Source organism: Ursus maritimus, unplaced genomic scaffold (assembly GCF_017311325.1).
Source record: "Ursus maritimus isolate PB19 unplaced genomic scaffold, ASM1731132v1 scaffold_5, whole genome shotgun sequence".
NCBI classification, from domain to species: domain Eukaryota; kingdom Metazoa; phylum Chordata; class Mammalia; order Carnivora; family Ursidae; genus Ursus; species Ursus maritimus.
The window spans coordinates 14,044,189-14,116,277 of record NW_024426663.1 but is presented as its reverse complement, the minus strand read 5'-3'; the positions used below and the strand labels follow the sequence as shown (position 1 = coordinate 14,116,277).

Below are 72,089 nucleotides of genomic sequence, written 5' to 3'. Positions count from 1 at the left end.
TATGTGGCCCTGGCTTTTAATTCAGCTTCCTAAAGTCACATGTGTTAAACACTTATCTGATGCCAATATTTGAGCAGATTTTTCCTAAAACTGAAATTTGTAGGAATGTAAATATGTTTGATTGCCCAGAGCCTTAATTGTCCATCTATCTTTGTCCCTTTATCATTAGAGCTATTCCTATTCAGGAAAAATAAAATGGACACCCTAAAACAATCAGTGGGACATTAGAGCATTTGAAGCCTCTTTGGCTTTTTCAGGTATTTTTTGCTAATATAGAAGGGGTTGAGTATCTAATTATCTAAATATTTCTTGGATTTTCTAGTTACTTAGAATGTATTCTACTTGTTACATTTCTCTGTGTACTAACTTCAACATTTATACATTTCTAATTGGAATGCCTGTACTCTCTTTTATGGGTTGGTGGTAATGCCTATTTCATTTCTCAAATTCTTCAGTATAAGATGTGTGGGCAGTGTAGTCAAAGAGCCAAATTAACATTCTTGTTTAGCTTCCTTACTAGCTGTGTGATCTTAGGCAAATCATTAACCTCTCCAAGCCTCAATTTTCTTATCTGTGAAACAGAAATGAAAATAGTTCCTATGTCTTAAGCTCGTTATGGAGTTTGAAAAAGATAATGTAAGTAAAGACCATGCCACTGCCTGCTAAATATCATTACCATTATTGCTTTTACTGCTATTCAATTCTTTGGAGGAAAAACAAAGTTGAAGGAAAATGAATAATTGCTTTGGAGATAAGGATTTTTTTATGGAAAAAGTTGCACTTGTCCCTATTACAAGTATTTGAAATATAATAATTTCAATATCTGAAATCTCAGATCAAGAGCTATAATAGCATATTTTATCTCAAAGGAATGCTATAAAATTTCATCTGTTTGGTTATATGCATAATCAAAGTCATTTTACCTGCCTCCAACACTTTATAGGAGAAGCTAGGAAATATGTACCCACTAGAAAGAAGGAGAGAAATGCAGTTTCCAGCAAGTCACAGCAATTCCTTGGGATTGGGGTGGGATGGGATGGGATTGAATCAGTAAATTGTTGCTATATACTCGAATTCTTTTTTTTTTTTTTTTGAACATGGCCTCCAGTCTTTATTTGAATGTTAGTAGATAGATTTTATCTGTGAACTAATTCAGGGTGAGAGACGAAACCTTGGGGACAGCGTGTACAGAGAGTTATGATCTTCCAGTCACTTTACAGAAATGTTCATGTGTTCACCCTCTCTGTCTTCTTTCTCCAGAGCACAAAACTGCTACAAGATCTTCCTCAACTTACGATGGGGTTACATACCAATAAACCCATTGTAAGTTGAAAATGTCATAAGTCAAAAATGCATTTTAAACTATTGAACATCTTAGCTTAGCCTTGCCTGCCTTAAAGTGCTCAGAACACTCACATTAGCCTACACATGGATAAAATCATGTAACATAAAGCCTATTATTATAATAAAGTGTTACGTATCTCATGTAATTTTTTGACTACTGCACTGAAAGTGAAAAGCAGAATGGCCATATGGGTATAGAGTGGTTGAAAGGGTTTGGGTTGTTTGCCCTCATGATCGTGTGGCTGCCAGAACTGCGGCTCGCTGCCATCACCCAGCATCATGAGAGTATCGGACAGCATATCATAGCCTGGTGAAAGATCAAAATTCAAAGTATGGCTTCTAGTGAAGATATATTGCTTTCCCACCATCACGAAGTCAAATAGTTGTAAGTCCAAGCATTATAAGTTGGGGACCGTCTGTATATATTTTCTCTTCTTTTAGTATGCCTTAACCAATATTATTTAGGTGACTTTATGTTATTACTCCTTTCAGAGATAAAATAAAAACAGAAACAATAAAGGACTTAATCTAAAAATGAAAACAATTTACATGGGGTAGGAATGGAAAAGAAATTCCCTACCTTTTCTTTCCTCCCTCTGGATGGTTTTTATTTCTCTCTCCTCACTGATACTAATAGGTTATAGCAACTTGTCTCATCTTTACTATATTCTCCTCTTATTAACCCCTCCTTCCATGTATACACTTTAAATAACAGTTTCTGAATTTAAGAATAATTGCTTCCATAGCTGTTAAGGGTGACAGCTGGCCACGTACCCATGTATATGTACATACATAACTTTATAAAAATTTGCTTTGAATTTTATTACTGGGACAGTGGTTGCAACCTCATCCAGAGTTACTCTTTTAGTTACAAAAGTAGGCATTGATTGATGTATGATAGGAGAAGAGTGTCTAATTTCGGGAATATCTTATTTTAGTTTGGGAACAGGTGAGAATTGAGGGTTGTTCTTTTTTTCTTGTTTTTTTTCTTTTTTTGGGTTTCCTTACTTCTGTCTTTGTGAATTCTTCATTAAAATGCCAATTAATTTTTGATCTCTAACAGACCAGGAAATTTATATTCCTGCAACTATTGGAGTTCATTCTTACCTTTTCCCCCTGTTTTAGGCATGTTTGCTCATTGCTAAGCCTTTTCAGTTATTCATGATCCTAACTAGAATTTTTAGGTGAGTTAAAATGCATTTCCTTGTAGCTTATGTGGCAGGTATCAAATGATTAAAAAACAAAATTCATTTTCCTACTGTGGGCTTAATGCGTCAAAATCTGGGGCAGAGTAAGGTTTGGAGAGAAGAAGGAAGGAGCTGAAGAAAAGTAAAAGGTAAAAAGCAGATATGTATCAGGAAAAACTCCAGCCACGTCTGATGGGCTGAGCTTTATCAGTGCTTCTTCATGATATGTGTCAAAATTAATGCAGGAAACAGCTTTTGCTTCGAAGTTTGGAATGTTGTGGTAACTGATATTTAAATGAAGGAATGTTACAATTGGAAGGGCTGACCTAACACTNTTTCCAAAACCCATCGATTTTATTTATTAAATTTACTGAAGAGAAGAAAAGTGACAAGAAAAATCATAGATCATTTCTTTATTGGACAAGGTACTGAGAGTTCTTTTCCGTGGGAGAGTAGCAATTAAGATGGGTTTTATTATGCTCAGCATGTGTGTTTGCCTGGTTTAAATTGTTTACATATTTACTGGCAAGGCGCTAATGAAAATAAATCAGCCCAAAGGACTTTTATCTCCCTGTCTGTGGAACACTGTGAAAGTTGCATTTTTAATGGATGATGACCACAGTTGTTTTTAGGATTCCTGAATGAAGTCATGAAGTCTTAAAAATTTTGGAACCCAAAGTTTTGACTCATGTTACAATTTGAGCAACTGCTTTGCTTTATAGAAAAGTTCTTGGTCTCATTTTGACTGAGGCTGTGGATTCATTCTTACAAGCTGGAGGCTCATTTCCTGGGGATATTATTTTAAAACCCATATTTAAGGCCATACTTTAGTTAGGCTTATTTAAATTGTGAGGAAAGATAAATCTGGGTCACTTCAGGGCACCATTTTTCAAATCAGGTATCCTGTTCTACACTTTGGCAGTTAAGGGCGCTGCAAAATAAAGACTTCAGGACACTCTGTTAAATAGGATTAAACTTCTTTTTTTGTAGCCAGATTTCTAAGAGACTTAAATGTGCAAGCGGATATTGTGACTAATCAAGAAAGGGTATGGCATTGAGCATTTCCCAAACTATTATCAAGCAGTCTCTACTTACATCTCTCAGAGTTCTAGAACACGGTTAGGGAAAAGCTGCCTGGAGTGATAGGGTTCCTCCTAAACTGGCAGTCAGCCGCTCTGGACCCTGGTCTTCCAGAAGCCCATGACCCTGCCTTCCTTATTCAAGAGCAGGGCTTTGTAACCCACTTTTCTGTGCTATGTGTGTTTGTACTTACTGAAAGAGAGGATCCAATGGAGTCTATTGGCCACTCCAATATGGAGCACTTTTATTGATATATCTTATACCAAGGTGCCCCAGAGCAGTTTGGCCTTTATACACAATCCTTTGGCCTTAGAACAGATTCCTGGACCAATTAGCTGTGGCCAAAGATAGTAATATGAAATGGCCAAAACCACAGAATTTTATGCTCTTTTTCCTTACAGTAAGTAGTTAAGTTTTAAGGATTATTTTGCTTAGGTGGCATCTATCTTCATGGAAGATACTCATTCATTCATTCATTCATTCGTTTGCTCAGCAAGCAATATTAGATACCTGTTATGTATTAAACACGATGTTAGGCTATGGGGATACAAACACAAGTAAGAGATCTTTTTGGTTTTCAAGCAACTTGGTTGTCCTTGCTTATTTCATAAGAGATTGTTCAGATGTAAAATGAGCTGCTTCGTTTTGAAAGCCAGTATGGATGACTGAAATATATACATGACCTCCTAGTTATTTTCCTGTTCCTATTTTATCTTATATTTGGTCTAAATGTTCTGCAGTGTTCCCCCAGAGAAACCAGCAGCAGGCCGTGCCGGCATAGACATGGGGCACCAGGAATGCAGTACTTGTCGGTTGTTGGATCGGTCACAAGATGATGGCCTCTTTCCCATGCGGGAGACATGGTCTGCATGATGCTGTCTTCTTTTCTGTTGTGCGTTCTCAGGACAGGCATCCCAGATGGCCCTTGCCTGGTTGTGGCACAGGAGAGGAACATGGCGGTAGCACATGCAGCACTGCCAGAAGGAACATACCTGTAGCAGTCGTGTGGATTTTTGCCTTCGGTGAACTGTTCTTTCCTGTGCTGAGGTGCAGGGCTTGATGAAGAAGAAAATTCCAGGGCAAGAGAAAAATTAATTTGTGCTCTTCTTTGAGTTTACAAGGATCCTGGCTCATGGCTTACTATACTCTAAGTTTGATACAACCAGGATAGAGAGATCCCTATAGCTATTGGCTTCTGATTAAATATATTCTATATTACATGCAGGAACATCAGCAACTTTAATACCTATTTGGATTAAAAAAGGGTGAGATTGCTACCTGGGACATTTAAATATATCTGTTAGAGTCTACTTCACAGTTATAGAAAGTTGGGATATCTTTTGATAGAAAGGATACATGGCAAGATGACTGAATTTAGTGTTGACATTGACACTAGCTGCTTAAAAGGTTGTTTAGGATTGCTTACCACTTATAGCCAGGCAGAGATAGTGGATGGCGGAAAACACTCTTCCTGGGTCTTCTCCTAAGATTCTGCCCCCCCTACTCATCCTTCTTTTGGCTGCATTCTTCAAAGTGATGGTCTCATGCACTGTTCTTTATTGATCTGTTGGATAACTGCTGACTCCAGAACTAAATGATTACACTGCTTTTCCTTTGGTCAGTTCTTTGCATATCTGTTCCTCACAATTCTCTAAGAGGTTTCTCATCATGTGGAAGGCACGGTGCAAGCCACCTGAAGAAACACAGCAACGCTCAAGGCATGCTCCCTGCCATCCATTGACAGGTACACAACTAAACGTAATATGTGTGTGTACATCCCACACAAAGTGGTGTCAAGGAAGTTGTAACTGCTTTGTAGAATATGATCATTAGCAGGCAGATTCTGGCACTGATGGGTCGGTGTGGACTAGTTTGTAAATGTGCTGCGTCAGGGCCCTGGGCAACATCATGGCAACCTCCTGTTGCATAAACATGAAACTCACATTACTGAATTCTTTCAGGAATGCATTTTGCAATTTCCATGCACTCTTGAAGCAAAGACCATAATGCTATAGCTTTTGTTCCTTTTGGGCAGTTCACCCTCTGGGAACACAAGAGGGTACTTGGTATATTCTAGGCCATCACCAGCCTCCAGCATGGTCGAGGGTCTAGTTCAGTGCTCAGTGTTTCAGTGGCAGGTCTAAGATATGCCTCTCCTTAAGGCAAATTGTTCTCTGGTTCATGATAATATCTTAATATTTTAACGAAGGAGCTATTACGTATTACCTGTGTTTAAAAGATCATATTCACTTGCCATTTATCATTGATTTTAAGGCACATATTTTTTCACATTTTAACATCTTTGATATCAGAATGTGTCCTACAGTCACTGACATGCCATTATTTTGTTGGTGGCATTCCTCCTCATCCTTAAAAAAAATTCTTTTTTTAAAGACATAAGCCTCTGCTGGGGGAGCATTAAAGAAGCCCCTAACCCATGTTTCTGGTAAATGGCACATTAAAAGAATTCAGGGATTCATGCCATTTGGGTCCTACAGTTGTGAGAATCTTATTTTATATCTTGACATATCATTGGGTCCTCTCCTTTGTGAAAGAGGAAACAATAGCATAGAGAGATATGGGATAAAATTGGTCCATGAATTTGGACTGTTTGTGATGAATTCAGCTAACATTCAGTGAATGCTACAGAATATATGTTCTACTGTGCTCTATGCCCATAGGCATATTAGAAGACTCTAACAGGTAGAAAAGGCACTCCCATACAATAAGCTAAATGACAATGAGAGGTGTAATAATAGACTATATGAATAATACCAAACAACAGACTCAGCCAGTCAATGTAATACTGAATGGGAAGAGGTTACTTTGGGCTGGGAAACGTTAATGGAAGATATGAGAGGTGAACTGGCTTTTGAAAGCAATAAAAGATTTGAATAGAGGAAATGGGGATGGGGAGGAAAAATATGTTTTCTTCCCTGTTTTTTTAAACATCAATGTCCAGTAGGTATAGCCGTAGATGAATTAAAAGTGGATGTGTATTTTTAGGCTCCAAACATGCATTCAAAAATACAGCATAAACTTGTAAGATTGGCTGTTTCACTAAGAACCAGTTGGAATATATCTGGTTGGGGGGAATTTTGAACATTTTTCACTAGCTTAGGGTGGTAAAAGAAGACCACAAAGCCCTGACTCATGTTTGAGATAGCTCAGACAAGACCTGATGGGCAGATTTAACTCCAGAGAGGTTTCAAGGGGTCCATTTTCCTTAGACCTGAATGTGAGGAGAGTATGATCGGTGACTCAGAGAGCACTCTTGAACTGGGTAAAATGATTAGCTCATTCTCATCTGAAACAAGCTAGTCTAGGCCATACTTGGGATCGTTGAGCAGGTAGTTATGAGGTCTTCTAAATAAATAAGTCATAGTTTTGGAAGATAGTCTTGGATTCCGTGGTGGTTATGCCATTTATGTTTCAAATTACAGTGAACCCCTTCTTCCCAAATGTGGGCTGCAGGACTTAGTGGAGGGCTCATTTTCATTCTCAAATGGGCCTGCTCCTTCTCCTTCTCCTTCTCCTTCTCAGTCATTTACTTCCTTGCTTCTTCTAACACCTTAAAGGACAATTTGAGCATTCCAGAACACTTTATCTCTAAAGTGTGATGTTACTTCTTTACATTTGCAGTACAGGTCTAAAGTTTAAAATTAAATGATGAGGGGGTGCCTGGGTGGCACAGCGGTTAAGCGTTTGCCTTCAGCTCAGGGCGTGATCCCGGCGTTATGGAATCGAGCCCCACATCAGGCTCCTCCGCTATGAGCCTGCTTCTTCCTCTCCCACTCCCCCTGCTTGTGTTCCCTCTCTCGCTGGCTGTCTCTATCCTGTCAAATAAATAAATAAAATCTTTAAAAAAAAAAAAACAAAATTAAATGATGAGGACCCACTCCACAATCATGAACATGAGATCATATTACTTACTTTTAAAAAGTGTGTCTTTTCAATTTATCTTTGGTTCTAATGACTAAAAATTCTGTGAAAAATATTTAAGAGATCTTCCATTTTCCACCCCAGACCGGGGATATCCAATTCCTCTTCTTTCCATCCTTCCCTTTCTTTCTATCTGCTGAAGGAGCAGTTATCTGCTGTGCTGCACCTTATATACTTTTACAAATTACTGGTGCCCAGGACCCACCCATGGAGATTCAGATTTATTGGTTTGAGATAGGGCTCAGAATCAGGGTTTTTTTGTTTTGTTTTGTTTTGTTTTGTTTTGTTTTTTTTACTGAGACAAATCGACATATAATATTTTAGTTTCAGATTTACAACATAATGATTTGATGTTTGTATACATTGTGAAATAATCCACCACAATAAGTCTAGTTAACATCCATCACCATACATAGTTACAATTTTTTTTCTTGTGATAAAATCTTTTAGGATCTAACCTCTTAGCAATTTTCAAATATACAGTACAATATAACTAACTGTAGTCACCACGTATTATATCCCCATGACTTTTTTTTATGACCAGAAATTTGTACCTTTTGACCAGCTTTACCAATTTTCCTCACCCCCTACTCCTTGCCTCTGGCAACCACCAATCTGTTTTCTGTATCTATGAGTTTGTGGTTTTATTTTGTATTTTTTGTTTGTTTCTAAGAATCAGGGTTGGGTGTTTTTTTGTTTTGTTTTGTTTTGTTTTTAAATTCCCTGAGTGATTATAGAACCAGGCTTGAGAACCACAGTGTCAGTTTTGAAACCTGGTCAGAACCAGTGAATATCTCTAAATCCAGAGGTTGAGGCTGGACAAGTTTCATAAATCGTGAGGCAGAATTTTTCCGGGAGCTTTGGAACAAAGACAAAAAATCCAGAACATTCTTGGGCCCCAATGCTGAATTACCCCTAGATTAAGGATTTTTACTTTTTTGTTGATTTCTGCTGTAAAGCACTTTACCCAGTTACTCCTGTGGCTAATATATATAGTACCTTAATGAAATTTAGAAAAAGCCAACCCTTGTTTAAGATGTGTTGCTATTTTCTGGCAAATTGTCAGAATAAATATTCAAATCTATGATAACTATGTAAATGGTACTCCATGGAGTGGTGCAGTGCCCAGCCTGCACAACCACACCCTGTGACCCATCATGTTCTTGTTTTTCTTGTTTAAACAAGTCATGACCTGAACTAGTGACCTGGAGACTATAGGCCTCAGATGACACGCATTGGCAGGCTGTTTTTGGCATGGTATCTAAGACAAAAGGCAACTTCAAAGTCTGAGATGATAGGTTAAGATGTTCTCAAAAGGCTCCCTGCCTCATGACTCTGTCATGTTGCTTAATTTAGCCAGTTGCCAGGGAAATGAATTCAAAATTGACCAGTACAGTGTTGAGAAGCTGTGCATGAATAATAAATAAAATTCATGGCAAATATGCCTTTGCTTGACAACCCTGGATGGCTTTATTTGCTTTTGCAAAGCTAAAGGTCAATATAACCTGCTCAGCCTCAGCAAAATTGCTAAGTAAGCCAGGCTTATTTTCAAGTTTCTCAGCATCTTCCCTTTTGTGTCCCTTTCTGTATGGAAGTAGATGCCAAGAAAAGTCAGGTATGTTACTCATAGAATATTCTGAAAGAAGGATTTAGCCCTGTACTTCACTACCTGGCCAGTGGATTCCATGGTTGGTTCCCATCTTCACTGTAGCTACATTTAAGCAGGCTCTGATAGTGTAGCTGTGCTGCTGTTCACTAGAACGTTTACAGCGATGGAAATGGTGTATAATGTACTGTCCAAGAACATATATATGTGTGTGTGTGTGTGTGTGTGTGTATACATACACACACTTTATAGATAGATAGATATCCCTAACTATATGTAGCTGTTGAGCACTTGAAATGTGGTTAGGAAACTGAGGAATTGAATTTCTCATTTTAAATACTTTTAATTAATTAAAATCAAAATTGAAATAGCTACACATAGCTAATGGCTACCATATTAGACAGTACAGATCTGAAAGCATCAGAAGTAACCGGTGCACTTTAAAAAATCCAGCTGCCATAGATCCACTCAAGCAAACTAAGTCTGAATTTCTGAGAGTGGGGACTGGCTATCAGTATGTTTTAAAATTTTCCCAGGGGACTGTAATATGCAGGCAGGGCTGAGAAGCACAGCCCTTATTGATTCGCCCTCTGCATGTATCCAAGAGTTTTGCTGATTCAAGACTTTCTGAACTCAGAGCACTAGGTAGGTGAGTCTTGCGGGTAGAAACAGGTGTTGTGGATGGTAAGTAATGAACAGTTGGACAAGTGGCTCAGGGAACTTGAAGGTAGAGAAGACAAAAGAGTTGTGGTGAGGACCCCTAGGAGAGCTTCTGTCACAGCCTTTGTGGATGGATGCAGTGTAGGAAACACTGGTGGGAGGAAGAGCTTCAGGATAAATAAATCTGTATCGGCATTTCTTCCATTTGACACCATTTGTTGAAAACCTTTTGCACCAGCCCCTGCCATAAGGGGCACAAAGATAGAAAAGAAGAGTCCCTGCCATGGAAAAAGTTACAGGGTGTGGAATTAACAAAAAGAAGAGAAAAATCAGAAAAACGTGACTAAGTAAGAGTAATCCTTATTTAACTCCTTACATGTACCATTTGCCATTATTTGCCAGCACGAGTAGCTGTTGTACACGTCATTAAATAGGTGTTCGGTTGTCTCCGTTGTAACCTGTGTTCATTTGCAGCAGTAGCCTCTGTTAATACCTTCTTGGCCTTCCTGTGGTCTGTTTGTGAACAGCTTAAACAAAATGAAAGGAGCCTGAGTGCAAAATCCACCTGAAACTTCCCATAAGCAGTATGTGTGAAGTAAATGTCTATAATAGTTTTTGGCAAGTATGTTAACAAGTCTTCTCATCTTGTTGTCCACCCCCTTGCCACCCGTTTCCCTCCACCACATCACATCTAACATGTTTCCATTTCTAACCATAGCTTAAATCAAAGTATTTTCTGTGCTCTGATGGAATGTAAATGGAAGAATTGAGGAAAAACTTCTCTGGTAATTAGGGGCACATGGTGTGTGGGGAGCAGGCCACAGTCCTCCTGTCCCCTGGAAGCAGTGTCAAGTATGTCTCCATGGCTTTGTGCCTGCTCGTCACATGCTTCCACATCAGCATTCACTTAAAAACCTGCCTTAATTTTATCATGTGTGTAGTGTTTGGAGTGGTGCTTCCCACCAGGAGAATGTGGAAGCTTAGAGGAGGACAGGCACTCCTATTCTCTGGGCACTTGACTTCCTCTTGACACCAGTATAACAACTAACATAAACACAGCATAAATTATTTCCATCCGTCTTTGTGCTTTATATAAAGGGTATCATAGAGTGTGCATGGTTTTTATGTCTGTCTTTTTTCTTTGACACAATGTTTGTGAGATTCATTCATATCATTGGGTGTAATGGTAGATTGTTTACCTTCATAACTGTAGTGTTTTCCCAGTGTGAGTAAACTCAAATATATTTATCCATTCGACTGTTGAGGGACGTTTGGGTAGTTTTCAGTTTGAGGTTATTACAGTTGCTGCTATGAAAAATCTAATACATGCAGTCCAGTGAATGTATATATATATTTCTGTTGGGAATATACCTAAAAGTGGAGTCGTCAGGTAATAGAATATGCGAGTGTTCAGCTTAAATGGATACGTGCCAACGAGATTTCCAAAGTAATTGCGCCAATTCTCTTGTCCATAGCAGTGTAGAAGAGTTCTGGGGCCTCCACTTGTCCTTTTCCATCTTCTCATTTGAAGCATTCTGGTATATGTCCAGTGTCACACTGTGGTTTAATTTGCATTTTCTTGGTGACTGTTGAAGTTGAGCACCTGCCATGTTTATTGGCCACCTATAAATGATTTTTGCTACTTGTTCTAACATTGTTATTCTAATAACATATAGCCAAATTTCTTATTCTATTTTTTCTTTAACACTTTTCACAGCTTTTTTTTAACCAGTATATTGTCACAGAGAAATCAAATTCCCTCCTCTTAGACTAATCTAATGCAGTTGTTTTCTTACACTGTTCAGTTACATATAGTAGTAAAGGGAACAATTTTTGTTTCTTAAAATGAAGAGGAAGATTTCACTAAAATTAAATAATTTGATGTATCATAAATATGAACAGACTCAAGGAAAATTATGCATAGTCATTTTGGAATTTGAATAACTGATGTAACTTTTTGGATGAGATAAAATATTTTACATCAATTATATCTTCCTCAAAAGGCAGTCAGCCTTAATACTGAGAGAGAGAACAAGCCTAGAGAAGAACTTACCCTGATGGAATTTGCTTTCTAAATGAGAATACTGTTCTAGAATTGATATGACATTGATAAATTTTATTTAAATCAAATGAGCTATTGTTTAAGAGGCCGTTTATATTATTAGAATTCAAGGCTGCCAAGCTATTCTGTGAAGTGCAGTCATGGAACTTCAGAGAAGGCTTCCATGGTTAGGTGAGTTGGATAAACTCATTAACAGAGTGATTGGAGCATTTTGAGCTTTGCTATAGTGTAACAGCTAAGAAAAGGAATGTGAGAGTATAGTAGGAGCTGCAGAAATATAATAAGCTAGCTTGTCTGGTTGTGTCCTCATTTTCCTCTTTTAAGCAAATACACAGTCGATTTATTGCCTGACAATGAGTGACAAAGGTATATAAAAAGTACTGGCTCTCCTTGTTGGAGAAAAAAATTTAGTTGGTTATATATTGCTGACAGAGACTTCCTACCCTTTGAGGCATCAATAGGATCTCAACTGACCCCAAGTCTTTCCAAATTGCTTGCTTAGGTGTTTTTCTACACAGAAAAGATTTTTATGAAAGTGTCTAATTCAAGGAACAGTTTTCTCAAAGGCTGGAGTGTCTTTGCATATTCTACTTCATTGACCAAGAGTGAACACAAAGCAGATCTCTCATCACTTGTCAGTTCTTGCTCATGTGTGTTCCTGATCGGCCTCAGCAGGAAATGGATCAGTGATGGACCAAGAGGGCCCTGTGGCTTAACCGACCCCCATCCCATCCCCGTGCCTGTCATTCTGTCATTATTGCTGTACCCCTTTGAGTTTTGGAGGATTTGGGATTTGGGAGTGGGCTTTAAAAAATACATGTATACTTGAAATTTTTACCATTTGGCATCTTATCAAGGACTTACTAAAATAGGTCCTTCATAAGGAAGAGGAGGAGATGAGAGGGAAGTTATGAGAGAAGAAATGAGTTAGAGCCCCAATTTTACAGTTGAGTCTTGATTCTGTCCAAAACATTTACTGAAAGCGTCACTCCTGAAAGGTGTGTATATATATATTCACTTCTTATCCCAGGAGCATCACAAATTTGAGGGTAAAATGTATTTTTGGAACAAACATAAGAAATGTGTTCAAATACAGTTTCTGCCATTATTAAATTTGTCCCAAGATCACATATAGGGGGTGTGTGTGTGTGTGTTCATTTTCACCCATTACTTCCTAGAGATGATGGATGTGACAGCAAAGAGGAAGGAAGACAATTATTTCTCCTTGTCACTGGCCTTTGCCTTTAAAATTTCTTCTGGCCTTTCAAACTGGCATATTTCCCTCTGCCTCTAAATGGCTCATGTTTCAAAAATATTTTGAGAGAATTGTTCCACTGTGTTTTCCATCCTATAGTGAAAATTTCTGGCTATATGTTCTAGAGAAACTTGGTATGAATAAATAAACAGTAAAGAAGGGTCCACAGAACAGACCACCTGATAGACCTCTCTTGAGTTCCACAGGTGCTCTGTAATACCCTGTTTTCTCCATCCTTTCTGGAAATGCCTGAATTATACCCTAATGGGCAGTGAACTCTTTGTGCTTTAAGGAGGGAGAGATGAGGATCATTTTGACTTTTGCTGAAGTTATTCAATTAATACCTTGAGGTAGTAGCAGATGCTACTACCTGGAAGACACAATGACCTTTGATTTGAAAGAAGCCAGCACTTTAAAGTTTCAGATAGTTGTGTTTGAGTTAATGCACAGCTGGTCTGGGGCCCTCGCGTCTTTCGTTGACACTAAGCCATATTATTTTTTTTTTAAGATTTTATTTATTTGACAGAGATAGAGACAGCCAGCGAGAGAGGGAACACAAGCAGGGGGAGTGGGAGAGGAAGAAGCAGGCTCCCAGCAGAGGAGCCCGATGTGGGACTCGATCCCGAAACGCCGGGATCACGCCCTGAGCCGAAGGCAGATGCTTTAACGACTGCGCTACCCAGGCGCCCCGACACTAAGCCATATTTTAACTCATCCCCAGATGTACAAAGTCTATTCATTGACTCAATGAGTCATTAATTGCCTTTAAAGTTTCATTAGAAGCAGAGACATTGCTAAAGAGCTTGTATTAGTCACCCTTTGATCCATGTGCAGTTAGACTTTTGAGGCAAGAATTGATAACATAACCAATGATGTCAAAAAAGAGAGGCTATTGCAGCTATTGGATTCTCCACAGTTCAGGTACAACAAATATTGAAAAATGTATAGGACCTCTTGGAGTGTCTTCCAGTCAGCCAGTGTGAGATGCTGGATGGATAATGGATTATTGAAGGTGATTGTCTGTGTGAGCTCACATGTTTGCCCTGTCCCTTCCTCCTTTCCCTGTCCTCACTTCTAGGTCATTTTTTGCTGTCACCCTTTCCACATAAATAGTACATCTGCTCAAACATCAAGTTTACTTTGAAGGACGTAGGTAATTCAAAAGCTATTTATATTCGGATACTACTTACCTAATTTAAATAGCCCTGCAATGATGAAATACTAGCATAGCAGAATCTAAAATAGTTTGGCCCAGCTTATTAAGTTGTTATGATGCACATTACAAGCTCATTTGCTGTAATTAATTAGTGGAGAGAGGCTAGAGCCTCAGCCTTAATTGCTTCTATCTAACAAATGTTTTTGAGGAGAGTTCATTTATTAAGAAGAGCACAACTGAGAAGAGCACGTATGCAAAAAGCTCGTTTTGTTCTCTCTTCACTTTACATTTTTTTCCAATGCTATTATTTAAAATAATTTTTAAAGTTCTAAATAGAAGCAAGTATTGTGTTCCTTTGCCAGCAGTCTTTTCTACTAAATTGCCATTTCCTAAAATATCATCTTCACATGCAGTGTGTTTTTCCCCCAGTGGTTGCTGACCAATCTTGGTGCTTTAACTCTTTCAAATCCTTAGAATATTTAGGGAATTGAGTTGGGAGCAATAATGGGATTCAGTTTTCTCCCTCTCCTTGTCAAGCCTCCAGAGCAGGATGAGATGACAAGTATAATTTTGCACTGTGAAAACAGCGATATAAAACCCATAGAACAGATAATACCAGGTGTTGACATCAGTCCCCTGAACTAGTATTATTATTTTTTATGGATATTCATTTTTTAGATGTCAACATGAAAACAGTGATAGTTCTTTCATTATTTAGTTCCGAATAGTTTTCAAGGTATCTTTTTACATATTTTATTTCCTTTAGTCATATTCCAAGCACTGAAGCTGGCTGGGCAAAATGCTATCCCTCTCCATTTACAAGTAATGGAACTGACATTGAAAGATGCTAAGGGATTTGGCTGAGAGCATGTACCTATGTTTAGTGGAGACCAGAAGCAGGCCTGGCCTTCTGATAGCTGACACATATCCCTCTATACCACTGTTGGTAAAGATTTTAAGCATACAGGAAATAAACATAACAGGTACCCACATATCCACTTCCTTAGATTTAATAAATATTAGCCTTCTATTTTCTTGCTTCAGATCATTTTTGTTTGAACGTTTGAAATCAAGCATTGTGAATGCATCTAATACTGTCCTTTCCCCATCTCTTTCCCATCCTCCCTGCCTTTCCTCAAGAGTCACCATAACCCTGAATTTGTTGGGAAGCATTCCCATGAAAGTTTTCAGACTTCGACTCTATATTCATATATCCATAAACATATATAATACTGTTATGCTTTAAAATTGAACTTACGTGTAATCATATGTACCATGCTGCAACTATGTTATGCTTTAAAATTTCACATATGTGTAATCATATGTACCATGTTTGCAACTACAACCTCTCAAGTAGTATGTTCCCAAAATTTATTCCTGTAAATCTAGTTCATTCAACAGGTGCATGGTGTTCCATTGGATAAATAAGCCATGTTTATTCCTCCATTCTTTATTTATAGACATTTAAGTTACTGTCCATTTCCCCCTATTTCAAACAGTGCAGTAAAGAATACCTTTGTGCAAAAGAATATCATTACCCCTTGGCCAAAGGTACAATAATTTCTCTAGGCCTGAAGGATATACCTAGAAATTTAATTAATGTGCTATACACATTTTCAAGTTTTCTAGGTGTTAGCATTGGTAGTTGTACCAATTTGTACAAGCAATATATAAATTCTCTTTCCCCATCTTCTTTCCAATAGTTGGTGTTATCAGCTTTCACATTGTTCTCCCCCACTTCCCTAATTCCATTGTTTATAATGATTTCTCCTTGTCTTAGTTTGACCCTTATGTTTACCTGTCTTTCCTTATACTTATTGGTCATTGAGATCTCTTCTTCAGCAAATTGCCTGATTATACTATTAGCTTTTTTTCTGTTAAACTTTTTGCAGTAATCTTATTATATATAGGAATTTCAAATATTTTCTGAATATTTTAGCAATTGTATCTTCTCCCAATCTGTGACTTGTCTCGACTTTGCTTATGATGACTTTTTTGTGGTACAAAAGATTTTTATTACAATGTGCCATATGATTTATTAATATTTTCCCTTCTGTTTGTAGTATTCTGCCTTGTAAGAAATCTGCCTTAGACTGACATCATAAAGATGCTCACCTATTTTTTTTTTAAGGGCTTAAAGCTTTATAGGTCTTCTAATCATTTTGAACTTATTTTTGTGGATGGTGGAAGGTAGAAATCTACTTTTATTCTCCCTTGTGGATAAGCAGTTACCCAGTGACATTTACTTATTGAATAATCCATATTTTAACTTTTGATTTTTTTTTTTAGTTTTTATTTTCTATCAAATGTATGCACAAAATACAAACGCTCAAGAATTCTACAATCTATTTTAGAAATGAAAAATAGAAGTTCCCTGCTATTATACCTCTTACCATTTCCTGCACCCCGGATACAAACACTATTTTATTCTTTTAGTCTTTATAAAGTAAAAAAGAGAGAGAGAGAGAGAGAGAGAGAGAAAAGAAGAGAAGAAAAAAAGCCTTTTGTCTCTTAATAATATGCTTATGATAGCAGTTCTAATTTGTCATATTGAGGCATTATTCTTTAACTTTAAACTCTGGAGGTTGAGGGGGTTCTTTTGTTTGTTTGTTTCTGTTCTAAAATAGTGTTACTGTAATTTTGGTTCAATAAATATTCCAGATTTACATCATTTTCATCATGCAAACTATGTACAAATGAGCTAGGTACTATAGTTTAGTTACTTTTCCTGCATATTTTTGGTTTGTTTTTCTTGAGGTTACGGTCTTATTTTACTCATGTATTTATTTTTTATGTTCTTATCGTAATTAGCCCCAAACTTTCTTTTTCTCATATTCAAACCCTTCCATTTTCTGACAATATCATCTTTTAAAAATTATTTTAATTGAGATATAATCGACATATAACAAATTATACAACATAATGATTCAATATTTGTATGTATTGAGAAATGATCACTACGTTAAGTCTAGTTAACATCTATTATCTCACATAGTTACAATTTTTTTTCCCTTGGGATGAAAATTTTTAACATCTACCATCTACCCTCTTAGCAACTTTCAAATATATAATATGGTATTATTCACTATAGTCATCATGCTATACATTATATCCTCATGACTTACTTATTTTATACCTGGAAATTTGTACCTTTTGACTCCCTTCACCCATTTCACCCATCCCCCAATTCTATATATAAATGAGATTAAGTAGTATTTGTCTTTCTCTGTCTGACTTATTTCACTTAGGGCTCCCAAGATTCATCCATGTTGCTGTGAATGGCAAGATATTATTCTTTTTATGGCTGAATAATATTCCATTGTGTATGTGTACATTTTCCTTATCCATTTACCCATTGGTAGACATATAGGTTGTTTCCATATCTTGGCTATTGTGAGTAATACTGCAGTGAATGTGGAGGGGCATATATCTTTTCAAATTAGTGTTTTCATTTCCTTTGTATAAATCTCCAGAAGTGGAAATGCTGGATAATATAGTAGTTCTGTTTTTAATTTTTTGAGGAACCCCCATGCCGTTTTCCGTAGAAGCCATACCAATTTACATTCCCATGAACAGTGCACAAGAATTCCCTTTTCTCCACATCTTCTTCAACACTTGCTTTTTTTTTTTTTTTTTTTTTTTTTTTTTTTTGGCTTTTGGATAATAGCCATTCTAACATGTATAAGGTAATATCTCATTGTGGTTTTGATTTGTGTTCATCATCTTTTTAAAGATGTCTGTCCCAGAGCCTTCTGACTTTCTCCAATCTGGACAAGTTATTCTCTAGGAGGCAAATGGCTGGTGTCTTGAGATCTCCTGTTATCATTCTGGGAATTCCCTTTGCTTCCCTCTTGTATTAGATTGCTTGTTTTCTGGATCCCATTCTTCCTCTCTTGGCTTAATTCCCTTAATTCAGTGGAATGTATTCATTAGTAGCTTCCTGAGAAAGAGTACATGTTAGATAAAGTTTTGGGGACCTTTCATGTGTGAAAATATTCTCTCTATAACTTGGGAAGGTATAGATTTTTAGATTATTTTCCTTAGATTACATTTTCCCTCAGAATTTTGAAGGCATTACTTCATTGTCCTACTTTCTCATAATGCTCTTGAAAAGTTTTCCTGATCTTCAGTAAGGGAAGACTGGAAATAAGGAAGATGTTTTCCTGAGCTGCAGAACATGAGTCCCTCAATGCTAGAGTGGAGAAGCAGTGAAAGAGGGTATGAAAGAAACTAATGTGTGTTCAGTGTCTTCCTGCCTGGGAGAGGTGGACACCCATAAGGCCTCAGTGAGGAGAAAAGTCATAAGCGGGGGAAGCCAACACTTTGAAAGTGAGGATACATGACTTTCCTATGGGCCAAGTGAAGATAGTCTGGGTGGTGTTGTCTTCAAGGAATCTCCCCCAGCAATAAGAGAATATGGGTATACTTTTTGAGTCAAGATCTGGGGGGTGCACAAGAGGTCAACTAGAAGGTGCACTGTTGCAGTGTGGAGGCTCCATGGTGGGGGGTCCGCCCTCAAAGGGCCCTCAAATTTACCTTTGGGTGCTTGCTGCCCAGAGGACACTCACAACCAGATTTCAGCAGTACCATGGAGGGCTCAGTGGAGATGTTCTCAGTCATACCAAGTTTGCAACATAAAGAACCACTTTGTAAACACTCTTGGAGGAAGTACTCCAATGAGAAGAAAAGTAATTCTATGAGACACCACCAAAGATATGGAAAATAAGGATAATTAGATAAATGTACTAAAGTGTTTTTTTGTCCAAAAAATTATCAGGGGTCAAAGGGAAAACAAACAAACAAAACCCAGCAAAAACCTCTTACCATTCAGAACTAAAATTCTACATAATATTAGGATGGGGAAGAGAGAAATAGAGACTAAAGGGATGAGAGTGTGTCCTAACTACATAGCCTCAAAATCTACAGAACATCATGATGATGCAAGGATTTTTCCCCACCAGAAGTATAAGGATGATTCAATGTCAGAAAATATCAGTGGGTTACAATATATTTTCAGTCTTAAAAATAAAAATCATATATTCATTTCAAGAGATATAGGAAAATTTTTTGATAATAGTAAGCAGCTGATTGTGAGTAAAGCAGTGGTATGCTGGAAATGAAATAAGAAATGACCCACTTCCTCTTCTCTGAAGGCTGGTGAACTTCCTATAGACAGCTCTACCTTGAGTGAAGGATGGAAAATCTTAACTTTAAATGAAGATTTGTTTTGTTTTATTTTTCTTAGATTAGGTTCCTAAAAGCAGAGACTGGCTGTAGAATTCAGGGCAAACACGTTTTTGAGGAGTGTTCTTCAGAAAAAGTCATAAGGTTAAGGATAAGGAAAGTGGAAAAGTGGGGCAAAAATATGATATCAGGATACATGCCACATAAGTTACACTACAGAACTGTCCCTCCTGGCGTTGGGGACTGGCCTCTTGTACCTTTGAAATCAGTTGTTGATATATATGTGGTTGGAGGGGGGGTGATGTCATGACTTCCCAGGAAAGATGACACCTATCAGCTGAGGACACTTCTTCTGAGAGAATCATCCGGGAGCCATTCATAGACAACCTTCACAGCAGCTGAGAGAAAAGAATGCAAGCCCAGTAAATGGGATGAGGGCAGGGTAGAGAGGAAAAACTTAGCTTCTACCACACTGATTCATATATTGAACTGAAAATTCTAGTTTCTGAATCCAGACTGTATTTTACAACTTAAAGTGATTGTAGGATTTTCCACATCATGTGGAAGATTGCTTGTTTTAATCCAGAGGTAGAGGAAGATCTCCTCCAACTAAAAAGGGCAACAGAAAACAAAACAAAAGTGGTTTTTTTCTGATTACATCTCATGAATCCTGCCTGCTCGATATACTACATGTGTATACGCATATACACATACTATGCATATATACACATGTCATCACATTTCATGTCACACATACATGTTTGCACATATATACACATATGTATAATAGATAGTTCCTCTACTGTCTCATCTTTTATAGCTTAGAAAAAAATCAATATTATATTTTTACAATGATGTTATAAGTAGCTACTGTTAACATCAGTATTGTATAAGCATTAAGATCGAAATGGCTATTATTGCTATAGCAAAAGTGTAGATGATATTCGTATTTTCTTTTTAGCATTCTACTTCTTTGAAATAAAGAAAGTTGAAAAGAGGGCGCTTCTTTTTCTGCCAAAGATCTGGAAACACTTTGTCCCTGGATGGACTTTCAGCCAAATGAGGATCTCCATAGGAATGGAAGAAATCACACGCTCTGCTCCAGGATCCTACATTTGCCAGGTCACATTGCTTTACTTTGGATTCCTACCATCTGAGAGAAGGTCAGTCCAAAGACCTAAGACCTACCATGGTGCTGCAGAGTGCTGAGCAACACCATGGAATATGTCCTCTTGCATCTTTGCCAGGTAAGGATCTGAAGATGAGATGTTTGCATCCCTGGTGCCTCACATTTTTGTGCCAAACCAGGACTGCACTGCAAGAAGTCTCTTTGCCAATTTTCCTTTATTAAAAAGATACTCCTCTCCATGCCCAAGAATAATATTATGGAAAAGGATAACCATTTAGCTGTGTTTGACCATGGGCCTAAGGAATTCAGCAGGATCCCACAGAATTCCAAACTACACATTTTTAAATTCATAAGCAAAGGATGAAAGGTACATCAATGGACAGGATAATAGAAAATGCATAAATCTTTAGAATGCTTTACAATGTCACCAGAATGTGAAGCATCAATATGATGATGGGTGTCATATACCATGGCTATATACATAGTAGGCAAGCATTATATTTTGAGCAATAATAAAACATGCCTCTTTAGAAGTTGTGAAAGCTGAGTTCACCATTAAGGATTTGGCATTTCATTTTGCTGTATGGAAAGACATTTAGCATGTGGTTTCACACCCAGCACTAGGGAATTGGTCCAAGCTCAGTGGTCCTAGACATAGTCAACATCCTCTTCTTCTAGAGTTCAGATAGCCCCACTAGGATTCAGAATCTCCAGGCACACACTGTACCATTATTTTAAAGTACATTTCTTAGTGCCAGACAACAGGCAAACACTAGTGAAGTTCCAGGGAGAGGCCTGTTTATTTGTTTTCTGTGGTTCAGAAACCATTTCCGTTTGCTTGAATAAGACACTGTCTAAAAGCAACTTCCTATCTTTTCCCATGGCTCCTTGAAATGGCAAATTATTAAAATTATCAGGGCTACTGGTACTAGAATGAATGAGAGGTGATCTCATTTTGTAGGAGGCACTGAACAGAAGAAAAGATTTGAAAAATTAACATAAATCCATTCTATGGGACTCAAGGTTGGGTTTTTTTGTCATTGTTTGGTAATTCCAGTCTTCCCTCCCTCGATAAACACACACACACACACACACACACACACACACACCTTGGTTCTAATACTACATTATAAAGATGATTCATCTCAGGATGAAGTTCTGTCTTTTAGCTCATATCACTACTCAGGAGAGGTCATAAGTGAGAAGAAAACAATGCAATGAAGTAGAATTAACGAACAAAGTTGCTGAAAAGAAAACTTTATAGGTGGATCTCTGTGTACAGAGAGACCTGGTATATCAATACTGGACTGCTAATCTGAAAATCTGGAGTCTGATCCCTGCTCTGACACCCATATAATTTTGGACAGGATCCATAATCACACTGAGCCTCAGTTTCCATTTCTGTAAAATGCTGAAACTTGTTACCCACTTTGCTTACTCCAAAGAATTATTGCTAATTATCTAATGAGATAAAATTTAAAAATATGTCATGAACTGCAAAGCACTTTACTAATATAAGATACCAGTAGGACATAAATATGTTAAAGCTAGAGATTGAGTTGGTTTTCTTACCTTTTCCCTTCCTATTTATGCCCTGTGCCATGAGGCCCCCATCATCTCAATTCCTACTGAAAACTGGTCTCCTACCTCCAGTCCATACTTCAGAATTTTTTCAATCTCTCCTGTAATTTGAAATCTTCCTAAATTACCATTTTCCGGGAAAATATCTTAACTCTTTGAAGCCACTCAAATGCCATGTGGTATTTTAAAATAATAAAAATAAGCTGCTACAATAATGGAATGATGTGGATGCTAATGTATTCTAGATGTCAGTTTGATCTCTCTGTCACTTGAGAATCTGGAGGTCTGAATAAGTTGGTTCCTACTCCCAATTCCATAGCCCATAATTGATCAAAATAATGTCATATACATTAAGAACATGTTTCCCGAAGATTGCTAGATTGATCTGGGCCTTTTGTTTCAAATGACAGAAACTCAAAATATCTTTAAAAAGTAAATAGGTTCACTTATATAACTGAAAAATGGAAAGGTAGTATGGCTTCAGGCATGGCAAATCTAGTGACTCAGATTATATCAACAGAATTCTGTCTTTTTACTTTACTTTCCTCTGTGTTGTCTTCACTTGTAGGCAGTCTCTCTTTATGTGATAGATAGACATGCTGATGAATGATTAACTAGGATTTATTAGCAGTTAATTACTACTGCAAGTAACAAAAAAAATAAAATAAAAATGGCTTAAATGAGATATTTCTTTTTCACTTATGGGTCTAGATGTAAATAATTTAGGGCTGGTAAGACAACTCTGTCCCATGATGTCTTTGGGTACCCATTCTTAAAACTTTCTGAATGGCTATTTCTCAATCACCCATTGGTATAATACTAGGGAGGGTTTTTATTTTCCATGACTCTTGTAGGTAAATATTCATCATCACCACAACCTAACCACATGTTGTCTTTTTTAAAAATCATTATGAGGTTATTATAAACTTAGGAATATTTTCTAAATCTGCTATTTAGAAAGCTGCTATTTTTATCAGGTTAGTGCTTTCAACCTTTGCTGCTACACGTTAGAATCACCTGAAGGATCTTAAGAAAAAAATGGATTCCAAGATTCCATTGTTGACCAATTAAGTCAGAAGATCTAGACAATGGGGCCTGATTTGTTTGTTTGTTTGTTTGTTTGTTTGTTTAAATGTAGGTTTTGGGGCACCTGGGTGGTGCAGTCGGTTAAGTGTGCAACTTGGTTTCAGCTCAGGTCGTGATCACAGGGTCATGAGATTGAGCCCCACATCGGACTCTGCACTTAGTTTGGAGTCTGCTTAAGACTCTCTCTCCTCCTCCCTTCTCCCCACCCTGCCCCACCGCCCTGCACTCTCAATTTCTCTCTCTAAAACAAATAAATAAATCTTTAAAAAAATAAATGTAGTTTTCATCACACTGGCCTCCATAAGCAACCAAAATTAATATTGTTTGAGGTCTATGTGGACTACTCAGTCTTCCCTAAACAAAATTTGTCCAAAATGGAGTAAGAGAGATGCAATGACTCAAATATAAAGTGGCTCTTTGCCTTGTATCAGGGCACAAACATGATATAGCTGTTCTCTAATGTCTCCATCATCTGCAGATGGAAGAACTCCAAGCATCTTCCTAGCCATGGGTATTTGGACTTACTCTCAAGAAGGATCCCAATTCCCTGTCCTTCTCATTTCTCTGACCCTTTGACTGGCAGGGCTTATTCTGTTGCTTGAGCCCTGTGGTTCATCTTTGCTGATGAATAGTCTTAGCATCATTTCCATCTTGTCTAGACTAAAGCTCAATGCAGCACACACTGTTTAACAATTGAAAGACATATCCTGAGCTCAGACCTGTCCTAGGACACTCTTCTAAAGCTCCCATTTGTCTTTATATATGCACAGAGGCCCTTTGGAGCCCAGAATTTGGCCTTATACCAAGTAACTATATCTTGCTTGTCCAGTGTTGTAAGTCCACCAGTGAACCTGTTTATTTAACTTGGTTCCTTTCTCAAATGACTTCACAAAATGTTAGTAGCTGAAAGTCAGGTTCAGAAAGAATTTATTCTTATGGTCTCATAGGCATTTCCAATGACAGAAACCTGATTACTGAAATATCTGTTTCTCACCGTCCCTTTTCTTCAGCCATTGTTTAGAGGGCACCATATTTGACTCTAATGAAAATGTGAGGCACAAGTTTAGAGGCAGAACTGGCTGTTAGGAAGGACATGAAAATCACGACTGCTGTAACTGCTTACTACTAGCTCTAAACAGAATGAACTTAGTGTTTCACTAAGAAGAAAAGGAAAGAAAGAGCAGAGGCTGGAAATAAAGGATAGCATGGTATCTTAACAAAAATGTTTTGGTGTAGCTGGTGAAGGAGAAAGATAAAGTTGATCCACCCATTACCATCCGGGACTGAGTCCTGCAAAATAACTACTGGCTGAATTATTACCTTCTTTCTCACTGCAATTGTAAATCAAATCCTGGGCTGGGTGGGTTCAGGTACCTCTAACCTGTCAGGGGCACGTGCTAATAATCAGGGTCCTGTTGCCTGTGTTGTACTCATTTACCATAGCACCTCTACAGCTAACCAGTATACGGTTAAGCTTTTGCTGAGTTCCCTTGTCAAGGGTGATGGTGGGCTCTGTTGTGGGCCTCCCAAGAGCTGCCTGTAAGGAGCAGGGTCTTCCATGGAGGCCGTCTGCAGGGGGAAAGAGTCTGGCTTTGAAGCCTGATAGATCGGCAGTTTCCTGGTCGTGAGGGGACAAGTGAAAAATGTCTAACATTGTATAAAAGGGGCTCAATAAATAATATCTGTAGGAAGAGAAGATACCAAGAGGGAAATCATAAACACAAAGTGGGTGCTGAGACAACAAACATATCAGCAGGGGAATTTAATTTAGGAAGTGATCAAAGAGGAAAGAAAGCTGAGAAAGGTTGACAGCTGTGGTTTTAGAGAAGGATGTGAACTTAATCATTTTTTTTTTCCTCTTGCATCAGTCTTCATGAAAAGTGAAAATGGGCTGATTCTGATGGCAGCGATCTTTGACTACCCATAATCTAGCCCCTTTGGACAAGTCAGCAGAAAGTAGTACTACAATGGACCTGTATCTTTCTAATGATGACTCTGACTCGACTTAACTGTTTATGCTATTATAAATAATTTACTGTTTTGAGTCTTGGTTTTCTCATCTGTAAAGAGGGTGAGAAGTACATGTCTTTTTCTCTGGGGGTTTCAAAGCTCAAATGCAGTAGGGTTTATCCATTTTATTTATCTCATTTATCCATTCAACAAATACCTATTGTCTACTATGCACCAAGCATTGCTGTGGGTGCTGGGGATATAGAAATGAACAACACAGGATAACATCCCTGCTTTTATGGAGTCTACATTTAGCAGTAAGAGAATGATAATAAAGAAATAAATAAATGTCTAATATGTCAGGTATCGACAATTGCTATGAAGAAAATACATAGCTAAAGGGATAGAATTGCTGAAAAAACTGTAAACTATGAAGAACTATTCAAAATTAAGACTTTACCCTTTTTCAGGTTTGATTGAATAATAGTATTAAGCTCAAGGTCTTTGGCACTGGAGACTGTATTTGACTTTTTCATACAAGAGGAATTTCTGTTATTGCTCATTACAAGATCGGCCTTTTTTAAAAGGCCCCATTTTCCCACTTTTTCCTAAGTCCTTATATTGTCATGAGGCTTCTGGGAAATGAATACTTTTTCAAATAGAGAGAAATTTAATTCAGCGTCAGAAGTATCTAGGATCTGAGAGTTTCCTGAATCTTAATTCCAATCTTTATGTCTTTGGAAAGTTCTTTTTCTTATTTTGCCTAATCCCCATTTAGGAAAATAGGAGCAATCTTTCTTTTTTCTTTCTTTTCTTTTCTTATTCTTTGCTTCTTTCTTTCTTTTGAACTACTCAGTGTTGTGGGGGTTTTTTTTTCTTCAAGATTTTATTTATTTATTTGACAGAGCAAGAGAGCCCAAGCAGGGGGAACAGTAGAGGGAGAGGGAGAAGCAGACTCCCTACTGAACAGGGAGCCCAGCATTGGGCTTGTCCCAGGACTTGGGATCATGACCTGAGCCAAAGGCAGACGCTTAACCATCTGAGCCACCCAGGCATCCCACTCAGTGCTTTATATTGTTTTTATGTCTGTTGAAGATAGAATCATATTATCTTTATAGGGGCTAGATATTGAATATTAATCTTCAATAGAGGTTACACTCAATTCATTTTATGTAATTTCTTGATTAATGTTAAAAACGTACTTCTCAAACATTTATGAATGCGCCTCTAAATAGAAGGCATGTCTTTGAATAGAGAGAATAGCAAATCACTCTATTCTTTCACCAGCCTAGATGCAACTGAATTAAAAGTGAGACTAGAAGCCAGTTGCCGATTTTATTTTCACACAGAAACAGAGTACTCTCGCCTAAGAGTCTGAGTACTACCAACTCCACCTGGAAGGATTGCTTCCACATAATACGAGTTGCCTTTGGGCATAAAGATAAGGGAATTCAAATTAATTTAGATACTCATTCCATTAAGCTGGGCTACTTTAAAATGGAGCTCCCCTATGTTAAAATGCAATAGTAACTGTTCATTATCTCTCATTCTAAGATGCTTTAAATGCTTTTTAGACAGTCTGTAGTTGCCACAAGGTATGTGACCAACAGAAATATTTCCCAAGCTTATTTAGCAGTGACAAGACATTAACTTTTTCTCGAAGGTCAAGGAGGTGTTGATAGATGCATCATCATGTTGTGAGCAACTCTGATAAAGAAGTCTTCCTTTAGGGGCGCCTGGGTGGCACAGCGGTTAAGCGTCTGCCTTTGGCTCAGGGCGTGATCTCAGCGTTATGGGATCGAGCCCCACATCAGGCTCCTCCGCTGTGAGCCTGCTTCTTCCTCTCCCACTCCCCCTGCTTGTGTTCCCTCTCTCTCTGGCTGTCTCTATCTCTGTCAAATAAATAAATAAAATCTTAAAAAAAAAAAAAAAAGAAGTCTTCCTTTACTTGCTCCCTGGACTCAAAGAACAAATATTAAAAGAGTCGGTAGAGTGTTTTACAAAAGGATGTGCCCTTAAAGTGAGGGGCAGGATATGGACTATAGTGTGGCTTCGAAAATGCCATGCTTTGCACCAGTAATCAATATTATTAGCTTTAAGTTATCTTCAAAGCTTAAATCCAGGGATTTTTCTCTATGTTTGTTTCCTCAAAAATTTTTGATTTGTATGAAGTGGGGAAGACCCTTAAATTTTTTGTTTTAAATACTGCTAAGAAGGTTAGAAATTAAGATAACATTGAGATCCTAAAACCTGAAATCCAATTTAATAGTCTCAGTATGAGGGTGAGTTTTTTTTAAAGCAACAGTTCATTATCACTTCCCTGTCTTCAATCTATTCTTTTTTTTTTTAAGGGAAATAAAGGTTTTGTTTTTTTTGCATTTTGTTAAAAGAAAATAAAGTTCTACATGATACAAACACCCAAACACTGATTTAATTAGGTATTTAAATATTTGCTGAAACATTATCTATTTCTTTTTCGAATCCTACTTTTAAAAAATCAATTACTTGCTTTGAAAAGTAGAATTTTTTTTTAGCATTTGTGTGTGTCGTAATTTCCAGGATGAAACTTGCCTTTTTAAAACTGAGGATCAGAGACAAATGACCTGTTCCATTTTTTCTTTCATATTTTTCCTACCTTTCCTTTCCAGTTCTCAACAGGCTGTGTCTTTGTGCACCTGAAGGAAAAGACAAACATCTTTTTTTGAATAAAGCTGTCCTATACAACTTGCTGGCATAAGTGAGAGGAATTCTCTCAGGCACACTTTTTTTCCCCATTTCCTCCCTCTATCTTGACCAGAGGTTCTCTCTACCCATACTCCAATCCCATAACCTGAAAAGAAAAAGAAAACATTGTTCCAGCTCTTTCTGGTTTGAAATAGGCCTTTGAGCGCTGTTTACAAAGAGTCATTTCCATGACAATAGCAAAGCCCTCAATTTCTATTCCGTTTTATAAGGAGGAAAGTCTCTCATTCAAGTGACCCTTCAGACCTGTATTTTTTCCAAGGTGTGAGATCAGATGTGAAATGAACCCATAAAGAAAGTGGTTGGGAAAAACCAATAAGCACACCCTGGGATTCTTTCCTGGCCTGTTTAGGGTTCCATGTAACCCTCGGCTCTATTTGCATTAGTCCTCCATTGAATGTAAGAATTAGAGAAAGTATTTTAAATAAGGAAATTGAAACTCTATCTACTTCTATTCTAGATTCTATTGAAAGTCTAAGGACATCTCATAAAATAAAATCACATTTATATAGGTAGTCGCACTTCCAAGAAATTAAAAAATTCAAATAACTGAGGAATTTGCAAGTCATATCTGTTGTCTGTTTAATACTGATGGAAACCATCCTACAAAAGGAACTTCAATATTTTCAGTAGCCTTCAAAACAGGAAACCTTTTTATGGTGGGATTTTGAGTAATAATTCTGCTTTTAGTATTTTTCAAAGCACTGAAGATAGTGAAATAAGACATAAATATGCTAAACTTTAAAAGTTTTCACTTTTCCAAAAGCTGTTTTGAGTTTCCAATGGAATACAGTCCTTTTCTTATTTTGTGGGAAGGATTTTGGCCATTAAACTGCGCAGTGAATCTGACCGTTAAGAGCAAGAAAATCTTGGATGCACATTGAATTAATGCTATAAACTTTCTTGTATGTCCTCAGATGCTTTGGAGGAAATTACATGAGACAAGGGGACCAGTTCCCCGCCCACTCCCCTGCCATTTGTGAAGTAAAAAGTACCTTTGAACACAGAGTTTCATAATAATTGCATAACTATTTCTGTTTTCTCATCAGTGCCAGCCTGCTACTGGTGAGGTACAGCAGTCTGAAAAGAAGTCATCTGAGAACGGAATTCTAACAGCTTAACAAATATTTCCTGCAGCCACCCCTCTTCTTTCTAATTTACAAAAAGCCATTTCAAAAATTTCTGAGCAGTGATACTATAAAAAAAGTAAACTATAGACCAATATCTCTGATGAATGTAGATGCAAAAATCCTCTGCAAAATTCTAGCAAACTCAATCTGACAATACATTAAAAAAATCATTCTCCTCAATCAAATGGGATTTATTCCAGAGATGCAAGAATACTTCAATATTTGCAAATCAAGCAACATGATACCTCACATCAATAAAAGAAAGGATAAAAACCATATGATCATTTCAATGGATGCAGAAAAAGCATTTGACAAAGTACAACATCCATTCATGATAAAAACTGTCAACAAAGTAGATTTAGAGGGAATATACCTCAACATAATAAAGGCCAAAGATAAAAAACCCAGAGCTAACATCATACACAATGTAGAAAAACTGAGTTTTCCTCTAAGATCAGGAACGAGACAAGGATGTCCACTCTTACCCCTTTTATTCAACATAGTACTGGAAGTCCTAGCCATGCAATCAGACAACAAGGAGAAATAGTGCTTGCTTTCGCAGCACATATACCAAAAAATTGGAAAGATACAGGGAAGATTAGCATGGCCCCTGTGCATGGAAGACATAAATTTGTGAAGTGTTCCATATTTTTAAAAAAAAATCAGTAAAAGGCATCCAAATTGGTAAGGAAGAGGTAAAACTTTAACTATTTGCGGATGACATGATACTGTATATAGAAAACCCTAAAAATTCCACTAAAAACTAATACTGATAAATGAATTCAGTAAAGTCATAGGATACAAAATTAATATACAGAAACTAGTTGCATTTCTATATATTAATAATGAAGTAGCAGAAAGAGAAAATAATAAAACAATCCCATTTACAATTGGACTAAAAAGAACAAATACTTAAGAATAAACTTAACCAAGAAGGTGAAGGACCTGCACTCCAAAAACTATAAAACACTGATGAAAGAAATTAAAGATGACATAAACAAATGAAAGATGTTCCATGAGCATGGGTCGGAAAACCTAATATTATTAAAATGTCCATTCTAGCCAAAGCAATCTACAAATTTAATGCAATCCCTATCAAAATACCAACAGTATTTTTCACAGAACTAGAACAAATAATCCTAAAATTTATGTGGAACCACAAAAAAAAAAAGCCAAAGCTACCTTGAAAAAGAAAAACAAAGCTAGGGGTAGCACAGTCCCAGGTTTTAAGATGTACTACAAAGCTGTAGTAATCAAAACAGTATGGTACTGGCACAATAATAGACACATAACTCAATAGAATAGAATAGAGAGCCCAGAAATAAACCCACACTTATATGGTCAATTAATCTATCACAAAGGAAACAAGAAGATACAATGGGGAAAAGACAGTCTCTTCAACAAATGGTGTTGGGAAAACTGGATCACTTTTTAATACCATACATAAAAATAAACTCAAAATGGTATAAGGACCTAAATATGAGACCTGAACTGTAAAATTCCTAGAAGAAAACATAGGCAGTAGTCTCTTCGATATCAGCAACATTTTTCTAGATATGTCTCCTCAAGCAAGGGAAACAAAAGCAAAAATAAACTATTGGGACTACACCAAAATAGAAAGCTTTTGCACAGTGAAGGAAAGCATCAACAAAACCGAAAGACAACCTACTAAATGGGAGAAGGTATTTGCAAATGATGTATCCAATAAAGGGTTAATATCCAAAATATATAAAGAATTTATACAACTTAACACCAAAAAACCCCAAATAATCCAATTAAAAATGGGCAGAGGAGGGCACCTGGGTGGCTTAGTTGGTTAAGTAGCTGACTCTTGATTTCGGCCCAGGGTCCTGGGATCCAGCCCTGCATCAGGCTCTGCACTCAGCGGGAAACTGTGTGAGGATACTCTCTCTCCCTGTGCTCCTCCCCCTGCTCTCTCTCTCTCGAATAAATAAATAAATCTTTTTTAAAAAATGGGCAGAGGACCTGAAAAGACATTTTTCCAAACAAGGCATACAGATGGCCAACAGAAACATGAAAGGATGAGCAACATCACTAATTATAAAGGAACTGCAAATCAAAACCACAATGAGATACTACCATATACCTGTCATAATGGCTAAAATCAAAACCAAGAAGAAATAATAAGTGTTGGTGAGAATGTGGACAAAAAGGAATCCTTCTGCATTGTTGGTGAGAATGCTAGCTGGTGTAGCCACTGTGGAAAACGGTATGAAGATTCCTCAAAAAAATTAAATACAGAATTACCATATGATCCAGTAATTTCAATACTAGGTATTTACCCAAAGAAAATGAAAACACTAATTGAAAAAGATATATGCACCTCTATGTTTATTCCAGCATTATTTACAATAGCAAACTATGGAAGCAGTTCAAGTGTCCATCGGTAGATGGATGCATAAGGAAGAGGTGGTATATATGCACAGTGAAATATTACTTAGCCATAAAAAAGTGAAATCTTGCCATTTGCAAAAACATGGATGGACCTAGAGGGTACGATGCTAAGTGAAATAAGTCAGAGAAAGACAAATACCATGTGATTTCACCTGCGTGTGGAATTTAAGAAACAAAACAAATGAACAAAGAAAAAAAGAGACAAACAAACAAAAAAACCAAACCTTTACTATACAGAACAAACTGGTGGGAGGGGAGGTGCGTGGTGGTATGGGTGAAGTAGGGGGTTTAAGAGTACACTTACTGTGATGAGCACTGAGCAATGGATAGAATTGTTGAATCATTACATTGTACACCTGAAACTAATATAACACTGTATATTAATTATACTTGAATAAAAAAATTTCTGAGCACTGATATAGCTGCACAGAATGAAGTGATAAAATAGTAAGTATATAATCATGAGTAGATTAATATTAACTCCAAAGTCTATGTACTAAAATAATAAACCTCTGCATTGTTTTTATAATCATGAATATATATATATACTACCTCATTTTCCAAAGGACTAGGAAACTTTGGGTATATGACTATGTTACAAGGACAAGTAAAATACTATACTTGAAGACATGAGGTAAAATTCTTTGGCTTACTCCACGTGTATAGCTTGGGCAGAGCTGACTTCTTGTGACTCAGTTTCTCTAAAAACATGGATAAAGAGACCCTTGACTAACAATCACAAGTGTTCAAAAGTCTCAAAGTTAAATTTTCCTTCTGGTAGTTATAGCTAGATGAGAATGAGGAAATATGGTAGATGAAGAATATTTTATAAAATGAAGACATCTAAGGGTTTCTTTTAGAGCTGGTTAATTAGTAGGCCTTTACCCTTATGCCTGGGCTGAGCAGTTTTTCAGACAATACCTTGAACTGCAGAGCCCATTGTGTGGTAAGAAAATTTTCATTTTAGGTGTCACATTCCATCTCACTGTTGCTGCCATGCCACACTGCTCAATTTTGGAAATATGTTTTTTATTATTATTTTTAAAATCTTAGAGTATTTTGGGCATAGTGGGTACTTGTTAGAACTGATAATGATGGGCAATTTTTTTCTCCTTCTATGTTATATGTATGATATATCTGCAGTAAATATTTTTCTCAAAATATATTAAATTTGCCTTGTGTTCAAAAAGAGACTACTTTATTGGTGATCATGTGCTTAGTGTAGTGAACACAGGTTTTGGAGTCAGGAATTTCAACCCTGGCTTTACTAAATATTCTTGAGTAAGTTATTTAACGTTTCGGACTCTCAGATTTCACATGTGAAAAGTGTAAATAGTAATGCACAACTCTCAGTTTTTATTCCGAGACAAATGAAATGAAAAAAAAAATGTGCCTAGTATGGTGCTTAACATACAAGTGATTTATTTTATTATTGTTATTATTATTAATAGAAGTAAGACTCTATAATTTTGTTTAAAACCTTATTTGAAGATTTTTTTTTTAATTGAGTTGACTAGAGGCATCTGCGTGGCTAAATTGGTTAAGCGTCTAACTTTGCCTCAGATCATGATCTCAGGGTGCTGGGATCAGGGTCCCTGCTCTACAGGGAGTCTACTTGTCCTTCTCCCTCTGTCTCTGCCTTTCCCCCTGTTTGTGCGCGTGCTCTCTCTCTCTTTCTCAAATAAAATAAAATAAAATCTTTTTTAAAAATGAAATAAATTGAGTTGAATAAGTGGAGTGACCAAATGGATTAAGTTTCCAAATTGGTTTGTTTCATGTAGATAAAATTAGTGATATTTTTGTCTTCTACTTCAAGCATTGGTTCAATTTTTATCTGAATCTTTGGGTAGTGGGTATTTTGGACATGTGTGAAAGAAATATAACCTATACTGTCTTTCTGTGTCTTAATTTAGCTTAAGCCTTCATTGTGCTATTTGGGTTTTACTTACCTTTCCAGGGTTATACACAGGTTTTGGGGGCTTACACTATAGCAGGGAACAAAGGTGGGAGTGGACAAACTCTCCCTTAGTCATTGGTACACACCAGTTGCTGCTGGTAATTCTCTGGACAGAGATCAGGAAAAACTCCATTCTCCTTGCCAGGTCCTAATTTAGTTGGTTATTTTTATAAAGCGATGAGTGGAAGGTTAGGATTTTAGGAAACAGACATTAATCGGAANNGTTTTTATAGCAATGCCTCTTTTATTTTCCATTGAAAATAAAATTAAATAAAAATCAGATATATCCACACTGGTTTCCCAGTGCTTTACTGATGAGGTTTCATGTTTTATTTTTTTTGGTCTAAGCAACAAAGATGAATCTTTCCATATCCATATGATGCCTTGTCTTTGGGAAATGGACAAAAAGTTCATTCAGAGTTAAGTTCAAAAAAATACTGCTTCCTTTTGACAGTGAGGTGTACTGCCTTTCTCTTTTATATCTGAGATGACTGACAGGGATGACATTTGTTAGAATGCTCCTTTTTTGTTTGGGGCAAACATCCTTTATTCTGCAGTGGAAATATTACAAAGTAGCAAGCTTGGTAGCCAGCCTTCAAGGTAGTGCCTAATGAGCCGTTCCTTCTGGCATTCTTGATCTTGTGTGATCTTCTCCCATAATCAGTAGACTCGACCTGTGTAATCAGTAGGATCTTGGAGGAAATAACAATGTACAATTTCTGAAGCTTGGTCATAAAAGATATTGTGGCTTCTGCCTTGCCTTCTCTTCAGTCTCTCTTCCCAGGGAAGCCAACCACTATGTTTTGAGAATCTTCAAGCAGCACTGTGAAGGAGAGGAACTGAAGCCAATTGCCAATAGCCAGGGTGAACTTGTTAGTCTTGTGAGTGAGCCACCTTGTAAGTTAGATCTTGCAGACTTACAAGGTGTCAGATGAGTGTAGTCTTAGCTGACATTTTAACTCATGAGAGAGTCTGAGCCAAAATGACATAGCTAAGCCACTCTGAAATTCTTGACCTACAGAAACATGTGAGATAATTAATAATTATATAATTTTAAGCCATTAAGTTTGGGAATAATTTGTTATTGCAGCAATAGGTAACTGATACACAGGCATGTAAGAATTCTTATGAATAGATATAAAGGCTTTGTCAATAATCCCTTGCTTTTTTTCCTCTTTTTGTAATATATACAAATTATCCTTTGGGAATGGAATGGCTCAAGTTTTGTAGTCCTGCACTCTGCAAATGACAGTCCATCTTCGCCAAGTTCATTTTTTTCTCCAAAAAAAAGATTTAACACATGTCAAATGACCAAGAGTTTTAGTCAGCTGAGTCAAGATAGTCCAAAATTCTTTTATTTGTGTCCACCTCGCTCTCATTCCTTCTCCATCTCATTCTCTTACTTCTGTGCCAGTCTTGGTAGAGTTGAATGGCTGGGGCACAAGAGAATTTTTGCTGTTTCTGTGTCAAACTTTGGGAGTAAGGAAGCATGAGAGACTCTGGGTTTTCTGTATTCTCATCTGCTTAAATTCACCACAGTTATACCTTCTGTCTAAGGGTTCTGGCCCCATCAGGTCTTCTGTATAGGACCTTCCAAAATCTCTATTATCACCAATTAGGGAACCTATTTCTAGTCTATATGTGTGTGTGGTAAAGGTGATAGGTGAAGGTGGTAGATATGGAATCTTTCTTTCTTAATTTCTTCTGAGTATTTTGTCTCTACTCAAGATATTGCCCATTTAAGTTCTTAGGTGCTTGAAAATCATAGCCAGAAAGACTGTTAGACTTTTCTGGCTTTTGCCTTGTTTACGCCTCATCGCAGGCATCTTCTTTGTTTGAATGAGGAGAAGGGATAGAGGAAATGTTGGGAGAAAAATGATTATATGTTAATATCTCAGATATGATGCTGTGCTTGCTTTGGCAGCACATATACTAAAAGTGGAATGATACAGAGAAGATTAGCATGGCCCCTGTGCAAGGATGACACATAAATTCATGAAGTGTTCCATATTTTTGTAATAGTAGAGGACTTTAACATCCCCCTCATTGCAATGGACAGATCATCTAAGCAGAAGATCAACAAGGAAAGAAGGGCTTTGATGAAACACTGGGCCAGATGGACTTCACAGATATATTCAGAATATTCCATCCTAAAGCAACAATATACACATTTTTCTCAAGTGCACATGAAACATTCCCCAGAATAGATCACATCCTGGGTCACAAATCAGGTCTCAACCAGTACCAAAAGATTGGGATCATTCCCTGCATATTTTCAGACCACAATGCTTTGAAACTTGAACTCAATCACAAGAGGAAATTTGGAAAGAGCTCAAATAAATGGAGGCTAAAGAGCATCCTACTAAAGAATGAATGGGTCAACCACGAAATTAAAGAAGAATTTTAAAAATTCATGGAAACAAGTGAAAAATGAAAACACAACTGTTCAAAATCTTTAGGATGCAGCAAAGGCGGTCCTAAGAGGGAAGTCCATAGCAATACAAGTCTTTCTGAAGAAACAAGAGAGGTCTCAAATATACAACCTAAACTGACACCAAAGGAGCTGGAGAAAGAACATTAAGGAGGGCACGTGATGTAAAGAGCACTGGGTATTACATAAGACTGATGAATTACTCACCTCCACGCCTGAAAGTAATAATGCATTATGTGTTAATTAATTGAATTTAAATTTTAAAGAAAGCAGAGAGAAAAAAAAAAGAAACTGCAGGCACAGCATAAGTAGATGGATTTGACTGTCTGGGTTTGGGTGAGCTCTGAGACTCTGTTTGGATGATGTGGCATTAAGGGCACAGTGGCCTCAGCTGTACTGTCTACTCCTGGGTCAGTCAGGGCCCAGTCAGGAGACTTAAAACAACACCGGTCATTGGAGAGAACTTGTTTTATTTTATTTTTTTCTAAGCCTATTCTGAAATAATTTTGGGCTTTCGGTTTCAAAATTCGTCCAGAGAATTCCCATATACCCTTCACCCAGCTTTCCCTAATATTATCATCCTATGTAACCATAGCCACAATACAACGACCTAAACCAGGAAATGAATATTGATATGATAGTATTCACCACACTACAGACTTTGTTGTAATATCTCCGCTTGTCCCACTGTTGTCTTTTTTCTGATGCAGGCTCCAAACCAGGATCCCACATTTCATTTCGTTTTCATGTTTCCTCAATTTGTCTTTCATGACCCTGGCACTTGAAGAGTACTGTCTGGTTACTTTGCAGGAATATCTTTCAATTGGGGTACCTGGGTGGCTCAGTCGGTTAAGCGTTGGACTCTTGGTTTCAGTTCATGCCATGATCTCAGGGTCTTGAGATGGAGCCCTGCAGTGGACTGCATACTCAGCAGGGAGTCTGCTTCTCTCCCTCTCCCTCTGCCCCTCCCCCCCACTTGTATGCTCTCAGGCAGTGTTCTCTCTCTCTCTCTAAAATAAATAAATCTTGAAAAAAATACATTATGCCAACACACTTAGGACAATTCATACGGGGGTTTCAAGTTTTACCCTAATTTTGCCCTAAAATTATATGTGAATAAAAGTTATCTGAAGGTAGGAGTAAACACAGGGAATGAAGTTTAAGTAAAGCTAAGACACTTCTGTGGGTCCTGGCTATTTTAGAAAACCCGAAACATTCATTCTTAAGATGCCACAAATAAAAAGTTTGACAATAGTATAAATTAGATACATGGTAATATTATAATAACAACTGAATTCCTTTAGACATCTTACAGGTGTAGGCAAACTAGTTCTTGGTGCTATCTGTTGAATGTGCAGACCGGTGGTTTTATACAACATATTACATAGAGAACTGTTAAAAATGCAGGCGCTCAAGCTCTGCCCTAGCAACTCTGATTCAGATCAAATCGTTTATTTCATTTAAGGGTGTGGTCACTTTTATTCCTCAAGTTATGTATTCATTTATTGACTAACAGGCTAATTGTTCTCAGAAGATAATTCTGTTGCCTTTGGAATTAATAAAGGCAGGAGAAAATGATTATTAACAGAAAAATTTGTTTTTTAGTAGCTTGTACAGCTCTAAACAGTTTACAAAGTATTGTCAAAGAACTGTCAACACAGAGCAAGTGGAGCCAAGGAGTGGAGAGAGACACACAGGATTCCAATGATACCATCTGTTTGCCTAAAGCCAGTATACCTCTGGTCTATTCATTTACATGAAACAATAAATTCCTTTTCTTTATTAAGTTAGGTTGAATTGGGTTTTCTGACATCTTAACTAAAAGAATCTCAACTGATAACAGTTCCCCACAAATGGTTGTTGAATCTATGCTTGAATGAAAGATTGAAGTGTACAGTAGTCAACTGCTCCTGACTTTTTTGGGGGTAAGAAACATCTCTGTTGTGTAGCACAGTTCCAGTGGCCACCATTTATGTGGAATATAATATTAATGGTGCTCTCCAGGATGTGGGCAACAAGGCAGCCCTGACGGAAGGTGATTGTGGGGTGAGAGAGACTCTGTGGTTCTTAGTGCTGTATCATTCATACCCTGGAGTCCCATTTTCCCAAAGTGGGCTGACCACGTTCTCTACATTCCCTTGTGTTATGGATCCATTACTCTTCAGGAGTTCCATCCAGTTTTTCTTCTATTAGCGGAAAGCCAGAAGCATTTAATTTGGCGGTGCTAAATAGTATTTAGAATATGTGTAGTCCTTATGCTTAGGCCTCATTATCATGTACTTATACATAATTATTATTTTTATTTTAAGTTTTATTCTATTAAAGTACACATTTTACTGAATCAATTCATGGTGACTCAGGCTTTATAATGTATCGGTCTATAAAATGTTTAAGTAGTTACAAATTTTTAAAAAACTGGGGGAATTCTTGCTCTATATCCATGCGTTGACCTGAGTTGAATCTTTCTTCCTTTTTTTGTTTTCCATTTGTATAGCTAACTCCTTTGTACACTCACTTAGTGGTTTGAAGAAATACAAGGAAGAGAGCATGGAGAAGAAAACTGATCTATTCCCATTTTAAAAAATTAGCAGTATGCTTCCTCAATAGGGCTCACCTCAGGGATAATTTTAGTTTTCTCCTGAAATTCTGTGACTCTCTTGCATTTAAGTGACTTCTTTTGTTCGACTGGCATAGGTCCAGCTGAACCAGTTCTCAATGACCAGGAAGTTGAGAAAAATCTGATTTGTTTTGGCCTATTTGCAGAGAAGGAACACATGTTGCTATGTACAAAAGGAAATGGCCAGTCTCTGAAAATTTCTAATAGAATAATGTGCAAGCATTTTTGTTAAGTTCTGAAAATATTTTGTCCTGTAATATTTTTGCAAGTTGCCAAACCTAAGTAATATTTTTTTATACACATTCTCATTTTAAAAAATTAAGTCACCAGTGAAGATTGCTAGTTTTACATTGAACATTTCTAACCACCAGGCTTTGGAAGGGTCACCCTACTCTATATGATAGAGGAAGGTAAACAGTTCTAGGTAGCAGCCAGCATAGATACCTTCTTGCCTGGACTTATTTTCATAACTGTTGAAATGTTCCATTTTCATAACTTTTCCTTAAGTTTTCAGAACTAGAGAGAGAGTAAGGCATAAAATAGTTATCTGCTTATGACATCTGGCCATAGCTACTGGGCATAGTAACATTCACTACTCAGTGAAAAGATACTTCCTGATGTCTGTTACTATGATGAATACTGAAGCAAGCAAACTATAGATAGAAATTTCCAATAATAAACTCAAATGCATACTGGAGAGATAGATGATAGATAGATAGATAGATAGATAGATAGATAGATAGATAATTTTATTTTCAGGAAGAAAAAGAATTGTCATCTTGACTAGCCACATTTAACATAATAGTGCTTTTTGTATCTCCCCTTTGAATTTAACACCCACCATGGAGATGTAGTAAAAATGAACTACTGCTTTTGTGCCTGAGTAGGATAAGCTGATTTTGGAAGTGGGGAGTGGGCATGCTGGACATTGGGAGTACTTTGCGAGGATAGTACAATATAACATTCTGAACCAGTAGGCCCACTGAGGATGTTATGCCTTTGGTGTTACCCAGTTCATTCATAAATATGATTTGATAATGACATTGACAATGGTAAAGAAAAGCATTTTCTCATTAATTTGAGGACAAAACTTCTGGTTCGCAAAGTGAAATAGGAACATACTCTAAAAGCCCAGAAGAAATTTGGAACAAATAGTAAGGGTTAGTTTCCTATTATTCCACAGAATCAGGGTGTATGAAATCTTTACTAATGTATTCATCTCTGAATATTTTAGTCTAGGAAACCAAAACAATCTAATATCAAGCTAAGAGATTCATTCAGCTAAGGAATATTTCTTTCAGACAAGGTAACTGGAGCTTTTATTTGCAATTGCTCCTACTTGTCAAAAATAATGGAAACTGGAAAAAAAAATAATTAAATCAGAGCAATAGAAAAAGTCCCAGAAATAATGTCACTTAAGGCAGATGTTAAAGTATTAAAAGTAGAAAAAATACATAAAACTATATTTGCAGTAATATATCCAATTTTGCATATAATAAAGCATATCATATAAACCACACACACAGAGAGAGTAAAACAGTTGAAAGGCCATAAGTGTTAACAATGGTTATGTCTAAATAGTGGTATTATGGAAGATTTTAAAACTCCTCTTTGTACTTTACTATATTTATCACATTTTCTACCAAGAACAGTTGTTACTTTTTAATTAGAGAGAAAATAAATGCTACAAAATGTCTAAAGCTTTATAAAAAACTTAATTTTTATAATTTTTAAATTTTTTTACACGAAATTTTAGAATTGTATTTCCTATTGAAGAGAAGCCATGTTGTTTTAAGTATAAAAAGTGCCCAATATACAAAACTCTAACTGAATTGCAGATTCTACATTACAGCATTTTCTTCTACAGGGCTTGCTACATTTTCTGGTTTGGTTAGATCCACTTTTATTTCTCCATAACAAAATTTTTCCACTTGTGGAAACAGTGCATTATCTCTGCTTTTGCTAGTAACTTCTCCTCTTCTCTCTTAAAATCTATGTCTGTAAAGTCCTTTTAAAAATGTCTCCCTTCGGGAAATCTTTTCTTATTAAACCTGTCCTACGTTGATTGCTTTTTAATGTAAATCTTCAGCTAGTGTGCATTTGTTTTTACTATAGTAGTTTATGGTTGTTGTCATGTAGCTTTATATATAATTCTTTGTAATTTACTTTTTGTTGAAGCGTTCTTCTGTGTCTAGAGGATAAATTCTCAGGGTGCAGAGGCTAGAGCTTGCTGTTTGTTTCCTGCAAAACCACTGGAATAGTGAATCTATACTAATCAAGCAGCTGGAAATATATAGTGACAGGTGAACCAAGAATCCTGTGAGAAAAATTGTGGAGAGAAATAATTAGGTAAAATTCTGAACCCTTGGCTGCTGGTTGAATCAAATATCTCTTGATGGTGTCTGCTCAGCTGTGCTGCTTATATCCAAACTATTTCAATAATGTGGGTGTGGATGAAAATGTGTCTTTGCTATCTGTTTCTCACTTTGCATCTCATTTATGGACTGACTGGTTTTCAGAGACAGAAACCCTAGGATGCTGACCCAACTTCAGATTCCCTAGCAGCTTTCTGACCACTCTCTTAGGCCTGATAGTTTTCTATTGTTCCTCTACATTGGATATTGTTTGGTAACTGGGCATTGTGTTATTTTGAATTATTTTTATGTCTTCCAGGGTCGGTTCTAAAATCACACAAGTCATAGCAACTAGAGAATATTTCAGTGTGAACCATTATTTGCAATCTTAGAAAGTCTTTATAAATGCACAGGTTGAAAGTTAGTTTTGTTGTTATTGCTGTTTGTACATATTTAGGCAGCTTTCTTTTTCAGTAAGTCCTTTATGAAACGTGGCATTTGACAAAGTGTCAGTATTAGAAAGTTTAGAGCAGGGAGTTAATATGGCCAGACGTGTATTCTTTCCAGGAATATTAGTTTTTAGAAAGTGCGATTTGGGGAGCAACTGCTTTATACAAAAGAACAGTCTGAGGGGGAAAATTGAGGGTATAGGGAAGAAAGCTACCTAATATACAATTTCTTATCTCTACTGCGAGTGAGGTTTTTCTCCACATCCGAGCAGATGTCCTTGTGCTGTGTCTCGTGGATTTGCTGCTGTTGTGGCATTCTGCTGGCAGTGAGGGAGAGGACTGGAGTGATGCCTGCGTTTGTCTCATCCAACTTCATGTTTGATGTGAAACATGGTTCTTGGGATGACATTTTACAGGAGCTACCCCAGCTGCTGGCCTATTCTTACATTCTCCGTCCTGCTGTTAACTGAGCAGGAAGATAACCTGAAACAGTGGGAATTTGAAAGGTGTGATTCGCCAGTGACAAAAGAGCCAAGGGTGGACAAGGCTCAGGTCGTCCGAGATAAGCGATCTTGTTTTTGTGTTGTTTTGTTCTTTTTTTCCCTTTTTCTTGAGTTCTGGTACGGCCATGCCAGGCTTCCAAGTTGTTAAAATCCTAGTAGGCTCAAGGAAACATTTCTCCTCAGTTTATTGTACCTCCCATAGAGTCTTGGGGGCACTTTTTGAAGAAGAGTTTCCAAATATAAAGCTTGTAAACAAGTTAGAAACTACTGGAGTTGATCTTGTATGGTCCTCTCTGTAGTGAGTGTGCCTGTGTCCTCAGGGAACAGAGAAATGAAGAAGCATCTGATTCACATCCATTTCACTCCATCTAGACTCTAGTCCTACCACAACATACAGATGTAGTGTTGTTGCATGGTATTTGTTGGACATGAAATAGAAATCTAGCTTAAGCACGTGCATCCAGCATGTTTGCTGGATGACCTTAGGCCCACTGTCCTCTTTCACAACTCATCTTAGACTTGTTTGGAAACCCGGCTTCTCTGTATCAGTGATGTAAAACCCGCGAATGACCATTTGCAAAGAAGGGATGGAAACAATCCACAATGCAGAAACCTGGGCTCAGAATATTGCCTTCCTCCTCTTTTGGCTCTAAATCTGGTCCTTTCACTTACTGCTTGGTGAGAGAACTGCTTGTACCTGAGTAATGCAGACTTTCCTTGCCAGGAAACCCTATAAATTCATCTATGTTTCAAATTGCTCTTTGGCAGTCTTTGTTTCTCATTGTCTAACACAGGATAAATGTGATTGCTCTCCCAAATAGTGGAGACAGGGTTGTGAATGCAGGAAGGATGTTTGACTTCATTTCTCATTGTTAAAGTCATTACACCTACTTCTGTGCATTTTGTGTGCGTGTGAAGTTCAAATAAATTAATACAAGTAAAGTGACAGGGCCTGGCACTTGGTAAAGATTAGCTATTATTATTAATTCTGTCATTTAGGGATATTAACATCATTTACCAGGGTCTGAGGACAGATCCAAGCTACACCTGACAAATATACAGACTTCTGGAAACCACTGGCTATGGGTTGAATGATAAGAAACTTTGTAAGTAAACTTTCAAGACTTCTAAAATTGAAATTTAAACAAATAACAGTTTTATGCCAAATACTTGAACAAAGGGTCCAGGCATTAGCTCCTTTAAACAATTTCAGTCAGGGAGAAGATTTTTGTGAAAAATGTAAAGTTCTTGGGACCCTAGGGTAAGTACGTGCATCTGTGTGTGTCAAAAATGAAAGGCAGAATAGAGAATTCTCATTTTTATAGAAAGGCCTATTAATTTGCTAACTGATTCAGTATCTGGGATCAAATTAACAAGGCACTCAAAAGGAAGGCAGGGTAAAAAGACTGAAATATTCTAGTAAAGACACTTGACAGTGGTTGGCCGTGGCTCCCAGTAGCATATTGAAATGCTTGGGAGAACAAATCACAATGTTGGGAAACATCAAAATGTTCAGCTCTTTGGTAAAGTTGTACTTCACGCCTGCCCAGCCCCCCATGCCCCTGTTGGGCGGGAGCGTCCTCCCTGCTCCACTACACACTAGTTACTGCTTGGTTGGCACATAACACATTTCATAAAAACAGGAACACTGGGTGAAAGACTCTGATACGAAGTCATATTATAACCAGCAGTTCACGTGTACATTCACAGCACATAGTTTAATGGAAAACTTGCCTAAATAAGATTGTGCTTTATAATTCCAGCACTACATGGATTTTAAGGTTAATTTTCTCCCTGCCTCTCACTTGAGGAGAACTTGCTTGTAAACCTAGTGCCAGATGTCCCCTGATGTGCTTCAGATGTCACTGTAGATAATGAGTCAAAGGGTTACTCCTTAGTTGTGTTTCTCAAGACCCACTGATCTTGTTTTCTGTCCCCTTGATGAGCAATTAATTAACTTAGATTAGCTTTTCATAAAAGAAGCACTGCCTCGTCCACTGAAGGAACACCTCAGGAGTATTACGTCCTAACACCAGGACTATCAAAACAAGAAAGATAAGAAACCTATTTTCATTTTTTTATAAGTTTTTATTATGATATGTTAGTCACCATACAGTACATCCTTAGTTTTTGATGTAGTGTTCCACGATTCATTGCTTGCATATAACACCCAGTGCTCCATGCAATACGTGCCCTCCTTAATACCCATCACCAGCCTATCTCAATCCCACACCCCCTCCCCTCTGAAGCCCTCAGTTTGTTTCCCAGAGTCCGTAGTCTCTCATGGTTCATTCCCCCTTCTGTTTATCTCCCCCCCTTCATTCTTCCCAAGAAACCTATTTTCAAAGGGAAACTTTGGCTGCCCTGGTGAATTAGTCTTGGCTTTGTGTTTTGAGACTTATCTCTGTCAACGTTCTAACAGAGCAAAAGAACTCTTGCAGAGAGAAAGTAGTAAAAGAAATCTCTCCATATGTCCCTCTGTGGTACTCAGGACTTCTTCATAAAATGCAGTGCTCAAGATATACAACTTACTTGGCTACCACTGTGTTAATATTCCCAAGTGGTCTCTTTTTTGTTATTTTAATCTATATAAGCCATACAATCAATTGGAATTACTCATCTAAACCATAAAACACAGAAAATTATTTAAGTGACTATATCCTCAATCTCTTCAAAGATAGTACATAACCACGACCTCCCTAGCTGCATAGGAGAGAAGTTTGTTTATTGCGTACAGTGAATGCCATAGTTAGTAGGAATAAATTCTCTCAAAATTGGTTGCAAATGGCTGATAGACTTTCAAGTCTACCATTAAATATGATCTTTAGGATATATTTTATGGTCAATAAAAGTCTAACTAATGGTCAAAAGCCTTCAGAACTAGCAATAGTCAAACCAATACTCAAAATTCAGGATAATGCTCACTCATATCTCGTTTTTTCTATCTTAAATATACAAGTTGATTTTGATCTTTCTTAAGATGTAATTTACACATAGTAAAATTCCTACTTTTTACATGTACAGCTCAATGAATTTTGACAAGTTTATGTAGTCATGTAACTACCACCAAAATTATGGAGCCAAAAGAGGCTCCCATGAGCCTCTTCCCTGATCACCCACCAAAAACCACTGATCTGATCTCTGTTTCTATTTTTTTTCCTTTTTTGTAGTAACAAATTAATTGAATCATTCAGTATGTAATCTCTTGAATCCGACATTTTTCTGTACATAATGCTTTTGAGATGTGTCCATGTTGGTGCATGTATCTGTAATTTTTTTCTTTTTTGTTGCTATGTGGATATAACAATTTATCAGTTCACCAGTTGATGAACATTTTGGGTCATTTGTGAATTAAGTTGTTGTAAACATTCATATGCATATTCTTGTGTGGGTATAGGTTTTCTTGTCTCTAGGGTAGCCTACATGTAAGTTTACCTTTACAAGAAACTGTCAAACTTTTTTCCAAAAGTAGAATTCCCACCAGCAATATATAAGTGTTCTAGCCATTTTGTGTCCTCATCAGCATTTATATTTAATTAGAGCCATCCTAGTAGGTGTGTAGTGGTATCTCACTGTTTTTCAAGTTTTAATAGATAAGTTTGTAAGATCAGTTATGAAAGACACACAAATGATTGAAGGCATGTCAGACATCAGAAAGACGGTTTCTGTTGCTCTGTTAGACTTGGATGTTGGCTCTTTGCCATGTTCTCCTACTGATGCTGCACACTGGGCTATCACTGCTCATAAGTTATGACTATGCAGTATTCAAGCATACATAGCTCTAGCAGGCACAGAATCTTTGCTTTCAAGCCAGATTGAAATCTTGCTAACACAGGATTTGTAATAGAATCATTAGAAGTGTTTTGCTCCTTTTTTTTTCACACAATATGGCAGGGTAACACCTACCTGGGAAATGTTTCTGCTCATCATCTCCAAAATTGAAAAGTAGCCAAGTACTTTCTGGAACCCTCCAAACCAGTCTAACGTGGAAAATTGGCATTTGCCACAGTGAAGTGGGAATAAAAGTTGTTAGAGCTACAGCAGCAATTTACTTTTATCTTTACAGAAGTTAGACATCTCTCCTTTTACCTTTGATTATTTGTTGGGCCCTGTGATCGCTTGCTCTTAATACTCTTCCTCTTGCTGTTAATGAGTTTTGGCTTGGACTGAGGCCATCCCTCATCTTTCCTATGTAATAGTAGTAGTAGTGAGACCGGGTAGGGCTTTTGTCCCTCCTCTGAGTTTTGACTAGACCAGAATCTTCTCTGCCTCATAAGCATGGCAGCTCCTTCATGACTTCATGATTTTTTTTTTTTTAATCTCTTCTGAGAATCCGTTTGCTCTCCTTCTCTGCCTGGGAAGTTCTTACTTATCCTTCAAGACCAGATCAAATGTAACCTCCTCTAAGATCCACAACTCTTTGAGTCCTGTTAGTCACACCCACTGAACTGTATTTTTGTTTTGTTTGAAAACCAATCACATTGCCTTGTGATTATCTGTTCATATCTCTGTATGTCTCCTGGATTCTGAACTCCTGCCAGGCAAGAACCATATGTTACTCATGATTAACACCTAGTACACACTCAATAAATATTTTTGACTGACTGTACATTTGCTATATAGCTATATTTAAATGCAAAGATTTTCTTCAGCTTAGAAAAGGCATGATTAAAGCATCTGCTAAACAGAAATGTTTGGCAAAGTGGTGGTTGTAAGCTTTGTTTGATCTCAGATAGAACTGGATTCCTCTCACCCTCACTCTCCCAATGAAACTATAAACTTCTTGTAATGGGAAAGAAAAGTCAAAGAATTCAAAGAATTCTGTGATTTTCATCTTCATTATTGCACTTTGATATGTATATAAGTAATTGCTTTAACCATGTCACCAAAATATTAAGGCTGTGAGACTACACAAACAGTTGTTTAGTATGAGTATATCTCATGTAATATTTGGGAAATACTTACACTAAAAAAGGGGGGGGGTTGTTTATCTGAAATTCAGATTTAACTAGGTGTCCTATATTTTATCTGGCAACCCTAGCCAAAGCAAAACCTCTTCATCTTGTATACTAGAATGACAGATAGGGAATGGCCAGTGCTCTTGGAAGTCAGTTTAGAAATATATAATGGAAAATGTGAGGCTATTATTGCCCCCAGACTGACCAGTATGGGTCAATTCAGCTGGATGGTCATCTTGGCCAGTCTAGGGTAGAAGACCAGGAAGATAACTGACGCCAGAAAGAGAAGGAAAAACAGTAAAGTAACTGACACTGTGGCCATTTGTGTCATGTAGAGGTTTGTAGCTATGCTAGATTAAAGAAGACTTCGTATTGTATACTACTCTTCGCATGAGAGATCTATTTTTTTCCTTTGAATGTGGGAAAGTTCTGTCACTGCTTTAACCAATAAAATAATAGCAGAAGTACCATTGTGCCAGTTTCTGAGCTAAGGCCCTAAGAGTCTCTCAGTTTTGACTTCCTGTCTCTTAGAACACTCCTTTTGGGAACTGCAAGTCTCCATACAAGAGTTCCAGCTTCCCTAACACTGTCATGCTAGAGAGGCCTTGTGTGGGAACTTGTGTTGACAGATCCAGCTAAGCCCACCCATTCTGCCATCCACATCAAGCCACGTGACAGTGAAGTTGTTGTGGACTCCCCTTGCCCCCAGGACACACCTGAGAGTTGAATATCACCAGGTGAACTCCTTCAATGCCAGAGGAAACAAAAGAAACACCCAGCTAAGCCCAGCCTTAATTTCTGACCCATAACATCTGGAGATACAATAAAGTGGTTGTCTTTGTAACCTGCCAAGTTTCAAATGGTTTTATAACACAGCAACAGATAAACAGCACAATGAATACAAATAATAAGTTCCCTGACTCCATGGTGACTTTGTCAAGAAAAGGATGCCTTCGATCATGGAGTAGTCAAACTTCTCCATTTGTTTGTTTGTTTGCAAGGAGATCTTGTTTGGAATGAAATCTCGACAGAACACTACAAGTAATAGAACTCAAAGCTGAGCTGCCTTAGTTAAAGCATAGATAGGAGTACATAGTGATAGGTTCTCTGCCCATCTCTTGTCCCCGACTCCCTAGAAGCCAGGAGATGCTCTGCAGTGCAGCTGAGAAAAATTGTGAGATACAGCTGAGACCTAACCTAGGAGACAGGTTAACAACGAGAAAATGTGCAGATCTGGGACTAGCTGCAGAGAAGAGCACCACAGGGGAGGAACACTATCAGTATGAGATAAAGCCATGTATAACTGTGCAGGGGGGAGCAAGAAATCTGGGCTGAAATTACCCACAGCAGCTTTTGCTGTAATAAGGAAACTTTCTGCAATAGAGGGGAAGGCTGAGAGAATGCACACAGAATCTGAGAAGCTCCATAGGGGAATGTCCCTGGGAATCCCAAAGGTGGATGATGCAAGAAAGAGACTGACACTCGACCCAAGCCACCCAGGGCCAAAAACTTTACTAATTTCTCTGTGAGGAAAGATTAAATAAGACCACACCTGGGTTACATATGCTGTAAGTGCTATTTATCTAACTTAATTGTCAAGTAAATCTGTTTCTAGTTTTACTTTGGTTCTTCTCAAATAAGGTCATTTGTTTTCTGAAATATTACCCATAAGATCTCTTTTCAGATATTGCTGGTTGAAAGGTGCCCAAATCTGGGTGCTCTCAAAAGATTATCTAGTTATCTTCTTGGTGCCTCAGGAGGGACCAGATATGAATCAGCAAGGCCTCTGAATAACAGATGCTAGTAAGAGAACAGATACCCAAGGAGGGACTCACCCAGCTTGGACACTGCCAAAAAAGAAACCCTTCCACACACATTCAGCTGATCGGAAACCACTGGTTTATTTAAAGTGAGGCACACCTGCATTAGAAAGGTGTTGTTCTGTTTCAGAATTAACGTCTAGCATATTTTATTCTGTATATACTTGAAAAATAATTTGATTTAATGAATATGTATGATGATTATAATAATTTAGTCACATTACATGAACCCTTCTTCCAAGGAAGTGCAAAGCTCTTAAATAAGCCACTTCTAAAAACCATCACATCCTACTGCATGCAGCAACAATCAGAGAAGCCCTGACTTGGCACGTTACTGTATTAACTTAATAAGCTGAGTGAATTCCAAGGTTAGCTGAGACAGGCCCCTTGGAGGACCTTACAAGAGTTTTATTAGGAAACAAAGAGCACATTTAAAGGTTTGGTAATATTTGTACCCTGGTATTACTCATTATATACGTTCACAGTCTACAAAGCTAATGCTTCCTTCAGAGCCAATAATGCTGCGTGCTGGAAAGCAAATCAGCAGTGGCTCAGATTTATTCGGAATCTATGATGCTGACTGCATGACAACAGAAAAAACAGTCATGAAATGCTATTGCGGAGTGGTCAGTTATTATAACAATAACTCAGTGGCTTGACATTTTCAACAGTAAAATATCTAGGCATCTGAACTTTAAAAAAAAAATCACAGCAATTTTTAGTCATGGCAGCAGAAACATTTGTAACCATGAGACGAATCATTTTCTCGCCTGTTAACCTTCCTGTTGGAGCAATTGCTCCCCCGGCTGCCTTGTTTGATGATGAAGTGATCAATTTCTGGACACCTAGCAAATCACTGTCTATTTGAAACTCTCCAGAGCAGGAGTGGGCGATTATTTTGACTTCAAGCACAAGTCAGTATGTTTGGCTAAACGCAAAGAACTCCCCATCAGAGATAACTTAGTGGTAATAGCACAGTGAGTTTTTAGGAATGATGTTTCTGGACTGATAGACCCTATTCTTCCTCCTACCTGTCTTGGCTCCAGAGGGCCATAATATCATAGAGACATTCATGGTTCTGTTCAAAGACAGGACCGATTGCTGTGTTGTGGCCACCTCTTCACCTCTGTCACTTGTTCTCTCACACCTGTTATGATACGCAACAGCCACAGTGTGAGGTGGAAAGACACCAGATCTGGAGTCAAGAGACCCAGATTTGAAATCAGTCTCCCGCTTGCATAAGGGATGCCTGACATATCACTCAGCACTTGGTTTCTTGGTTTCTTGGTTTAGTAAGAGTGAAATGGTTATGAGCCTGAACCCTGTAGTCAGACTATCTGGGTTCTCTGTGTTTGGTTTCCCTATCTGGAAAATGATGGTATTGATGGCTAACTCTATAGTGCTTACTTTGTGCCAGGCCATTTCCTAAGTCCTTTCCATATATATTAACTCATTTAATTCTACTCTTAGAATTTACGTTACCACTCAAAGCATGCCCTAGTTCCCTGCTTGGGAAAGAAGGATGCAAGTGGGACCTCAGGACTGGGAATTATAATTCGTCAGTGGCATTTTGGGAGGTTCCTACTGGCCCTGAGGGTGCTACAGAGGGTGGTGGGCTATGCAGTGAGTCAAGGGGGAAGAGGTGTTCTTGCCAGATGGTACTCAAAACTCCTGTGGTCATTTGCAGAGGTACCAACAAGAAGCCTTCCCTCCTCACAGTTTGCCTTTCACTCCTCTCAGTCCCAAACAGAGCCCTTCTCTACCTACACATGCTTAACAAGCTGCCTATTGCCAAGGAACTCCTTTTTCCCTTTGAAAACTGGCCTTGATGATCATTCTCGCCCAGTTCTACTGGTGCCCGGGTGTTTGGGGGGAAGAGCAACCATGGCATCAGAGACCGTTGGAAAGAGTTCAGCACTGAGACATTTCAGGTCTTATTATCTACCCAAATGTGCAACAGCCTTTGGTCCAGAAACAGCGAGGGCTGGAGCCATGCTTTTGGTTTGCTGTAGGCAGGGGCTTTGAAGAGTCTCTGCAATTTGACTTCCTTGTTTGTTTGTCTCAATACCTTGTTTCTATGCTGCTGCCTCTGCTATATTTTCATGCTAGTTCTAAAACTCTCATGTTGCCTCAAAATACCAAAAATCACCAAATTGGGCAGAATGTGTAGTTTGCCCCAGCTCTGCTACTAAACAGATGACATCAGACCCCAGAATTGATTCCCTTCAACTGCAGATGGTGCGTTTACAAGGAGAAAGAGTTTACTTCAGTTTACAAGGAGGAAGAGTGTACATCAGTTTACTTCTGCTATTCTTCTCATGTATCATTTTGTGTGAGGGCTTTAATCCCCTTCCTGCTTGACACCCTCCCCCACCAAAGCATCGCTTCCTGATCTGAGGAAAACTGACTTTTTAGTTGGTCTGCCTCTCCCAGTCCCTCCACTGACCCTTCAGTCCAAGTTGAGTAATCAAATTTCAGTCTAGAAACTTCCATGGATTTTCAGGGTTTTGAGCATTTTGGAGAATTGGGAGATAAACTGAAGTCGGGACAGGCAGCTGTTTGTTTTCTCGCTTGCCTCTGCATATATAAGATATTTGATGCCTATCTTCAAAGAAGTGTTCACCGAATCACAGAGTGTTGTGTTAGCAAAGACACTTTCTTGTTGAACAAGTTCCTGCAGTTTTTAAGCTTTGGCTCCCAGAGTACATTGTCACTGAGGGGATTGAACTTTGAGGTCAAGGCTTTATGCGGTTTATTATAACAAGGGGTATTTTGTTGATAGTTGTAGGTTATAACAGTAAATTATCAGGGCACGTGGGTGGCTCAGTCAGTTACGCATCTGCCTTTGGCTCAGGTCATAATCCCAGGACCCTAGGATCAACCCTTGCTTAGGGCTCCCTGCTCAGTGGGGAGTTTGCTTCTCCCTCTCCCTTTGCCTTTTCCCTGCTCATGCTCGCTCTCTCTCTCCTTTTAAAAAAGCCCAGTAAATTATCTGGTTACAAGTACTAGGAGCTGCAAAGAGAAATAAACCACAGTCTCACACTTCATTTTTCATTTTTGTTTTTCAGATGCAGGATTGGAGAGAATGAGATGATTTCTTTTATATTTTTCTTTTTAATTTTTTTTCTTTAAAATCTGGGCCTTCATTGCCTATTGGTACCTATTCAACACCAACAGCCAACAATTACCACTCTTTTTTCTGGCCCAAGGACTTATTGTTTTAGCTTTTTTTTTTTTTTTTTTTTTGGTTGTCGTAGTTAAGGAACGGTGTTTATAAATCAAATTTTAGAGTTGCAAGGAACCGTAGAGGTCATAGAGTTCAATCATCCCATTTGACTAATGAAGAAATTGAGGCTCAGCAGTGAAGTGCTTCTTTCCAGTTTATACAGCTCATCTCTCTCTCTCTTTTTTAAAGATTTTATTTATTTATTTGAGAGAGAAAGAGAGAGAGAGGGAGAATATATAGGGAGAGAGGGAGAAGCAGGCTCCCTGCTGAGCGGGGAGCCTGACGTAGGGCTCCATCCCAAAACCCGAGATCATGACCTGAGCCAAAGGCAGACGCTTAACCAACTGAGCCACCCAGGCGCCTTACACAACTCATCTCTTGCAAAGGTGAGAACAGAACCAGGACCCTAACTCCAGACCAAATGCTCTTTTCTGTGCATGATGTTGTTCCTCTTTCCCTTGTCCCTGCCTATTGATAGCTCCCTCTCTCTAGGCTCTCTAGGGCACGAGATTATAGGATATACAATTCCAAGACACCCCGTTTAAGTTTTGTTAGCAGATGGCCCTCGGATACTAACCTTTGGTTGTCTGAAAGAATAGCCCGTATCTTATTGATAGAAATTCGTCATGCTGATCTTTATTTAATTCACTGTTTCCCTGGTTCCTCATCCTTTCCAGCTGGTTATTAATTATCAGGCAATATCCTCTTGAGCTGTCTCTATTTCTTAATTACCTTATTAATTGTATTCACATAAATTGATCTCTCTGACATTCTAAGTCTGACTCACTGAGGAAATAAGTCTAATATTCACAAGAGACTTCAACAGTCTCACTACCTTAACTTATTATTTCCATTAGGCAGACTGATATCACTAGAAGCCAGATGTGACTGCTTAGCTGAATGGGCCTTTATCCTAATCATAATTACAATGTCCTTTAACAATTCTCTCTTGCTTACCTTTCTTGCTTACTCAGACATACATGATACTTATCAGTTTATTTCTACCCTACCTGCACTCTTTAATCTTTAACATAGAAGGAATTTCCTCCCTCATATTATCTTGCAGTAATTTTCTATTTGCAATTCAAGGCAATTATGGTGAGTAAATATGAATGTATTTTAGTTCTACAGTTTTTACTGTAACACTGCATCCTAAGGGCCTGATGCCCAATTAAACATTTAAAAACAACTTTTTAAGTCAAGTTTTTACATACAAAGAGAGTTTCTTAATGCGTGCTATTTAAGAACTCCTTTTTCCCCTTCATGAAAAAGTATGCTTCTGTTAACCCCATCTTTTCGGCCAGGTTCCATTTAACTTTTATGAAGTGACAAGAGTGAACAGGTTCTTATAAGTTGGCCATTGTTCCATAAAATCCTTTCTATGTTTGCATTAGAAATGGTTGACCAATAGGAAATTAGATCTGAAGACTAGAGTCTCTACCAAAAAAAATAGATCTTAAAAAGAGAATTCTTATGCATGTTTATTTGTGGTTGGCAGCAAGTCAGCTCCCATCTCTTAGAAAAAAAAGAGTAAGATAAATTAAAAATGCCAGTGTTTTCAATAATGAGAAAAACGGTCACCCAAATGCCACCAATGGGCAGATTTTATTTTTGCTGGGGGTACAAGCACCCAATATGATGATCTACATGACTGAGTCTCTTCATGTTATCTCTGTGCTGTAGAACATTCACCTGGGTTCTATAGATACCACCATTTCAAACTACTCCCGGCTGAACTCATCTTTTCACTGCCTTGCCCATTCACTCATCCCGCCCATTCCAACGACTTGGATGTCATCCTCTAGACTCTTCCTCTCTCCCTCTTGCCTGCCAAGATGCTTCGTCTAATCAGGAAAGTTCACTTCCGTTGATTTGGCTTTCTTATTCTCTTCAACACATTTCTTGTGGTGCTGCCGCTTCAGCTCCACTCCTCAGCTTTTCTTTCTCAATCTATTGCATCTGATTTCAAAGGCATCCCCTCTTCCATTGAGTGACTTAAGGCCCTCTTTGACCAGCCTCACTAGTCTTACTGCCTTCTTAGTCTCTACTGCCCTTCTCTTTCTGCACTTGTGCCAGGTTTAGCCATATCCACAGGTCCCAAACCTCCCATGTAATTTTGTATCCGATCCCTCTGCATGTTCTCTCATTTTTCTTGGAGTGTCATTCCCACCTAATTTTATCTGCCAGACTCTTAAGATTCAGCTCAAGCATCTTTTCCTAGAAAGCTATGGTGGCATCCCAAGTAGAGTTGAGCATAATGCTCTTCTTTGTGCATCTTTTTAATTTGTACAGATCTCACCATTATATATTTATTAACTGTACTGCAATCATTTGTGTGCCTGTATTTCCTTTTAGAATGTAACTTCCTCAAAGGCAGGATGTATGGTTTTTAATTTTTTTCATTTTCAGCATCTGGCTCATTATGTCGCACACCATAGATTTCCAGTGAGCATTATTCAAATGAACGAAGGAATCTGTGATTTGTTGAAATTCCTTCAAGTTACAGTCTTATACAATTCATGATTTTATACTTATGTTTGGTTTGACCCAAATGTCAGTGGCCAGTTTGTTGCCCCACAAGTGTTTTTGTCAGCCTCCCTACAAGCTTGCTCTTTCTCTGAATGACTAAGGGTGAGGTAGAGGAGAAGCAGTCGCCCCACGCAACAATAGTGTGCCATCCACCGTGGTAAAGTGTCATGGGGAAGGGAATGACTTTGGAGTGAAACTGACCTCAGGTTAAATTTTGGTTTTGCCCCTTATTCCATGTGTGACTTTGAGCAAGTTTCACTGACTTTCCTGAGCCTCCAAGTTGTCATCTGTAAATGGCAATAATAATAACAGCTGCCCTCCGAAGTCATTGTGAAGATTAAATCAGTTAAACTGTGTAAAGCACTTAACCACAGTCCTTGTTGTGTAGTAAATTCTCAGTAAATGACAGTTGTTATCATTATCAGCACCTTTATTATATAATCCTCTGTAGAGGATAGGCAGGGAGAAGTGTGGTACTACTTTCCTGTCATCAAGGGACTCCTTTTTCAAAGATAAGTGTGCTACCAGGGTGCTTATTCAAACCGTAGAACACAGACAATTATGTCAGTAACTGTTTTTTCAATTGTCCAAGGATGGGAGCTAACTGGTGCCATTCTTTGCCTAGGAGAGATGTTAATTCATTATACAAAGTATGCCTTAGAGCATTAATTCTCTCCCTTTGAGATGGCACAGTGACCCCCATGTTCTGGCCTAAGCTCGGTGGGCTAGTGGGCTGGAAATGTATTTTTAGAATCAGTAATGAAGTTTATAAGACACTTAGGGACATATAAAATAAAAGAAAGTTTTTTTTATAGAGACCCTTTTAACTGTTTTGTGCCTATAAAGTAGAGGGAACAATTTTGTGGTCAAAAGACCACTGACTAGAAGTTAGAAGACTAGTTCAGCAGCTTACTTCAGGAACAACTAAAGATGGTTACTCACATAGGTGCTGAGAGCTTCTAACATCTCTATAGTGAGGGTAAGACCCATCCTGTTGACAGTAGCAATTCTTGAGTGTTTTAAATCACATCATATATTTGAAAGTGTTATCCAGTTTATAAAGTGCTATACAGATCTGAGTTATTATGAAGATGATTATTCTGCTTTACTGCTATCCTGCTTCCTTCACCAGATAACACTAATCAGTCCCGATGTCTAAGAGCAACTTGACTGCTTCAGAAATGAGGAAATGAGTGGCTTTAGCTAAAATTGCCCAACTTTTATCTGTTCTTGTCCTGTCTTTCATTATGTGCTGCTGAGCTTCCCTTGGCCTTTTCATTGACTATGAAAGATGTATTCATGTGATACCAGTTGCTATTTCTAACTGCTTTTCTGAAAATTGTTAAAAACTCAAAGCATTTGTCCTCTCTGTCAGGCCACTTAACTAAGCTCTCGGACCACAGGGAATAGCCCAGAAAGCCCGATGAGTCTTTTAATGTGCTGAATGGTGTTACCTTTTGATTTGTCTTTGCAGGTTGGAAGCATGAGTGAATTTAGCTATTATTTCCTTTTTTGGATGTGAGCTAGCTACTTTAAAAATTCTAGTCTGTATTTTGTACTAGCTTTCCCTTCTGGACATTTGTGTACTCTCTCTATTCAGAGCATCAGAAACCAAGGTAGATTCCAGGCCAGTTATCTTAATGGAGAGCAAGTTAACAAATCATGGATCTTTCTTACTAACCCATGGCTGGAGAAAAAGTTACATTACCTCCAATAGCATTTCAAACCCTCTGACTTAAGACTAGAGTTAGATGTTACCTGCACCCAGAAATAATCTGGTTCTTTATTTCCAGCCAAATTTTTCTATACTCAGTAATTGTCAAACATGCCATGTTCTACTCCTTCATTTTTGGTTATTGTGGCTCTCCTCTTGGTACCCTCTACCTTTTCGCTCTCACTGTGGTAAGATTTAACAAAACAAGAAACCATCAATTAAAACTCTGTCTCCTTAATGCTTGCTTGTCCCCTCCTGATCCCATTTGAGATCCTTTTTTTCTTTCTCCGATGCTATTTATCATTCGTTTTATGCATTTTAGGAATTGTTGCTAAAAATCTATCTGTATTTTATTTGGTAACTTTTAAGATAGCTTCATGAGCTCTTTTTCTCCAACACAAATTGCAAGGACAACATCTTAAATTTTCTTTATTGGTACAGAATTTTACCTGGACTTGTAATTATTAAACAAGTTTATTATTATTACCATTTACTACATATTATTAATATTATTAATAATAATACCTGTGGATTCACTGGTAATAACTGAGGGTCCAGTGGAGACTGTGGGTTATCCCTGAACTCACTTATACATGTGGGGGTGCAACTGGCCTCACTATTGCATTTAATGGGAGAAATGCTCAGAAAACCATGTGATAACATGAGTGTGTTCAAATTGGTGAAAGCTGAATTTTAAAATTATATGCATGTCAGCATATTATGTTTTAATATTTTGACCCAACCACAAAGCTTTCTCTTATTAGGGACTTCAACTTTTGAAACTGAAGCAGTCCCTTTCTGGCTCCCTCAGGAAAAAGCTGAACAAACAGATGGGCCTTCCTTGGAATGTCAACCAACAAGAGCCCTGTTTCTGCTGACAGAGGTTGTAAATTTTACTGGTGACCCCTCTAGAACATAGGCTCCACTGCCCAGTTCCCCTGGGGAGCTGCAGCTAAAAATAACAAAGCCAGAGCCTATCTTTATTGTACTGTTGCCTTTCTTTAAGAGGCCCAATAATCAGCAAGGCTAACACTGTAAGTTGAGGTCTATTCTTCATGCCCCTAAAAGTTTCTGCTCCCAGCACAGCGCAGTGGTTACTGTCAAGATTTAACAATTTCAACTACATCAAGCTAAAAAGCTTCTGCATAGCAAAGTAAACTATCACAAAATGAACAGGCAATCTTCAGAATGGGAGAAAATATTTGCAAATCGTGTCTGAAAAGGGACTCACATCCCTAATGTATAAATATATAAAGAACTTATAGAACTCATACAACTCAAGAGCAAACAAACAAAAAAACAATTAAAAACTGGGCAGAAAAACTGAATAGACATTCTTTCAAAGTGTTACAAAAAGTACTTAACGTCACCAATCATCAGGAAAATGCACATCAAAACCAAAACGAATTATCACCTCACACCTGTTAGAGTGGCTATCATCAAAAAGATAAGACATAATAACTGCTGGGAAGGATGTGGAGCAAAGGGAACTCTCGTGCACTGTTGCTGGGAGTACACATTGGTGCAACCACTATGGAAAACAGTATGGAATTTCCTCAAAAAATTAAAAATAGAACTCCTGTAAGATCCAGCAACTCCACTTCTGGGTATTTATCCAAAGGAAATGAAATCACTGTCTCAAGGAGATATATGTACCCCTATGTTTGTTGCAGCATTATTATTTAGCCATTAAAAAAAGGGAGTCCTGCCATTTGCAAAAACAAGGATGGATCTTGAGGGCATTATGCTAAGTGAAATAAGTCAGAAAAGTCAAATATGATATGATTTCATTTATACGTGGACTCTAAAAAAAAACAAACACATAGATAGAAAAGATTGGTTGTTGCCAGAGGCAGCTGGGGGTGGGGAAAGAATGGGTAAAGGAAGTCAAAAGGTACAAACTTCTAGTTATAAGGTAAATAAGTTCTGGGGACATAGTGTATAGCACGCTGATCATAGTTAAGAATATTGTATGTTTGCAAGTCGCTAAGAGAGTAAATCTTAAAAGTTCTCATCACAAGAGAAAAACATCAAATGTGAGGTGATGGGTGTTAACTGAGCTTGTTGTGGTAGTCATTTTGTAGTATATACACATATCAGATCACTATGTGGTACACCTGGACTAGTACAATGTTCTGTGTTATTTACATCTGCATAAAACTGGGGCGGTGAAAGCTACCCAATGCTTTAAATTTTGCCATTTGAAAAATGATCTTTTTAATTGATAAATTCTCTAAGGAAAACCTGGGAACTTTGAGTTATAAAATAATTTAAATTTAAAAAATAATTTGAATAAAAAGTTGATAAATCTAATTGATTCACATTTTCCTTTGGGTTTGTAGGAGATGAAGACCTTCCCTAATCTCACCTCTTGGATGATACTTATTAGAGAGGAACCAAGAAACTCCATGCTTGGGAGAGGCTGAGCAGCCTGACCAAATGCTTCTTTTATCCATTCCTAAACTTGTAGGAAATTTTAAACTAACTTTTAAACTTTAATAGGTGTCAGACTTCCTTTGCGTAAAATAATCTTATGCCAAACCCTACCATTTTTAGTATTGAATATTACTAATTATAGAAAAATTAATAATATAAAAGGATTAGAAATAACCTACATATCCAACAATTGGGAGAATTGGGAATTAGTTATGGTATGCCCAGACTAAAAAAAAAAAAAAAACTAACAATTTCAGAGATGATGCTGATGATCCAGAAACTTTGTTTATTAACAGATGATTCCTGAGGTATTAGCTATTCCATGTTTATTGAAGGATTTCTCTCTTCCTTTAAGATGAATCCCAAGAAACCCTGCAAATGTCCCTACAGCCAACAACCTGTGCTTGGTGGAAAATAGGCTCTGGACAGAGATTTGTTAAATCGAATTCTGTCAAAAGTATAACTCTATTTCCTGAGATATCCAAGAGATATCTTGGAATTTTAACATTTCTTTCTTTTTTAAACATTATTATAATCATTAAGAATGAGCCAACTTGATTTCACAGTGAATTACCCATCTCTTGTCTTTTTCTCCAGAGTCTTAATCATTTCTGTCAAAGAGAGATGAGCCAGGAACACCTTGTTAATGCCAAAATGGCTAGACTGTCCTGGCTTTTGGAGGTATTCCGTATCCTAGGCTGCACCATATGACATTGCCATATTTGACCAGTTTTTTATTTTCAAAGGTGGTAGTTTTATATGGTTCGCATTAAGACATCTTTTCTCCCCATGTCTGGTGAGCATTATCTGAGCTTTCAGATGTGGACAGAAGAGCAGCTCTTCCTCTGGCTTCTCCCCATTACCGTGCCAACAAGGTAGTGGAGAGGGTTAGTGCCAGCTTGTTTCTCTCACTTAGCTTTGTATATACAGAGCGAATGTGGTAATGTCTCCAGGGGGCTTTAGTTTATGGACAAATGTACCAATTTGGGATTTTTAATTGTCACATCTTTCCAATAGCTCATCGTTTTATTATTGTTTCTTCTCACCCCTGTCCTCCCCAGTTCCCTTTCAGTTTATTGGCCTCTGTACTTTTAGAAGGCAATCAAAACCAGGCTTTTAAGAAGTCTCTAACAATTAGCATGTGGTTTCAGTCATTCCAAAGCTTCACTTGATAGAGTCATGAAGGATTTTCCTTTCAGACAAAGCTAATGGAAATAATATGTGGCAGGAGTTGTGCAAATCTGGTTTGTGAATGTCCAAAATTTATTTTATTATTTAATAACAACAAATGCGGTACACCTTGCATTCTGCACATAAGGTTCCCTTCTTCTGGGGAAATAGGCCATTATTTATGGGTGTGTGGACCGTGGAGGGACTTCGGGGATAGGTGCAAAACCCAGAGGTGCTCAACGTTGATGGAGGAATAGGCACAGCAGTAACTTCTATGCCTGTCTTCTGTCACTCAGATCCATGCCTGTTTATTTCTTCCTGTGATTCTCTATATCTTGCAATAATAAAATACGAGTTCAGGAATTGACCTTAAAAGTCACCTAAGACCGCAGTTGTTGACACTTGCAAATCGCATGAAAATAATGGATTTTCTACCCAGAAAACTGAAATTATATAATGACTACATTTTGAGTTTTATCTTAGAAGTTTTAGGCAGCTCTTACAGAACCTGGGGAGTCTGGTAAAGATTCCATGACTCGGGAGTCCTACCATCGTTTTTATATATAGGGAAGCTGAGGACCAGGATGACATAGTGACTTGCCCCAGAATATAAAACTTTCAGACACAAATTGGAGGGTGAATAAAACTCAGTTCTAGTAGCTCCACTTCTAATTCTCTTCTCTTCCTTTGAGGTTATTGCCTCCTTGTCATTCACTTTCTTATGTGTGGAACCCCATAAAACCAGACTGTAGGAAGAGGTAGGAGAAGTTGACAGAGGGGAGTTTTGTGGGATCCCCACTTCCAAACCTTGCAACCAGGAAAAGTGGGCAGAGACTATACCAAAAGCATTCATGAACTTGGTCAATTTGTTGAAAAAAACATTCAATTCTTTTAGAAAATAACCAAATCATTCATGTTTTTACTTTTTGGCTGGATCAGCTCATGCCCTGTTGTAGCTTATTCTCTTTATCTCTGCATATTCACCAGCACTGACCTAGGTCTAATTCTTCTTGCTTTTATTAATTTTCTTCTGAAAGAAACGACCTAAAACAAAGGCTGTACTTTAGGGAAATTATTGCATTAACAATGTCATTTTCTGAATGTCAACTTTATCCCAGCACTGAACCAAATTACCAGCTCTGCCTGGATTGGTTTATAGACAGAAATGTCATGGATTTGGAATGCTTTTTCAATGCATAGATCACTATGCATTAAATCCTCCTCTAATTGGTTTTGCTTTTCCAGTCATAAAAGATAAAGAAATGAAGAGGAAAGATGCGGGTATAATCATTTGTGGGCCAAAGTTTGTCTTGTATCACATATGCAAATTAATGTGGCCTTCCTGTTTGGCATTCAACAGTCATTAGAAGAAGGTGGAACAGTCACTTCTTACACTTTGCCATTTTTTGGTAGGAGGCCTTTGTTAGGAACCAGAAGCCCTTCACGGCTCTCCTAATCACTTTCTCTCTAAGTGACCTGGGATAAAGGAAGCCTCAGAGTCCCCCAACTATAAATTGGGGAAAAAACCAAAACAGAACATCCTCCTGTCTGAGGAGTTTGAACAAGAGATCACCAAAGAGCCTCCCAAACACAAACAAAACAAAAGAAAAACAAACTTCCGGGATATCCACACAGGGTAGGAGGATTCATACTGTTTATTATAAATGATGCTTCAAACCTGGCATTTTTGCTTCATGCTTATAGTGAGACGCAGCTGACTGCAGCTGACATTGCTCCTCGTTTGGGAAGATCCTGGGCAGCATCTCCCAGATTTCAGGCTGTTATATATCACCTTCATTATTTTTGTCAGAGTAATTTTCTCTAAATTGACTCAGACCCTTTTTTTTTAACTTGAGTAAATTTTTTTTTTCCTAAAGGGAAAATTGGGGGGCGCCTGGGTGGCTCAGTCGGTTAAGCGTGTGCCTTCGGTTCAGGTCATGATCTCAGGGTCCTGGGGTCACTCCGAGTTGGGCTCCCTGCTCCGGGGGGCGTCTGCTTCTCCCTCTGCCTCTTTCCCCTCCCCCCCCCCAGCTCACTGTCTCTCTGTTTCTCAAATAAATAAATAAAATCTTTAAAAAAAAAAAGGGAAAGTTAGTATTGCTTATTATAACTCTTAAGTGACTGTAAAAATAAACACATAACTATGACAATAAAAATTTATTGTGTGCCTTTAAAATAGTTTTACATTCAGAATATGTTTAACCTCCTTTGAGATGCCCTGGTCTTGGAGATCTTAGAAACTGGATTCCAGCTTATAGGTCCTGGCTTAGGGATGGAGTAAGGAAGGACCCGAAACTCCAAGAATTCAAAGTGATGGAGTGGTTTGATTTCCAGGTGCAAATCAGGGAGAGGATGATGGACAAACTTAGCCAGCTCACACAGCAAACTCCCCCCCGCCCCGCACCCTGCACCCTGCAACTTGGTCGCCTGGCTCGGACCCCATCTGTGCCTTTGGCTTCAGCCACATGGTTTCCTTTTGGCCACCAGCCCTCACAGTGTTGATTTTTGCTTTGGTCCCTGTTGTTTGCCCTTCCTCTCCTGAAGGACCCGGGGCTTGGGCTGCCAATTTTATAGGGGAAGCCCTTGTCTTTTTATAGCTTCTTGCCTTGCCATGCCTTGATTCCATTAACGTCTCAACTGAGTGCAGATTTTCCCTCCCTCTTCCTCAGCACAAAGTGGGGTGTGGCCAGTTCACAGGAGGCAGGAACACAGGGTTCCTTTGCCTCTGTCAGCACTTCCAGGACTCAGTGTGGGCCAGAGTTACACTGACCTGTACAGGGCGTCCTTGGTGGGGATTCTAATACTGAGAGGCGTTTGCTGTTTTCCTTATGGTCAGATAAGGAGCTGTATGTTTGGAAAAGGAGTTTAGAAGAACAAAACCCAGAATGATCAGGCTTTTCCTATGATTTAGACTCCCGAGGTCTGTGTACAAGTCACTGGGCTTCTCATAAGCCTCAGTTCTTTAACTGAAAGTGAACTGGGGGAGAAGAATGGGGAACCTTGAGGCCTTCTCTGCTCTCTGATTCTCCAGTCCCCTTCTTCCTCCCTGCCCAGTGCACAGCTGAGACCTGCATCTGCCTGGTTCTGGCAAGGGAGGCCTCCTGGTGTCAGGTGGAGCCCGGACCAGGTCCAAAGCCTTTGTCCTGCTGCCAAAGGTCAGCTATGAGAAGGAAGCTGGACGGTCCGAGAGCTGGTCTTACCTTTTGTGGTGAGACCTGAAGTCAGGGCAGCCTCTGGGGTGCAATGGCAGTGGGTAAGGGGGGTGTGTACAGCTCAGGGGCTGCCCCACATGCATGCTGGAAAGGGCGACTGCTTGAACTGAGGCTAGAATGAGGAGCAACAGGCCAAAGTTCTGCTATGCTGTGTGGCCTTACGTACAACCCTTAGCTTCTCTGCGCTTTCTCATCTATAAAATCTATGTGTGGAAGAAACACAGCAAAGTCTGGACTAGAGAGTTCAGTAGGTCTCTTCCAATATCAACATTCTTTGCTTCTGTGAGTCTAAAGACTCTGCATTTAAAAAATGCTTTTATGTGTCTCAAACCTTCAATTCAACATTCATTCCATAGTCTCCCTGCTATTAGCAAACTCTCTGTTTTATCAAGAACATAGACGTGTATTGGAATGAAGGTTCTCCATGATACTCTGGTGCAAGAAATGTCATGCTGCACTTTAAAGAAAAATAAGTTCAAATTCTCTCTCAAGAGGGGCAGTGCTCAGTAGCTTTCATTACTGGAGCCCATTCTCTCAGGGGCTGTCAGGCATCCGAAGAAGATTGCTCAGTCCAAAAAATTTGAGGAGAGACATTTTTTCTCCAGCCTATCATGGTCACTGCTTAGTTGTTTATTATCCGGGCCAGAATGATCCATTCTATGGCTGGAGTCTCTAATCTCCAAGCTCACCCACCCCATTCCACCCCTGGCCCAACTCAGCTCCAGTGGCCCAGATCCCATGACTGGGGAGCTCAGGACCCCTTACAACCATATACCATCTGTTTTGAGATCCTGCCATGCTTCAAGGAAGGGCCTGGCCTTCAGCCACTTGCACAACTTGCTGTGCTGGCCCCTTTCTCTATTCCAAGAAAGTCACCTCCACGGTTTTGTCACTCACCCCCTTCAACCCCAATACCAGCTCTACCTCCACTGTCTTAGGTATGAACATAGTCACGTGGAAGTTTAATGACTCTTTGTAGAATCCCAATTAAATAACAACTTCAAAGGAAAGCCTGTGAAGGAGCTGCCATTCTGGTATCCCAGAAACTTGCTTTCTGCCCCAGAAGCACAAGTCAGTCTAGCCCTTCCAGGCAAGACCAGGAAAACACAACATAATGGCTGACTTGTTCATTCATTGGAGACAACTTGAGTAATAGGAGTAATATTTAAAAAAAAAAATCTCAATAAATGATCCTACTACAAGGGCAATTGAGCATGAGCTCCTTCGATTTCTTGCCTCCTCCACACCTACTAATTGAACTGTACCCACACCCATTATTCTTCTCCAGTTTGAGAAGATGTGGTGCCCCTCTTTGGTTCTGGGCCCACCCAGTTTTACTTGCCAAGATCAGGCTCCGCAGCCACCCTCCCTCTTGAAACTTCATTCTTTCCTCTTGTAGGAGTGTGTTCCCTTCAAATAAAGCTTGTTTGGCTCCCTCCTGTTCATTGGAAAAGAAATCCACCTTTGGCCTCGTGTCTCTGGCAAATGTCCCATATCTTCTTTCCTGTTATCCAAACTTCTTAATGGGGTAATCTGTACTCAGTGTGACCACTTTATGGGTTATGCATTCACTCTGCACCTCCTGCTTCTTCTGTTAAGGCCACCAGTATTTTTGTAATTACAAAATCCAATGGCCATATTTTTCTTTGTGTTTCTATACATTTGGGGGGCATTTGGCAACGTCGATTGTGCACCACTGTCCCCAAAAGTAATATGCTTTCCCAGTTTGTCTCATTCGTTTCTGCTCCTTCTCAACCATGGGTTCCTCTCTCTATCCACCACTTCCACACTAGTGTTCCCAGGTGTCTGTTTTCAGCTCACGGCTCTTCTCACTGTTGACTTTCTTGTTGGGTGAATTTGTCAACTCTTGGGAGTTCAAGTACCACCTGTATGCAAATGACTTTCTAATTTAATCTCCATCTGAGATTTCTTCCCCCAAGCTTTGGACTCACGAACTCCATTACCTTTCAGTCCCCTTCACTTGGGTACTCTTTAGGTATTTCAGATTTGATTTCACAAAAACTAAGTAGCACTTCCCTCTAACCTCAGTCTTTATTTACTGTTTCACCTCTCTTTACCCTCTTTAAAATGTGAGCTCTGGAGCGCTGGGGTGGCTCAGTTGGTTAAGTGTCTGATCTCTGCTCAGGTCATAATCTCAGGGCCCTGGGATCCAACCCCCACTCTGCGTCGGGCTCCCCACTCAGCAGGGAATCCACTTGTCCCTCTGTACCCCCCCTCTCTCCTCATGTACATATTTTCCCTCCCTCTCTCTCTCTTGCAAATAAATTAATAAATAATATATGTGTTTTTTAATGTGAGCCTTGAGACGCCTTGAGAGGCTCAGTCAGTTAAACATCTGTCTTCGGCTCAGGTCATGATCCCAGGGTCCTGGGATCAAGTCCTACATCGGTACTCAGCAGGGACCCTGCTTCTCCCTCTGCCTGCTGCTCCCCCTGCTTGTGTGCTCTCTCTCTGACAAATAAATAAATAAAATCTAAAAAAAATAAAAAAAAAATGTGGGCCTTGACTTTTCTCTCTTCCTCATCCTCTTCATCCAACCGAGCATTACATACTCATGGTTTCTTCTCCCTCGGGTTTCTCAGATCCATCCTCTCCATGCCACTCTTACTAACACTGCTCTCCTATGTCAAATGTAATTTCCCTTGTGTGGATGATACAATAGCCTCCTAACTGGTCTCCTGGTTTCTAGCCTGTTTCCCTCCATTCTGCTCTTTCCAGAGCTCCCCAAATGCTCCACTTAAAACACAAATCTGACCCTGCCCCTCTCTGCTAAGCATTCCATGGCTTCCTGGATTCTATATGAGGAAGTACAACTTCCTTTCCTGGCATGCATGGCTCTCTGTGGCCCTCTCTTGCCTACTTCTCAGGTCTTGGCTCCTACCACTCGGACTCCAGCAATACTCAGCTAGCAGTAGTTCTCTGCGTACAACCCATTCTCGCTCTTTTTTTTTTTTTATTCTGCTTTTAAAATTAAATGTTTTACTTCAGGGTGTTAGGTTGGTCTTACAATGGAAGCTTCAAGTTCATTTTATATTAAATATTAGAGCCTTTGAGCTTAGGGAAGGAGAAAAGAAGAGAAAAGGCCAAAACTACATACCTATTTCAATGTCTTTTTCTCCTACAAGGCCAAAAAGGGTACCGGACCTGAGATATTTGTGTGCTCTGTTTGATTTAAAACTCTTAAAAAGTATGTCAAACATTTTAGGTTTTCACTCCAGGGAGTTCTTCTGAACCCCAGAGAATCTATCTGTTATGAAGAGTGCACTGCCCTCTAGAGGTAGCTTCCAGGGAAGGAACATAATAAATCCAAAATAACGAAAGCATTCTGCAGTTTCTCATGTAAAGCAAATTTTATAATAAGACCTTTATTATTACTGCCATTTGTCCCAAATGTGCTTTTCCAGATGACTAATTCTTATTTGCAGATTTTCAATCAACTTCAATAATAGTGTTTGGGGAGAAAATACACGATTTGGAGTTAAGGGACTCAAGTTCTAGTCCTGGTTCTCTCGTTAATGTCTGCAAACTTAGATCCCTCATCTGTTAATCAAGGTGTGCAAGATCCCATCCACAAAACTGAATTATCAGAAAGTATATTTTAAGAATAAATTGAAACAGAAGTATCAGGAAATATTAATCATACACTAAGTCTATGCAAGGCACTAGGCTCAGAGATGTTTTGCAGAAGTTAGATGTTTACATTTGATCTTTAGAAAGTTAAATGAAAAGTATTTGAAAAGAAATTTGGAAAACATTTGGGGTTTCAATTTAAATGGAAGAGGTTAGCACTGATACCATGAAAACCTGAAAATGAAACTGAGCTGAAAGTAAAACTCTGGGGTTTCCAAGAGTCTATTCCAGTTTGAAAGCAGAAATGAATCATACAACCACACACACACACACACACACACAGATACACTTTAATTTTCCATAACGCTCTGGTATAAACTCCATTTAGCCTGATTTCCCCTCCCCTCTTTTCAATGAAGAGAAGAAAAAGAAAGTCTTTTGTTTAATGATAACAACCAACTATGATCTCTATACATCTATGTAATAAAAGATTGATGATAGGTAAAATTATATTTATCATCTTACAATGGTGGTTGTTTCCTTAGAATTTCTAGTATGTTGGAGAAGGGGAAAATAATTAGGATGCCATTTGTGTTCATAATGACACCGGGAGGAAGATGCCACAAAGCCTGAAACACACTACCTGGGAGACAAGACGTCTGCATTCCTGTGACTCTGTCTGTGCTTGGAGGGATCTGGGGACATCAGGAGAATCTCCTGTCATGCAGGGAACCACATCTGTATACTACACTTCCAGTGCTGCTTCCGTGCTGGGGGTGTAAATGCCTTCTCTGGCATCCATGTTCTTAGATGAAAGATCCTGCCAAATTCAGAGCTGTCCTGCTGTTAGGAGACCAGCAACCTGAATAGACAGAATCTTTTCAGTTACAGATCTAGGTATCTTAGACCTGATTTCTGACATCAAGCCAATCAGTTTACCTCTCTCTTCATCAGGTTACTGTCTATAATTTTACAAAATCCTGGGGGCATTATCAGAGAGATGTACCTAAGACACTATCCCAAGCATTTTGAACACATACAAGACATTATTACCTAAAATTCTTTCTTATGATTTCATAGCTAAGGAACCCATTAAAAATGTGTGTGCAGGGGGTTGGTCTCAGCCTAGTCTTCTCATAATTCCTTGCTGGAGGTACAGTCTTGAAATGAGGAATGAAGGGAGTGAACAGACTTTACTACCAGCGTCTATATTTTTGTTCCTGGGAATTGGGGCCCAAGAGTTGTTAGACCACAATCATTAAGAAATTCTCATCAGGGCGCCTGGGTGGCTCATTCGATTGAGCCACCGACTCTTGATTTCGGCTCAGGTCATGATCTCAGTGTCCTGGGATCAAGCCCCGAGAAGGACTCTGCACTCAGCAGGGTGTCTGCTTGAAGATTCTCTCTGTCCCCCTCCCTTAACCCAACCCTCAAAATAAATAAATAAATCTTAAAAAAAAAATTCTCAGCATCATCTTCCAAGCGTTAGGCTAAAAACATACTTACATAAATAAACAAACAAATAAATAAATAAATAAAATCAATAAAAGACAAGGACCTTGTTTTATCCTGCTCTCACGTCTCAAATGTATTTCAAATTTTGGTTTCAAATATTGTTAAGGTAAGAATCTTTGCTTGCTGCTACAGGATTCTCTGATTTATGACCTAATGCCATGTGCCACCTCATGCTACTTTGCCCTCTCTAGGGTTCAGTTCACTTATTATTCTTTGTCCCCCGTGATCCCCCCTTTATAATCTTGGTTTACTATATATTAATAGAAGTTTAAATTCCATTGCGTGCAGTCACAATGTAAGTAACTCACGAGACTGAACAGTATATTTAGATAATGGAAGGTATCGCACGCTGAGTCTGGAGGGGGCAAAGTTGTTCATATCACTTCTCCCTCAGAGAAAACTGCTCTGAGATTCCGTCAAAAGAGACTGATTTCTCAGTATGTAGAAATGTGATTTGGTGGACGGTCTTGCTGCTCTTTCTGAGGTATATGCTGTTGCTCTTCCTAGAGGTGAGCCCTGGGGAGGAGGCTGTATTATGGGCAGCAGATGCCCTGCCCAGAGGCCAGGGTGATTGGAAGTGCAGCAGAACATCCTGTTCCTGGGAGACCTTCTGCCTGGTTGTTTGTGCCCTAGAGGTTTGGCTCCTGGCATTCTCGCCCAGACCTTTGGACTTTGGCAAGGCCAATTCTTTGTTTCTGTCTTCGTCCATGTGCTAGTCTGGGTCTTTAGGAGGTTTCGTTTTGTGTGTGTCGAGGCAGTGCAGGCTGCTTGGACTGCCTGGCCATGCACTTGCCCGTGGACACGCTGCTAAATTTCATCAGCGGCAACAGAATATGCACTTAACTTGGAAATAAAAACTATGGCTTGAGTAAGAATATTACAAAACATCTTTCCTAATTCTTGCCAAAACAATGAGGGCCAGTCTCCAGCTTTCATGGTGACTACTGAAGTTTTTGACTACTGCCAGATACCACTGCTAAATACTTTTAGCTATACGTCTTGATTGGAACAGTATACATAAGAAGAGCACACTCAGAAGTTTTGAACACAGTGCCAAGTGTGGTAATATGGTAACACATTAGCATAGGGAAATCCTTCAAACATCTTGGTGCCTTGGTGTCTGTATCTATAAAATGGAACCAGAATGTAAAAACAGTATAACAAAACCTTCCTCATGGGGGTTTTGTGAAGGATACCAGCTAGTCCTCATGAAGTATTTTACGTCTCCTAATTATTGGTCGTAACATTGCATACTATAGATGGGCAATGGAAGAGTGGAATGACGAGATAAAATCACACAGTGACCTGGGGAAAATCCCAAAGCAGAGAGAAATCCAGATTTCAAGAAACATAGCCATATTTGGGCAAAGCCCCAGAGTTTAAGTAATGAGAGCACTTGAAATAGAACCAGAAGTCACAGGCACGTAGATAAATTGTTAAATGCAAGCAGAGTCACACTGCCCTCTGTCTTTGGAGGAGAGTTGAGGTGGGTCCTGTGATTGACTTGCAGGTGCACGGAGCAGGTGACCCTCTGAGAAATCTCCCCAGGTTCCTGATAGAGACATGTAAGGAGGCTGTAGGCAGAAAGGGACGAAACGCCTGCAGTTCTGTGCAGTGGGTTCCTATCTTCGACCCCCAGCCACTAACAGTGTTGCCCGAACTCATGGCCTTTTAACTGGGAAAGCATCACAGAGACACTTTATGGCCATTGGTTATGGAACAGGAAAAGATGACTAGGCAAGACTTTGTAAGCAGTGTGAAGAGAAAGAAGGAAATTCAGGCAAGGCAGTCTTTGTTATTTGCCTCAAGGTTGTATGTTGCAACACATAATGGCAACAATTAAATGAGAACACAATATTATCTAATTTGTGCTGTTTACTTCCCAGGATGTGGAACATTTTCTGCAGGAGCCCACCTTTATCTCTAGGAGCCTCTGGCAAACAGTTCCATTTCAGCTCAGGTCTTGTTGTAGAAGGAGCTTGGTGTTAAAAGCAGCTGGCTCCTGCCCTCAACCCCCTCTGGGGGTTACCAGGTTTTTCATCTTTGTCCTGAGTTGCACTAGTCTGGTTCAATTTTTATTTCCGTTAATTTTTAATGAGTTAGTAACTCAGTGATCCTGGCTCTGAATCTCTGGAACCGTGAATTGTTAGTAAGGACTGAATCAGCTTGTTGGCTCGTAATAGGCTCTGAAATCCAGTAACATTCATGGTGTGTTTATTTACTTGGGTGGTTATTGGATCCCAGTAGGAGAAAGAGCTGAAGAGACGAATCCAGTCAAAGCCTCTCCGGTTGCCCAGAAAGCTCTAGTTGCATAAACTCTGCCCTCACTAAAGCATCACCCTTCCAAGGAGGATGTTACTACCCCCTTCTATTATTACTTACCTGGCTTTACGAGAACTTTCGCATCTTCCAAACCAGTAAGCATGTAAGACTTGCTTCAAACTCATGAAATATGTGCTATGATGATCTTTTGATTAGAAATTAACTTACATTATAGCTGTAACTATAGATACTGAACCTTATGCATAACAATAATGGAACTTAACTGAGTAGTCAGTAATTTGTACCCAAAAGCTACCATCATCACGTATGCCAAGGGAAGTATTCGTGAGTATATTTAAGATGCATTTAAATGAAAAACAAGGGGCGCCTGGGTGGCCCAGTCTGTCAAGCATTGGACTCTTGGTTTCCGCTCAAGTTGTGATCTCAAGGTGCTGAGATAGAGACTGCTGTGGGCTCCGTGCTCAGCAGGGAGTCTGGTTAAGATTCCTTCCTCCTCATTCTCCCTCCTCTTCTGCCCCTCCCCCAACTCAAGGAGAGTGCATGCCTGTGCTCCCTCTCTCTCTCAAATAAATAAATAAAATCTATTTTAAAAATGAAAAAACAAAACAAAAACAGAAATAGTACACTAGAGAAATCCCGACTGTAGGATTTAAAAAGCCGTATTTTCAACTCAAATGCTTACAAGATTATATACAGAAGGATAATTTGTGCACATGTAAATAATCATGATTCTCAGTGGGAATTATTTGCATTTTAACTGCTAGTAATGGAGAAAGTTGTGTCTTCTTACTAGTCCTCTTGTCATTAGAAATAGTTTACCATAAATTTAATTCAAGCTTTTATCTAAAAGATGGTATTCTAAAATCTTGGTCACAATCTCCTATTGTTTGATGTTCTCTATCTCTGTTTTGTTTTTGTTTTGTTGCTGTCATTTTAAAGCAACTGTTCTAACTGATTGAGTAGAGCACAAGGTAGTGTGTATGTGGTTTACTAAAAGCCAACCTGAAGGCTGAATGAGGAATAGCAATCGTCTCTTTGAGAAGAGGAGCTGGATTTGAAGTCTCATTAGTTGAAGTGCCAGTGTTAACAACCCACAGCTGTCCTTAATATAGTGGTTCCTTTTTACACACTAGATCCTCAAACCATCTCTACTATAATTTTCTTAATTTCTTTTTAATGGAGTACCTTTCACTTAAATAAAATTTCTTTAAATGAAACTTTTAGATGATGACTTCAGATGGGAAACCAGTATCCCCTGCCACAATAGGTGATAACCACAAAAAGAATGGTGAAAACAAGAGAGCATTATTGAATTCTAGCTAAAAGCTGGAGCTTGCCAAGGCACTGAGCCTAAGGCTTGCTCTCTTTTGTTTTTGTTTTTTCTCTCTCTCTCCTTCTGTTTTGGTAAAGTGTTAAAGATGTGTTAAAGGCACCAAATGGAGACTTTCTCTAGACATACCGCAGAGTGCAGGGAAATTGAAAAGGGAAGAACTTTCTCACAATATGATTTAGTGAGACTAAAATCTTCCCCCAATTCCACATTACCTTCACCTTAGAAAAGAGGAAACAGGTGCCTCGGGAAAACCACCTAACATCTCCCAAGTTTAACTATTGGGGGTGATAGCATAGGGCTCTCCAGGTGAAGCCAAGTTGGACCCAGGACTCTTTTTCTCCAAGATTCTTCTTCCTCTTGGGGAATTCTCACAGATTGCAGCTGCTGCCCCCACCACGCCTCAGGCGAGCCCTCCAGGACATTCTTCCTCAAGCAAGAACACAGGCTTCCCTTCTTATTTCTTCTGAGGATACCTGAGAAAA

General features: G+C 38.6%; 2 non-coding genes across 2 annotated transcripts; both read left to right on the top strand.

Annotated features, from left to right (window-relative positions):
* The first annotated feature begins 29,640 nt into the window (after positions 1-29,640).
* On the top strand, positions 29,641-29,747 carry LOC121100885. Its single transcript, XR_005832667.1, has one exon. It is a non-coding gene; the product is annotated as a U6 spliceosomal RNA (small nuclear RNA).
* A 5,627-nt stretch (positions 29,748-35,374) lies between these two features.
* LOC121100872 lies at positions 35,375-35,481 on the top strand. The gene has a single exon (XR_005832654.1). It is a non-coding gene; the product is annotated as a U6 spliceosomal RNA (small nuclear RNA).
* The last annotated feature ends 36,608 nt before the right edge of the window (positions 35,482-72,089 follow it).